Source organism: Vicia villosa, linkage group LG1, assembly GCF_029867415.1.
Source record: "Vicia villosa cultivar HV-30 ecotype Madison, WI linkage group LG1, Vvil1.0, whole genome shotgun sequence".
NCBI classification, from domain to species: domain Eukaryota; kingdom Viridiplantae; phylum Streptophyta; class Magnoliopsida; order Fabales; family Fabaceae; genus Vicia; species Vicia villosa.
Window position 1 is genome coordinate 169,252,186 of NC_081180.1, and position 72,089 is coordinate 169,324,274.

At 36.1% G+C, this 72,089-nt stretch overlaps 1 protein-coding gene and 1 long non-coding RNA gene across 2 annotated transcripts; both read left to right on the forward strand.

The window, feature by feature from the left end:
* The first annotated feature begins 6,019 nt into the window (after positions 1–6,019).
* LOC131620181 (uncharacterized) lies at positions 6,020–7,260 on the forward strand. The gene is made up of 4 exons (XR_009288994.1): positions 6,020–6,265; positions 6,343–6,761; positions 6,841–7,127; positions 7,231–7,260. It is a non-coding gene; the product is annotated as an uncharacterized LOC131620181 (long non-coding RNA).
* A 3,166-nt stretch (positions 7,261–10,426) lies between these two features.
* On the forward strand, positions 10,427–17,913 carry LOC131644631 (carbonic anhydrase Nec1-like). Its single transcript, XM_058915186.1, has 7 exons — positions 10,427–10,641; positions 10,727–10,944; positions 12,324–12,430; positions 12,539–12,653; positions 17,349–17,513; positions 17,626–17,679; positions 17,823–17,913. Exons 1-7 carry the CDS (start codon positions 10,542–10,544, stop codon positions 17,886–17,888), a joined length of 825 nt encoding a protein of 274 aa, XP_058771169.1. The 5' UTR covers positions 10,427–10,541; the 3' UTR covers positions 17,889–17,913.
* Positions 17,914–72,089: the final 54,176 nt, after the last annotated feature.

The window sequence follows — 72,089 nt, forward strand, 5'->3', positions numbered from 1 at the left end:
GTACAGTAAAAATATACAACGAGTTTAAATGAAGTAGAACTAGAATGACAAAATATAAAACTTACAGTGAGTTTAAATGTGGCAGTGAGATAATGGATTCTGGAAGCTGTCCCGTTAGATCATTGTATGAAAATGTATCAATAGATTTTCAATAGTTTTGATCATTGGATTTGCTTGTCGTTAGTGCTCTAATTGTTTCACATGTAGAGATTAAGTAAGTGCTTATTGAGATAGGTGATTTTGTCTTGTTCTATTGCTACCATTTTCTTCTTGTCTTGTTCTATTGCTACCATTACCAAGGTTTTTTTCTCTCATCTTTCACAACTTGCTCAATTTACAAATTCTTGTTACTATATATGAATTTATGAAGAAACATTATTGGTATTTTTACGGTTTAATCAATGAAATTGTTTGTGTAAAAAATGAAAGACATGGTTGGGTATCTCTGAGAATCTTCCATCTATGGATAGTTATTCTTTTTTTGTTGCTTTTCAATTCAACTTGATTAGTTCTAGTGTATAGCTTGTGTGTAGACTTAGGAAATGAATGATATTCCAAAACACATTTTTATTTAATTTTAATTTTAATTATTTGTATAGTAAAATATATGGTATGCATTTTCATGTTTGTCTCTTTTATTTTTTATGATACATGCAAGAACTTATTAAGTACTTTTTTATTTAATTTTTGTTTTAAGTTAAATTAATAAATAGCTAAACATATTTAAATAATTTTTGTAAATTCGAGTGTTTGTAGTTACTATAGCTAATTGATAATTGATTTCATATCATTTTAAATAATGGAGTTCTATATTGGGGTTTTTTTGATATTGTGTTAGTAGTGGTGTATTTAACTGCATCGTGTGTGTGTTTAATTTTACAGTTACTTTGAAGTCTCTGGTTTCTACTTGTACAACGCCGATTCAAACCTACCCATCTCCCACATCAAGTCTATAACTCAGGTTACTATCCCTTTCTTCTTGCTTATAGTTTGTTATATTCTGCTTATAGTTTATTGTTTATGGTTCTATTTAATATCAATTTAGTGTCTCTCAACCAGTTTTTTGGTTTGTGGACTTATATTACCTTGAAATAAGGTAATGTCTTCTTTAAGAAATCGGGTATTCTGATTAGGTATTCTGATTAGGTATTCTATTATGATGATAGCTATTTATTATCTTGACAGAATTCCTTATAGAAACGAAGAAGCACTTGTTTAGCTTAATTAAGACATGGATAAGACATGGATGAATTCAAACCGATTGTCGAAAGAGTACGAGAAAGGGGTATGGGAATTTGTTGAGTTTGCGGTTGCGCACTCCAAAGACCCGCTTCGAATGCCGTGTCCTTGCTTGGGTTGCTGTTATGGGGGTAAGGTTGACGGGAATCAGTTGGGATCTCATTTACTACGGTTTGGAATTGATAGAAGTTATACATGTTGGACAATGCATGGTGAGAAAAGTAACGGGAATGCTGAGTCGAGGTGTAATAGGAAGTATGCTTCAAACGACGATTGCACAGACACATACGATTGCGATCGAGTCGAAGAGATTGCAGAAGCGCTTGAAGAAGATCTTGCGGATTGTCCCAAAATGTTTGAGAGGTTGGTAAGCGATGCAGAGAAACCGTTGTATGATGGTTGTTCAAAATTCACAAGATTGTCTGCGGTGTTAAAGTTGTACAACTTAAAGGCGGACAACGGATGGTCGGATAAAAGTTTCACAGAGTTATTAGCCCTTATGAAAGATATGCTACCAGAGGATAATGTTCTTCCCAATCGAACGTATGAAGCCAAAAAGATGTTGTCCTCTATTGGCATGAGCTACGATAAGATACATGCATGTCCAAACGATTGCGTTTTGTTTCGAAACGAGTATGCAACGTTGAATGAGTGTCCTAAATGTGGTGCCCCTCGATATAAGAAAAAGTTGTCTCCTGCTAAAGTCTTATGGTATTTTCCTATAATTCCGAGATTTAGACGCATGTATCGTAGTGAGACCGATTCAAGACACTTGACTTGGCATGCAGATGAAAGAATTATTGATGGAAAGTTGCGACATCCGGCAGACTCACCACAATGGATGAAAGTTGATACTGATTATCCTGAATTTGGAAAAGAAGCAAGAAACCTTCGGTTGTCATTGTCTACTGATGGAATGAACCCGCATGGTATTCAAAGCATCTCGCATAGCACATGGCCTGTGATCCTTATGATCTATAACCTACCTCCGTGGCTATGTATGAAGCGTAAGTACATGATGTTATCTATGCTAATTTCTGGGCCTAAACAACCAGGGAATGACATAGACGTATACTTGGCACCGTTAATCGAAGATTTAAAGTTTTTGTGGGACAACGGTGTGGAGGTTTACGATGGGTATAGGAAGGAAAGTTTCAACTTGAGGGCGATGTTGTTTGGAACAATTAATGATTTTCCAGCATACGGAAATCTATCCGGGTACAGCAATAAAGGTCAAAAGGCGTGTCCTGTTTGTGAAGACGAAACCGATACGACATGATTGGAGCTTTGTCAGAAGAATGTCTTTCTCGGCCATCGTAGATTCTTAAATCCTAATCATCACTACCGTGGGTGGAGAAAAGCATTCAACGGAAAGGCCGAACATGGTACAGCCCCGCCTTTTTTGTCAGGTGATCAAATTTTTGAAAAGGTGAAAGATGTGAGCACTCAGTTTGGCAAGCCTTTTGCACATTCACTTGTCAAGGGTGGGTGGAAGAAGAAGTCCATTTTTTTTGAACTTCCATATTGGAAGTCGTTGTACGTAAGACATTTCCTGGATGTTATGCATATTGAAAAAAATGTATTTGACAGCGTCATAGGTACGTTACTCAATATACAAGGAAAGTCTAAGGATGGCCTTAACATAAGGAAGGACATGGTAAACATGGGGATGAGAACTGAATTGGGACCCGTGACGAAAGGAAGACGAACATATCTGCCACCTGCTGTTTACACTCTATCTAGAAAGGAGAAGAAAACACTGTGTAAGTTCCTCAGTGAAGTTAAAGTTCCAGAAGGCTACTCTTCAGATATTAGAAGACTTGTGTCCATGAAAGACCTCAAGTTAAAGAGTTTGAAGACGCATGATTGTCATGTTATAATGGAACATTTTTTACCAATAGGTATACGTTCTATTCTGCCAGAAAAAGTAAGAAGCGCAATAACTAAGCTGTGTTTCTTCTTCAGGTCAATTTGCAGTAAGGTGGTCGATCCCGCGATCTTACCAACATTGCAAAAAGAGATAGTTGTTACTTTATGTGATCTTGAAATGTATTTTCCTCCCTCGTTTTTTGACATAATGGTTCATCTAGTCGTTCATCTTGTGAAAGAGACACAACTGTGCGGACCAGCTTATATGAGATGGATGTACCCTGCTGAACGTTATATGAAAATATTAAAAGGGTACGTGAAAAACAGAAGTCGACCGGAGGGTTGTATTGCCGAACGATACGTTGTTGAAGAAGCGGTTGAGTTTTGTACTGAATATCTGTCAAATGTTCAATCAATTGGACTCCCCAAATCTCATATTGTCGAAAAAAAAGAAGGAAAAAGGCTAATTGGAAATAAAGTTGTGACAGTATCAATGGTCGAACGGGATCAAGCGCACTTGTATGTTCTGCACAATGAGATTGAGGTTGAGCCGTATGTTGAAATGCACAAGGTTGTTCTCCGAGATTTAAATCCAAATAGAAATGAGAACTGGATAGTACGAGAGCACAATCGAAGTTTCATACCGTGGTTTAGGGATCATATTTATTCAAAGTATCGTTCAGATCCTGCTTCAGTAACAGAAAGGTTGAGATGTTTAGCCTATGGTCCAACTGTAATTGTGCTTTCTTATAGCGCATACGCTATTAATGGATACACGTTTTATACCAAAGAACAGGATGATAAAAGTACTATGCAAAATAGTGGTGTTACCTTGGTAGCTGAAGCAATGCACATATCAAGTGCGAATGACTTAAATCCGAAATTTGCAAAATTGTCATATTTTGGGGTTATCGAGCGCATTTTGGTGTTTGATTACGCGAAGTTTCAGATTCCTGTATTTGGTTGCAAGTGGGTTGAAAATAATAGTGGCATACGAATGGATAAGTCAGGATTTTTGCAAGTGGATCTCAATAGGGTAGGGTACAAAGATGAGCCTTTCATTCTAGCCTCTCAAGCTAAACAAGTGTTCTATGTCAATGATCCGACAAGTACGAAATGGTCTATAGTGCTTTTATCTAACAAAATAGTTGATGAAAAGATTGAAGATCAATGTGATATTGGTGTTGGCATTGAATCTTGTACAAGAAACGATCAAAATGAGAATGAATCTTGTACTAGAAATGATCATAATGAGGGTATTTGGATCAATCCAACCGTCCGCGTTGTTAAGAGACGCGTAGAACACAATCCTACCAAGAAAAGAAAGAGACGTTAGTGATAAAGGTAATAATATACATATTCCGACTAATTTGTTTTATTCAATTTGTACCGATTGTTTTAATCAATAGTATAGTACTTATTCAATTTTGGTGCATATTCTCGTTTTGTACATAACTTTTGAACCATGTATCCGTTTGTTGACTTCTTTACATGTAACTATACTATTTTGACGATTCCGGAGCTGCTCATGCACTTATCTTTACATTTCGGGACTGTTTTTTTATCGGTTTTGCTTCTGCCCGTAATCAAAAGTCGGGCTTAGGGTCTGAATTTCGGAAAACCGACTTTATTTTTGAGTCCGTGGGGACGTTTTACCATAGCCATGTAAATTTCGTTCAATTCCGACAACTTTATTTTTTGACGCTTATTTTGATTTGTACCGATTTCGTTTCCGATTTACTTGTACATGCATGGTTTGACTTCCATTTTACTTGTATAGATTGTTAGCTTATTAATAGTGTACTAATGTGCTTTAGTTTGTTTGATACAGGTTAAATGGCTCCGGATAGAGATGCTCCACCTGAAAACTCACAAGAAAGAGATGCTCAAGAAAGAGATGCCACAGATACAAATGCTCCACCTGATACTGAAGCAAAAGAAGTTGCACGAGGCATCACTATCATGAAGGGAATCGTTCGACATAGAGACCAAGGATTAGTATACCGATTGGAATGGAATTCTGATAAACAAGCAATTGGTCCTAATTCTGCAAAGTTGACAAGTTATATTGGTACACTTGTTCGTATGCATATTCCGGTCTCCGTAGCTAAATGGAATCTGAAAAGCGAAGACTTGGATGCGAAAAAAAAAGCGATTTGGGACGAGCTTCAGGTATATATCATATATGGTTAATTGTTGTTATTATCTTGACGATAAATTGTTTAAATTACTTATACTAACACACTATGAGTATGTTTTTTTGCAAAGGACTTTTGAGATACCAGATGATCGTAGACGCTACATACTTGGTTTGGCCGGCAAAAGATATAGAGGGTGGAAAGCTTTTTTGACAAACACTTATCTTAAGGATAAAGATGGAAACTTTCTTGAAGAGGCACCGGGACGGCCAAAAAAGTATGAGATCTTCATTGGTGAAGAAGATTGGGCTGAGTTTGTAAAGCAAAGAGATGAAGATTTTCGGAAAAGGAGTGCCAAGAATAGTGCGAGAGCATCCAAACCCGCATATCCATACAAAAAAGGGCGTTTGGGATATGCACGCTTGGAGGATAAAATTGTAAGTAAATAGAAATGCGTTTTAATTAATTGTCTAAATGTGTTTTATTTGACGATTTTATCATTTGTGTCAATGCATAGTTAGAGGAGACTAAAAGTGAGGAAACCTCACTTCCTGAACATGTGTTGTGGAGGGAAGCTCGTGTGGGCAAGGATCATGCTGTCGATCCCGAAGTTCAGAGAGTTTTTACTGAATGTGTAAGTATAATACTGTGTCTTTAATTAAATCAAATGTTTTTTAATATATAAATGATTTTTTAATGTAAATGAATTACAGGAGACCTTGTCGCAATCGGCATCCACCGGTGAGGGGAGCGTACTTAGTAAAGCACTAGATGCTCCTGAGTATCCCGGTCGGGTGAGGGGTAAGGGTCATGGTGTGACTCCAACCTCTTTTTACAAGAGTCCTAGGAGAAGAAATCCTTCAAATGAAGAAGTGTTGCAAAAGTTGGCGGAATTGCAAGCACAAGTCTCTGAATTGCAAAGAGATAAAGAAGCGTATATGAGAGAAAAGTGCAACACTTCATCGGTGAAAGAAACTAGTGATAAGGCTAGTATCAACTATCAAAGGAAATTTCCCGAGGTAATTATAATTTTTTTTTCCTTTTAAATTGTTCTATTTTATTAATGATAATGACTTTATATTTACTATTGGTTTAGGGCATTTCATCTTGCCAACTATACTTATCGGAACCGAATTATCGACTAGTTGGCAAGGGAAAAGTGCACAACACTTTGGGAGATTTACTTCACCATAGACCGCTCCCGGATGGACACCTGAAAGTATCGGTGGATGTTGTAGTAGATCATGATGCGATGCTACCGGTACCTGACATGGTCTCAGAGACGACATTGCTGCGAGATGCAATAGGATCATTTGTTGCATGGCCCTCGGAGCTCATTACCATTAGTGATGAGGTATATTGAAAACGATTATGAATCATTTAGTTTTCGAATGTCAATTCTAAACTGTTTATTAATTATTTTTTACATTTTAATTTTAGACTGCTCCTATAAAACCCACAGTTAAGGGTAAAGGGATTTTACAGGAGGAGGAGTCCGTTGCATCACTAAAAGAGGTACATTTAAAGTGTTAATAATTAATCTGAATCTAAATCTGCATGATTTTATATTTTACCTAACTTATATGATTTTTAGGCATCCGCTCGGGAGTCACAACAAGTGACGCAGCAAGTTCGTACCGTACCACCCACTGGTCCTCCGAAGCCAGCGGGAAAAAAAGGCGGTGCTTTTGTGCCTCGGTACCGGTCGACGCTCGCAACAATGGTTGATATGTCCGATTTGAAGGATGGTGCTTTACGTGAAATCGTTATGGATGAAAGTGTCTTCGGTATTGAATTCAAGTCACTTATTACAATTGATGACTTGGAGGAGATTTTTAAGCATGATCAACTAGGCGTCACTAACATGCACTCATACATCCGGTAATATTCACTCATCCGATATATTATTTAATTAGTCCCACAATATAATTTATTTACACATTTCAATGAAAATAATCTAATGTTTATTATGTTTTTATTTAAGGTTGTTGTATGACAGAGTGTTGCGCGGGACTCTGTTGTCTAACAGATTCCGTTTCGTGTCTTCCGCCCACTGCAGCGGAATGGCAATTGCTTCGGAACCGGAATCAGTTAGACAGCGCTTAGTAGATAGTTTCATGTCCACCGGCAATACAGAAAGTTTGCATCTTTGGGCGTATAATACCCGACCAGTAGGGTTAGTTTCTCATTCTTTGTTCATCTAATCTCTGTTTCTTTTGTGTATAGCAAAATTTTCATATAACCTATTGTTTTAATTTATAGAGCACACTGGTTGCTGCTTGCTATCAACCCTATAAGGGAAGTCGTGTATTATCTGAATTCGGTAAATGGTGAATGGACCAATTATCCGACCATGAAGGAAATCGTTGATTTGTAAGTGGGATCGTTCTAAATATATATTCGTGTATATTTATATATTTACTTATTTGTGGGATTGATCTAAACATATGCTTTTATATATTTGTTAATTAGATCAATACAAGTGTTCCGAAGTCAACGGGACGCACAGGTATCCCGAACTAAATCTAACAACATTACTTGGATCCAAGTGCAGGTACATTATTTTTCACAATGTTGCTTATAATATATTTATGCTACTTGATAAAACAAGACAACTATAGAATCTTATTTGTTTTTCTATGTAGTGTCCGCAACAGCGAAACAGTTACGATTGCGGATACTTTGTTTTGAGGTATATGAAAGAAATCCTTCAGGCGAATCAATTAGAGATTCCGCTCACGGTATGAATTTATAACTTAAGATAATTTCATATAATTTGTTACATTTAACTAAATATATCATTCATATTATGTTTTTGTTTTGTAGTACCTTGACGAATTCCGTGCTGCTGCGTACCCGAAGCTTAAGTTGGAAGAAATCAAAGAAGATTTGTGTCATTTTTATATTAAGCGCTTTTTCATGTAGGATTTGTGTCGATTTGAACTATAATATTATTGATGTTGTAATGATGTATATATATAATTTTGGATATTATAATGGTATTATATTAGTATATATATATTGTCTTACTGATGGCTGAAATAATATCATCGAAAATAAATTACAGGTCGAAAATATTACAGGTTGAAAACATATTACAGGTCGAAAATATTACAGGTCGACTGGGAGGATTAAATTACAGGCTGCACATTAAAATACCTCATTTAGCAACGAAAGCGCTTTTGAAAAGCGCTCTTAAAGGCCCACCTACTAAAGCGCTTCTTTGTAAAAGTGCTGCCAAAGATTAATAAAAAAGCAAAAAAAATAAAAAAAAAGCAACATACTAAAGCGCTTTTGGAAAAGCGCTCTTATAGGGGGGGCTATCAGAGCGCTTTTTCTAGAAAAAGCGCTCTTAAAGCCCACCCTATAAGAGCGCTTTTCCAAAAGCGCTTTAGTATGTTGCGTTTTTTTTTATTTTTTACTCTCACAGGGGGGCCTATCACAGCGCTTTTCTGAAAAAAGCGCACTTAAAGGGGGGCCTACCAGAGCGCTTTTTCCAGAAAAGCGCTCTTAAAGGGGGGCCTACAAGAGCGCTTTTTCCAGAAAAGCGCTCTTATAGGGGGGCCTACCAGAGCGCTTTCAGAAGCGCTTTTGTTAGCTACGCCAGCGCCACCTTTCACAGCGCTTTTAAGCGCTTTTAAAGGCTATAAAAAGCGCTTTAAAAGCCCTTCCTCGTTGTAGTGTTTTATTGTAGCATTTGAAGTACAATATGTTAATATGAGCTTTGAGTTTTATTTTTATTCTGAGTTTTATTACATTTTTTTTTATAAATATTTAAAAAAAATTACAAAATAAAAAAAATTGTTCTCAACAAAAAATTAGAAAACAATCGGATGAGATTTTAAACCATTGTTAAGTAATTATTAATGACAAATATTAAAAGGGGTTATAAACTGCTGCAAAATATTATTCAAATAACGGAGGTTCAAAACCGCCGAAAATTACCCCCTTCAAAAATACCAGCGTTCCTTAAAAACCCCCGCAAATATACTGCGGCACCCGTAACTGTGGAGTTTATTAAAACTTCCGCAAATTATTTAGAGGGGGTTAAAAATCTCCGCAAACTTAAAAAGTAACCCCCGTTATTTAATGTTTTTTTTGTAGTGCTGGAAAGACTCCTTAGCAAGCATTGAAGTGAATTATAAGGTACATAAATGGGTCTCTGAACAGAGTCCTAATTTATGGTGGAGCCTTTGGTGAAGATAGTAAAGCAGTAATCGAAGGGTATGTCCAAGTGCTGAAGATGTTGACATATCACAATGCTGCTGATATGATCACCAAGACATTGTCAGGTATCAGGTTTATCCACTGTATTCAGCTGATATAAAGCTGCATGAAGAAAGTTAGTTTGTTTTCTGGATGTTATAGAGTTTATTTCAAGGTGGAGATTTGTGAGATATTGGATCAAACTCTAGTGGGGTCGAAGGGTAGCTTCTTGGTTTGACAATTCGACATGAAATTAGCATGTCGTTGAAGTTTGTTCACATGTTGTAGTCGAAGTATGCTATGATTGTTACCATGTCGAATTGGGCCTGTTTATTATGCCAAATTGTTTAAGTAAGCTTGTTCCCTAAGTTGGCTTGTGTAACGGGTCTGTGTGTAAAAGCCTATTAGTTTAGTGTGTTAGTTTTATCAAAAATAGAATACTAGTTTCGCATCATTGCATACTGCAAATCCTAATTAGGGTGAGAGTGGTTATTTGTTATTATGTAATACTTGTAATCTTTTTTAAAAGAGAAAGTAAAGAATAACAGTTTATAACCAATTTCATTGTGTTAACTCTTCTTGCTTCTCTCTTTCCTACTCTTGTAGGTTACTTTACAAGAAAATAGATTTATTATACTTTATTCTAATATACCTCTTATACTCATTTAACAAAATCGACTTATCAAACAAAAAATAACACACATTTTTCTTGTATGTAACTTTTGCTATAAATTATAATTGATATATTATTATTATTATTATTATTATTATTATTATTATTCTCAAATAAATTTTAGAAAATAAAAATTAAATTAAATTTAAAAAATAATATTAAATAATTATTTTGTTTTTGAATTGTATTTTATATTTTATTTTATATTTTATTTAAAGTTTATCAAAAATAATATATTTCAAATAACATAATATTATTATAATTATGAATGCCTTATATAAAACTTTACCCTACACCTCCAAATAGGTTGGACCAAACTTGCTTCTTTCTATAAAATATCTTTATGTATTTATGCTTTCCATTATTCATTCAAATTTCCAAGTCCAAATCTAGCATCTCTTTTGCCTGAAATCAAAATGAAACACCAAAAAATATGGATAAACCTGCTTCCAAATCTTCTAATACTAGTAACTATTCTATTCCTTTCCACAACATGGACCATAGCAGATGAAGTTGGTAAGCAAAATCAAATGTTTATTCCCTCATCATTAAATATATTTCATATTATGTTGTATGATTTTAATACATATTTGTTGTGTAGAGGATGAGAGTGAATTTGATTACCTAAAAGGGAGCAAAAAGGGTCCTTCACATTGGGGTGAACTGAAGAAAGAATGGGCAACATGTAAAAATGGGATAATGCAATCTCCTATTGATTTGTCAAGTAAGATAGTGAAGGTAGTGCCAAAGTTGGGAGAACTAAAGAAAAACTATAAGCCTCAAAATGCTATTATAAGAAACCGGGGTCATGATATTCAGGTAATTAATCAAACTAGAAATTCATTCATCTCATATGTACAATTATATGCATGTAAACACATATAATCATGTGAAAGTGTATGGTCATGTTAACACATATGGAATCATTGTGATGTCACCAAGCATGGTTGAATGAATATTAATGGCCAAATTACTTTTTATGTTCAATAAGTTTTTTTCAACCATAAATAAGTGTAAATCTATTTCATATAATAGGGTTGTCATAATTTTTTGGAGGTCTTGTGTAGGTTTAGTCATGGTTTAATCATGATAAAATAATTAGAGATTTTATTTAATTCTATTTTAATAGTGGCAAAGATTTATGAGGTCCTATTTAATAATAATTTAACAGTAAAAAAACTTAGTTAAATTTCACTTCAGGTAAATCAAGTCATACAACAATAAAAAGAAACTTGTGAATAAAATTAGTTATTTTAGTAAATCAAGTTAAGCAAAAATTAAACTCATTTCACTTAAGGTCTATTAAAATTGTATTATTATATCCTTTAAATTTAAAACAAACATCAATTTTTCTTAAAAAATTTTATATATCAACGAAAAAATTTATAACAGCAAAAAAAAAAATCGTAAATATAAGTGACATCTATCTAAGATTTGATTTTCATTAAAAAGTAATGTTGGTAAATGTTATTCTGTAAAAGATTAATGTATAATTTAAAAATAGAAATATTTTAACAAATCTCATTAAGTTAAACATAAAACTGCATCACTTAGATTCTGATAGCTGATAGCTGGTAGCTTATAGCTGGTGACTGATAGCTGATAAGCTAACATGAGTGTTTAGTAAATTAGTTGTTTCATTAGTTGATAGATATAAAATGACATAAATAATCATTTTAATTAATAAAGGTAATAATATTTTATGAAAATAATAAAAATACAAATGAAGAAAAAATCACAAGCTAAAAGCTAACAAATTAAAATCTTATAGAAATTAAAATCTTATAGCTAACACTTACTTCTAGTTATATTTTTATAATTTATTAGATTATAGTGGAATATGATACAAACATTTTTTTTTGACAGCAAACATTTTTAATTATTTTATTTATAATTATGTTGAATATTTTATTTCTGTATAATCTCAGTTAAACTATAATTCTATTCATATTAAAATTTATGATGTCGAATAATAGTAAATATCAGATATTTGTGCAAAAAGGGATAGTAAAACAACCGGAGTATATTTAGTCAAACATCATAGTATAATGAGGTTGTCGATAAATTAATACTACACCAATTTTCTGTACTACAACAATTTTCTGTACTACACCGATTTTCTGGTTGGTAGCTTTAATTTTAGTATTTTTTTTTTTTGGTTACATAAATTTTTGTATTCTGTTATTAAATGATGGCAGTTGAGATGGAAAGGAGATGCAGGATCAATAAATATCAATGGGACAGAATTCTTTCTACGTCAAATCCACTGGCACTCACCTTCTGAACACACCATTAATGGCCAAAGGTTGGTCTTGCATCGCATTCATAATTAATTTTGACAAATATATTGATAAATCAAAAATATCAATTTTGTAATAATTATATTTTTCATTATTTTGGAATGAAATATTAGGTTTGATATGGAGCTACACATGGTTCATGAAAGCCTAAAAATATGTGGGAAGAGCAAAATAGCTGTTGTTGGGCTTCTCCATAAAATTGGTGGACCTGATCCTCTTCTCACCAAGGTATATGATAAAAGGAAATTTCTTTAGGAATCCCTAACTTTCTTATCACCTAGGCGAAAATACTAAAATGTCTATATATTTTTGAAAATGCATTTTCAAAATCATTTTTTTTTTGAAATAAGTTGATTTCGGAAGTGCACTTTCAAAAACACAAAAAAAAGTGTTTTCGGAGATGCATTTTCGAAATCACCTTTTTAGGGTGTCTTCGGAGATGCATATCCGAAATATTTCAATTTTTGGTCTTGGAATGTTTCTGATATGCATATAAAAAAAATTTAATAATTATTAAAAAATTAAAATTAAAGTGAATCAATACAATTAATAGTATAATTAATGAGTTAAAAGGTAGTGCACTGACAGTGTAAAGCTATTTTACACGGTCATCCAATAGGGAGTCATGAATGTGTCATGTCATTAAAGTTTTTTTTAAATAAAAGAATGTTTTAATTGGATGCATGGTGGTGATTGATTGACAGTGTAAAAATATTTTACACTGTCAGTGCATGACCCATTTTCTCATAATTAATTCTATTAATTAAAATATATTATTAAATATATATTATTATAATCAAGATATAATAATAATATTAGCCTAATAAATATTTAAATTAACACTTTATTTACTATATTTCTTATGATATATAAAAAAATAGGCTTAATTAGTCCCGCAATCCCTTAAATTAATTTAAGATTTCACTTTCGTCCCTTATTCAATAAACGTTACGTTTTAGTTCCTCAAAAACTATTCTGTTAAGCAACTTAATCCATTCCGTTAATTTTAAACTATAAATGTCTTATGTGATACAATATTGTTGGATGCCCACCATACACCTTTTTTTAATAAAAAAATTAACCATTAGATCTTCTTAATAAAAATCAAACGGTCTGATTTCACAGGTTTACTAAATCTAAAAGTAAATCATCAACATCTAATTTTATTTACATATCTTCATCTTCTTCCATCTTCTCTTTCAGCATCTTCATCATCATCTTCATGCATCTTCATAAAAACCCAAAAAAATTTAAATTAAAAATTTCACAAAATTCGATGAATTTTTATCCTCTCATCCCATCTACAACAAGACCATGAATTTGTCTTCTATCCTCAATAGAAGCACTTAAAATCAATGGAAGCACTGAAAAATCCATAAAAGTAAAGACCATGAGACACAAATCTAGAATCTGCAAACACAACCCAAAAATGGAAAAAAAAAAATTGATACTTTATCCACAAAATCACCATAACAACAAAAAATTAGACAACCCAATAAAGATTTTCAAACATTTCATCAAGTGAAAGATAAATTGATTTGCCATCTTTATGAACAAAGATGTTATTGTCACCAAACAAAAGCGAGTACCTTTCATCAAAGACTATACTAAGTAAATCTCTTAATGAATAGAACAAAAGAAGAGAAAACCCATTTGAGAAATTTCCATGAAGTTTTTTTTAGTGTGTAGCAAGGAATAGGATGGTGAAGAAGAAGGTCAAAGATTGTAGATTGAGAGAATAAAAGAAAGAAAATGAGTGGTGTAGAAATTCCAATTTCACTTTCATCTCTAACTGGAAATTTTTATAAAAAAAACAACAACCTAAAATTTGATTTATTAGACCAGAAGAAAAGACAAAAAAAAATACTCATTCTACTATCTTACCCATTTCATAGTAAAGTGGACTCTTTAATTATATAAATCTGAACGTGATTCAGTAACTCTATTATTTAAGAAAAGGAAAAGGGTTTCATATATTTACTAGTATGTAGTGTTTTAGTTTATTTTTATTTGTGACAAATTTAATTTAATTGAATTTGTCTCTAAAAATATTATATGTAATTGTTTGATGGAATATGAGTTTAATTTTTCTGGGTTTCATTTTAATTTTTCTGGATCTGAGATGAATATTGATGAATGTGGTGATGAAGATGATGAAGAAGATGAAGTTATATCAAAAATATTATATGTTGATAATTTATTGTAACTTTTAGTAGACTATCATTTTTCAACCGTGTGATATTTGTTAAAAAGATCGAACGATCAAAATCAAAGAAAATAATAGAGTATATGGTGGTCATTCAAATTTTTTGTCTCACCTAAGATATTTAAAGTTAAAAGTTAATAGAATGGACTAAATTGTTTAACAGAATAGTTTTTGAGGGATTAAAATGTAACGTTTATTATATATGGGACAAAAGTGAAACCTTAAATTAAGTTAAGGGACTAAATGATGAATTAAGCCAAAAAAATATTTGAAAAATTAATGTAATTCAAAATTTATATTAAAATAAGAATAAAGTAGTAAATAATATTATTTTTACTTAATCTCTTTTATTTTAAATTTTTGTTGAATAATTATTAATATATTTATTTTTTATATAAATATAATTATATTTTATTAGTTATAATTTTAGTAATTATTAATATGAAATTTATCAAAAAATAATTAAATTTTTATGATTTTTTTTTAATTTATAATTGAAATTAGAAAAAAAATATCAACTGTATAATTATCATTATTACTATTCATAATTTATAAATTATATCAATTTTATGATATCTGAATTAGGAGGTACCACAACACTTCAAGACTTTTCGAGATGCTTTCTCTTTTGTGGATACTTTCTTGAGTAGTTTGAGATGAAACTTTAGGTTACATTCAATTTGATTTCCTTTATTGAATAGTCAAGTCTATCAAACTGTAAGAATTAGGTTTGCATCTTTATCCACTTAACCGTTCATGTTGGCTTATCATAAGAAATTAGTTGTCATCATAAAAAATTGATGTCCTTGTAAAAAGCATAGCACTTGCAAATCTACGTTCAACAACAAGAATTAACTATACTTAAGGTAATGCAAATTGTGATAAGATGGCATAATTTTATTAAATACCACTCTGCAAAAGATGCATTATACACATATATAAAACATTACATACCTTAATTACTAAACCAAAATATTACATGACAAAATGAAGCAGGAAATCATAGAAAGAGGTGAAACATATAGGGTGATTCTTCAACTGCTCTGGTTAGGCGAATTTATCTCCTTCACGAACTTTCCATCCATCACCGAATTGAAAATCACAATCTCTCTTAAAGCAAGTTTTTGGTATAGGAATTCAATATATCATTTGGCCTTGTCAAATCCTTGCTTCCATTTTCCACTTCCTCCAACTTTGCCTCCTATTTGTTTATGGTTGTGGATGATGATTCGACCGCCTTGTTCAACTTTTTTTTATTCCTTTGGATCTTTGATTATCCCTTCGTTCTCATTTTTCTCCCTTCCTACTTCCTTAAGGAGGTATGAGTTTTTTAACCCTTAGTTTCTATATATTTCAAATTCTCTTTCACTAGATCAACTTTGTGCATCTCAAGACTTGCTAACCATTTCTCACTCTTCAAATTCACGCCTTATTCCCCCTTTTTGCACTAAGGAAAATTCATCAATTACCATCTTCCTCAATAACGTACTTCATAGCATATAGACCTCCATCTTTTGGCCCATATTTTCGAAACCCATATATGGTGTTGCTTGAATTTCCACAGAAAAATTAAGGTGTTTATTGGAGAAGTCGATACTATTAAACTTTTTATTCAAATAATATGGAGAAGTATGACCTACTAGCAGTATCATCGAAAAGATCTTTTGAAAGAACAATAAGGTCTCCTCTCCTAAGTCTCCCTCCCTTGGGTATTTCTTTTATTTCTTTTTTAATTACATCTTCGATCCACCAAAGTCCGAAGGGGGACATCAGTAGTAGGAATGGCTGATATAGGTTTGGCCTTGCCAACAACCTTTCTCTTTGGAATACTAATGAATGTGAGTAGTATTGACATTGGGTAGCATCGTCTCTTCAAACAACTCTTTTCTTACATTTCACCCAAGTCATAACCCGACCTAACCTATCTTTGGGTTAGGTCATTCGGATCACGTATTTTATTAATCACTAACAAAAGACCTTTTGTCTAACATATCACGTACAAGATCATTACTATTATATTTACATCAAATACTACGAGTTAAAGAACTTACATTGGTTTAAATATGTTTAAAATTCCTTTAAAATTAAATATTTTTACTTTTCGTCCCTTTAAAAAATTTCGTTAAAGAATCGGGCCCCTCTAAAGTTAGGAATTTTAACTTTTAGTCTCTCCTGCTAAAATTATTGTTAATTCAGTTGTTAAGTAGTAAACCGTCGCTAAAATCCGTTGCTAATTCGGTCGCTTTAAAAACCGTCACTAAGATACAGGAGAGACCAAAAGTTAAAATTTCTAACTTTAGAAAGGTGATTCTTTAGCAAAAAATTTTAGAGAGACGGAAAGTGCCTAACTGTAAAAAAATTTTAAACATATTTAATTCAAAATTATTTATTGTACCAGTATCCTTATTAGAAAAATAAAAAATAAAATAACCAATCGTTAGTTGGTCTAGTGGTGATTGGCGCTAGACTTGGTAAGGAGAACTACACTTATGCCAGAACTGACTCCCAAACTGGACTAAACCGGTGGTGATAAACCAAACAATAAAAAATAAATAAAAATTTAAGATGCATGAATGGTTAATTAGAACATTCATTCACCTACTTATTCCTTAATAAGAATATTTATACACCATTTTTAGTTAGGAGATTTAATTTTAATAGTTTGATTTATCATTTTACTTATTTATTTATTTGAATAACAATATATTTGGTTTCAGTTGTCAAATTATATAGAAACCATTGAGCATACTGGAGCAGAAAGAAGTGTTGGGGTGATTGATCCTTCAGAAATCAAATTTGATGGCCAAAAGTATTATAGATACATGGGTTCCCTCACTGTCCCTCCTTGTGATGAAGATGTCCTTTGGACTATTAATAAAGAGGTACAAATATTTAAATATATATAAACAATAATTTACTAAGAAATATTAAATTGTTATGAACACAGTACATGCTATTTAATTCACTGAACTTATAAATTTTCATTATCATCAGATTAGAAGTGTGTCTAAAGAGCAATTGGAGATACTGGAAGACGCTGTTCCAGATGTAAGAATTCTAATTTGTTTTGTTACACTAATTAAGTAAATTCAATAATTGAACAATTTCATTTTGGTAAGAAAATTAGAAAACTATTTATTTTTTGTATACATCTTTAAATATTACTTACCTTTGGACCACTCTATGGGCAGCATGCAGAGATGAATGCTAGACCTGTTCAGCTCCTGAATGGAAGAGAAATACAACTATATGGCTAAAATTGAAGCCAAGAAATAACCACATATTAATAATTTGTGGCACAATAATGATGTTGTTACAATATTTTCTTGTTCTGTATTTTTATCAAGTACTTCCTAAGGTAACCTAAACAATATTTTATTTAAGTTGTTTTTAAAGTTACATTATGAATAATAAAAATCTTTTATTATTGTAAGTTATATGTGACTAATTTTTAATATTTTTGGATAAATTACTTAGAGTTTTTCAAAGAGGACAACAAAAACCCTCTAAAATAACTTTAAAATTGCTTTTAAATTTTTTTAAAATTTTCTTTATCTTTTATTGATTTTTTAACGAAATCTTAAATGTATATTATTGATGCAATATATTAAGAGATGTATATAAAATTCTTTGTAATTGTTTAACTTCTTTAAAATTACATAACAATGTCTTCCGTTAAAAATATATCAAACTATATTCATAATATCAAAAATGTAAAAATGACATACATCATCTATGTGTCCATTGTCAAAATATAATTGTGTCATAAACAATTCATGTATCATTTGAAGCACTATTGTGGTTTACTTCACATTCACTTATTGAATTTGACGGTCTTTTTATATCACAAGGCAACCGTTATATTACAACTAATCAATAAATAGGGTGAAGGCGGTGGAAGATTTTTGGGTAAGCCTTAACAAGAAAGAAGGTTTATTCCGCTTAAAGTCTAGGCAATCTTGGCTTTCCGAAGGAGATCGCAATTCTCGTTTTTTCCACAACTCCTTTCGAAGTAGGAAGGGTAGCAAATCCTTGTGTTCTCTCGAGTCCAAAAGGGGTAGATTGGAGGAGGTGGCAGAAGTCAAAGATTTTATTTTTGAGCACTTTAATGATTTCTTTAAAGAGAAGGAGAGATGTAGACCGGAACCTAAGGAGTTAGATTTGCCTTTGTTGTCTGAACCGGATAGATTGGAGCTGCATTGCCCGTTTACTGAGGTGGAAGTGAAGGAAGCTATTTGGTCTTGTGACGGCAACAAAAGTCCGGGACCGGATGGTTACACGTTAGAATTTTTCAAGTCTTTTTGGAGTCTTTTAAAGGATGATATCATGAGGATGTTCTCGGATTTTCACTTCAAAGGAAAGCTTGTGAAGTCTATCAAGTCCTCCTTTATAGCGTTAATCCCGAAGACAAAAAACCCCCAAGATTTGAATGAATTTCGACCCATTTGCTTGGTGGGGAGCCTTTACAAAATTATTGCAAAAGTGTTGGCCGCTAGAATTAAGAAGGTAATCGGTAGTTTGGTGTCTCCTAATCAAACTGCCTTTGTCCCGGGAAGGAATATGATGGACGGGGTTTTGTTTATCAATGAAAATCTTGATTGGTCCAAAAGATTTAAGAAGAGTTGTTTTTTTGCTTAAGGTCGACTTTGAAAAGGCATACGACTCGGTTTCTTGGGATTACCTTAAGTATGTTTTGAAGAATATGGGGTTCGGTGAGAAATGGAATATGTGGATGGATGAGTGTGTTTTCAAGAGTCACATGTCAATTTTGGTGAACGGTAGCCCAACGAAAGATTTTATGGTCCATAAGGGGTTGCGGAAAGGGGACCCTTTATCTCCGTTCCTTTTCGTTCTTGCTATGGAAGGATTAACTGCTTTAGTGAGAAAATCGGTGGCTTTGGGAGATTTCAAACCGTTCAAGTATGGCGAAGAGGAGAGTCTAGATATTTTGCAATTCGCAGATGACACCATCATTCTTGGAGAACCTTGTAGAGAAAATCTTTGGAGTTTGAAAGTGTTGTTAAGAGGGTTCGAGATTGTTTCGGGTTTGAGGATTAATTTTTTCAAAAGCAATGTCTTCGGTGTCAATGTGGGAGTGTGGTTTATGAATTCCGCCACAATTTTTCTTGGTTGCAAAAGAGGAATAGTCCCGTTCTCGTTTTTGGGGATTGTGCTGGACACGAATCCTAGAAGGAGGAAAGTTTGGTTGAAGGTTCTCAACAACATCAAAAGTAGACTTTCTACGTGGAAGGGTAGAAATATCTCCATAGGAGGTAGAGTGACACTCATCAACGCGGTGCTTAATGCGATTCCTTCCTTTACGCTTTCTTTTTATAAAGCGCTGGCTATGGTCATTAAGGAAATAAGAAGTCTCATTAGCAATTTCTTATGGTGCGGTAACTTGAATAGGAGATGTATCCATTGGGCTAATTGGGATACCGTATGCAAACCAAAAGAGAAGGGTGGATTGGGAATTAGAGACGTGGGCGAAATAAATAAGGCGCTTCTTCTTAAGTGGAAATGGAGAATTTTAACGGAAGACAAGGCTATATGGAGTAGGTTCTTGGAGGTGAGATACAAAGATCCGAAACTCAAGGTGCAGGTGCCTTATGGGAAAGCTCTCAATGCGAAAGATTCCGCTTGGTGGAGGGACGTTATTTTAAATGATGTAAATGTGGATTATAATGAGGAAGGATTCATGAGCTATGTCCATTGCAATTTTAGCAAAGGAAATCACATCTTATTTTGGTCGAGTTTATGGTGTGGAGATCAATCTTTCCGCTTGAGATTCCCGGATTTATTTGATATTTCATCTAACAAACTGTGTTTTATTTTTGAAGCTTTTTCTTGGATTAATGGTACTGTTTGCTGGCAGAGTAATAGTTTTATGGGGACTGCCGATGCAGCCCCTTACATCCTATCCAGCACTGTTATCAGGGGTCAATGGGAGCAACTTGGTTCCTTGCTGGTAGCGGTCAGCCCCACCAATGCCACTGCCAGCAGCGCTGCTGATTCTTTTCTGTGATCTCCGAACAGCAGCAGAGTCTTCTCTGTGGTGAGCATTTCAGCAATGGTTTCTAAGGCTAAGAAAAGCGCCTGACTGCCTCCAACAGTAGGGTTGCTGAGTGTTATGTTGAAACTGTCGATTCCACCAAAGATTCAGATTTTCTCTAGGAGGTTATTCACCGCTAGACTTCCATCGAAAGACCTGTTGTTATCAAGAGGAGTTTTTAATATCTCCTCTAATCCGCTTTGTGAATTTTGTTGGAATCATCCGGAGACATTGTCTCATCTGTTTTTTCTCTGTCATGTATCCATGATGATGTGGAGTAGGATTCTCTTGTAGTTGGGGGATGAGCTTTCTTTCTCCTTGGAGGAGTTTATGGATTTTGGAACTAAGCAAAACAAGGTGAAGTCACATAATGAAAGGATGGAGATTAATACTATTTGGATTGCAGCAACTTGGAGTCTATGGCTTATGCGTAATGCTATCATTTTCGAGCAAGTCCCTTATAGTTTTGATGTCATGTCTTATAATGTCATGTTCTTTTCTTGGAGTTGGTTGGCTAGCAAGGAACCGTTTTCTTTCTTCCTCTAGCTTTTTTGATTGGTACGTGTTACCGATGGGATGCTTTAAATCCTTGTAGTCTTGTTGTAAGGGTTGCACCCCTAGTGCGATTTCTTAATATAATTGCTTATTGAAAATATATATATATATATATATATATATATATATATATATATATATATATATATATATATAGAGAGAGAGAGAGAGAGGAGGGTTATATTTACTCCAGGAGTAAGTTATTATGGCTTAAATGCAACTTAGATCCCCTTATTTTATCTTTTTCTCGATTTTAGTCCCCTCATTTTTAAAACCACGATTTTGGTCCCCCTTTTGAATTTTCTATAAAAAAGAGACAGAAATAGGGACTAATTTTGCAGGAAAAAGCAAAATAGGGGGACGAAAATTGCACAGAAAACTTAAAAAGGGGACTAAAATAGTGATTTTTAAAATAGAGGGATCAAAATCAAGAAAAAGACAAAACAGAGGGACTAAAATTGCAATTAAGCCAACAATTAAAATGAAAAGAGGTAAGAGGGGATTTGAACTCATGCACTCACACACTTGAAACTCCTTGCACTTAACTTTCTACCACTAGGCTAACCCAATAATTCATTAAAAGATAGAAACGAAAACTACACATAGTGAAGAAGCCCGGGCAAATTTGGGGTATGACAGCTGCCCCTATTTAATTACTCTTTGATCGAAGGGTGCGAGGGTACGCAGGTCTCGCACGTTCGAATCAAAGAGTTATTAAATACGGGAAGACCCCAAAATTTGACCAGAAGCTTGGAGATTAAATGATAGCTTCCAAACGAGAATTGGAACATTACCAGACGAGAACTAGTTATCAAACGAGAATCGAATTTTGACATAACAGTCAGACAGGAACTGACTACCAAACAAGAACTGGATTTTGACGTAACAGTCAGACAAGAACTGACTACCAAACGAGAATTGGATTTTAATGTAACAATTAGACGAGAACTGACTACCAAACGAGAATTGGATTTTGACGTAACAACCAGACGGGAACTGACTACCAAACGAGAATTGGATTTTGATGTAACAGTCAGACGAGAACTGACTACCAAACGAGAATTGGATTTTGACGTAACAACCAAACGCGAACTGACTACCAAATGAGAATTGGATTTTGATGTAACAGCCAGACGGGAACTGACAACCAAACAAGAATTAGATTTTGATAGCTTTCCAGGCGGGAACTGGGCTTTGAAGTGATCGGCCAGGACGAGAACTGGACTTTGATGTGATTTTCCAGGGCGATAACTGGACTTTGAAATGATTTTCCAGGACGGGAAATGGACTTTGAAATGATTTGCCAGGACGCGAACTGGACTTTGAAATGATTTTCCAGGACGAGAACTGGACTTTAAAATGATTTGGACTGCTAATGAAAATTGGACTTTTGTGATATGTAGTATGTGAATGCACCAGATGATATGCATGGTGTGATGCTGGAGTGAAGCGACATGATTAATGCAAAATAATTATTCACATGTCTCAATGGGTGCTCCTGTGGTGGGCCATGGAGTGATTAAGACTTAAAGGTAATGCTTGTGTGACAAGGCTTCTGGTTAAAAGTGGTGAGTCTTATGCTAGTATGATTTCCCAATATTTGTTTTTAATTCGAAGATTGCAAACATAGGAGAGAGATTCACTGGGGATTGTAAAAAAATATGAGGATAGCTTTCCCCTTCGCAGTATGTCTTGCCCCAATTTGTTAGGTTTTTGTAGAGATTTGTCTTGATATGAACTTGGACGTAGTTTTATCGAAGTATGCGCTTGAATTTTACCATGTCATGACATGAACTTCATATGTGTCATACCCCAAAATTTTCCCGTCTTATTTCATCTTCAAGGGTTTAAGGCTCAATGGTTAAACTCAAGTCACTCTCTCCTAATCAAAGGTTCAAATCAGGTTTTTTTTAACTAAAAAGTCAACTCAACTTTGATTGGTCATAACTCTCACATGGTTTGTCAGAAATTGTCCAACAAAAGCCTATTCTCAAGGAAATTTCATTCTCTACAACTTTGATGTTGGGCCCAAAATCAAGAAATACACCATTTGGGGGATATAGGTCAAGACATTATAGGTCCTTTTAAGAGTTAACCAAAAGTCATCTTTTTCAAATAAAGCATACATGAACATGGAAGATTGAATTGAGATGAAACCAAAATCATCATTTAGAGGACACTTTAAGCTTTCTAAAATGGTCAAGATCACTTTCATATGATTAAAAACGAGAGAGATATGATCAGAAGAAGTTGGCTAAAAATTCAAGAGACTCATAAAAGCCAAAGTGATGAATTTTGAGTTTGTGACTAAATGGGTCGAAGATATGGATTTCAAACTTGACCATGGGCCTTATAATGATTCTTAAAATAATTATTTTATTTTTTTATAATATTTATCTTTATTTATTTGGATTTTTAATTCAATTAAATATTAATAATTCATATAAAAAATGAAATAATTTGTTTAAAATCAAAGAGTGATTTTCCAATCAAATCCAATTAATCAAATATGTCAAAATATATGGTACAAATTTGCAGCAAAGAGGGATTGGAAAGATATGAAGGATATTTGAACCAAATTTGGAAAGTTTCTATATCACTTCCAAATCACATCCAAATCACATCCAAATCATGCAATTTGTGAAGATTGGATGCAGTTTTTGTAAACTAATTCGTGCTTTATAAATAGAAAACCATACTCAGATGCAGGGGACGAAAATTTGGGCTCAACAATCCCCATTCAAGAACCAAAAAACGTGAGAAGGAGTGGAGGTCCAATTCACGATTTGAGATTGATTCGAGACATCTTAAGCATTCAAAACGATTCCCAGGGGAATTCTAAAGCTATTGAGATCGTTGCTCTCAATCAGCACTCCCAGAATCACCATCACGTGGCTTCGGTTTGCACAAATTTTTTATCATTCGATTCTGTCCATACAGACATTTTAAACGCGTTTTGATTATGTAATCATGCTTGTAACATCGTCACGATGCTTTCTGGTTGGTTTAATTGGAGTTTAAGCACAGGTACAGAGATTTGCCATTGCTAGGGTTTGGAGTTTCAAATTGGGTTCTTTTGATTTAGACAAAATCAGACGAAACCAAGGCCATAATCTTGCTCAGAAGATCAAACCGAGTTGATCCATGTCCCTAAATCTAATTTACAGTTTGTATTTTTCAAGTTATGATTCACAGGACATATGGCTACGGATGGGCGTTCGTAGGTGTAAGCAATGGCTAAAACGATGGGCCATTGGAGAAGATGATGACGTGTTGACGTCTGGTTGGATCAATTTGAAATTCCCAGCTGGCGCGCGTTTTATTCATGGAGCGTATCTTTGTAATATATTATTACATGTATCCCTTCATATAACAAATAGAGCAATTGGCGCATTTGGTGAGTCTGAGGCTTGGCAACCGGAAAGGCGTGGGTTCGATTCCCAGCCTACGCAATTTCCTTTTTATTGAATTAAAGCAATTAGATCCATGTCTGCTGCTTAAGGGAAATCACCATACGTCTCCAAGCCTGAAGCCCTTAGATCTCTCCAACTTCAGATCCAACGCTCCACAGCGTGCAAGCCCACTATGGACTCTCAAGGGTTCCCCACACAAGATCTTGTCCAGAATTCTTTTATTTTATTTTTATATATTATTCATATGTTATTTAGGTAATTATTTAATTGTATATATATATATATATATATATATATATAACTTATTTCTTAAATTTGGGTTAGAATAAAATTAGGATTAGGGCTGATCATTCAGAATTATTTTTCCGATTATCTCGATTATTCGAGTTAATTGATTTTAATTAATTTTAATTATAAAAATCACAATAAAAAAACCCTAGAAAGGTTATAGGCATTAGGGTTTGCCCAATCCCACTGCCCATTTGGCGAAACATTAACCTTCAATTAATTTTCTCCTCGATCCGACTATATCTATTGGTCGCATTGACGAGGAATAAAATTCATCTAATCAATTCATTTAATCTAATATTAATTTAATCAATTCTTTACTAATTCTTTCCTCAATCCGACTAAATCTATTAGTCGCAATGACGAGATATAAAAGAATAAAACATAAAATTTAATTACAAAATTAAAATACACCGCATTTGCTGCCCGTGACGATCGAATCTATCAATCAGAGCAACCAGCAATACATTAATTAATCCGTTAACTATAATGATCAAACCTATTGATCATCGCAACTAACGGTGACATATCAAATCAGGGTTGTACGCCCAAATCTTAAAACACACTAAACCATGAAACTACAAATTTTCATCTTTTCAATACTGCGATTTTCAAATCTACGATAAGGTAATTCAAAACACCTTCGAACTTCGCATTTCAAAGACTACGACAAGGTAACTCAAAATACCTTCAAACCATATCAATTCAAATTCTAAGGCGTACAACCATGTGCCCAAACTACGTAGACTCTGATTCTCCCTAAGGAGATACTTAGGCACTTGGATAACCAAGGCGAGTCCCCTTCCTCAAAATTCTAATCAGGTTCAAATCTTGCCATTCACCCTATATAACTTTCTGTCACCTTTCTTTATGTTAGCCATAACAATTTACCATTAGATTCAAAGCCATAGGAAAGGGTTGGGGGTGCCTAACACCTTCCCTCGACCTGATTATAATAATCTTACCCCGATCTCTTAACTGCGTAGGGTTTCCTATTCGCCCTGGTAGAATAGGTGGCGACTCTAAAAGTCTTTATTTTTAGGGCAGGTTGCTACAATATGCACTGCCCCAACATTTGATAGTTGAAAGGTCTGCCCTCAATCTCCAGGATATGGAGGGCTAACCGTGGTGTGATATCAATCCGATATAAATTGCCCCAATATTTGGATTTTTGAAAGATATGCCCCTAATTGTTATTGCTTCGAGATGTGACCCAAGTTTATTGAATCTTAGAATGAATGCCCCTAGTCAATAGGATCTTTTGATTATGTGCCCCTATGATCATTGGGATTTTGCCCATGATTAGGAGAACCCTCTAGAGGTGGTCCCCCTATTTAGGAGTTTATTAGAAATGATCGATTTTGATTAAACCAATTTGAGATCTCCTTGATGCCAAGTATTTATTTGAAAGTAAAGTTGTACCCTTTGAAAAGTAATTCTTAGTTATGCACATGCCAGTTTTGAAATTGAAGTTCGTTGTGAAATAGAAATGGATGAGTAGAGATGGATGTTTGAAGAAATGAAGTGGTTAGCAATAATTTAACAAATATGGGAGTCAATATAGCACAAATTATGCTTAATATGCTTTCATAGTCGACCTAGCTTCAATTAGGACTTTCGCAGGTTGTAACGTGGCCTTGGTTCGTGGTTTAAGAAACAAAGGATAAAGGCTCAAATTTTATATAAACCCACCTAATTCTCCTTGATTTTCTCCAATCCTAAAATTTGATTAATCCAATGAATGCACTCAATTTGCAAGAGAATTTTTCGTAGTCGTAGTGATGATAATAAGTATTGATAAAGATTCAAGTGCCAATGAAGAGCATTGATAAGATCCAAGCGTTGATAAGAAGCTTTTGATGATTTTTAAAGTGGCAGTCATAAGTTTATTTTCCAACTTCCTTGTTTTTAATCCCTTATTTTTGCATGGGCCGGTTCTTTTGAATTTCGGTCCATCGGGATGATGCCCTAACTTTTGCCTAAGTCAAGTTTATTTTATCTTACTTTATGGAATTTTCCATTTGACTTAGCGGGCCTTTTTTTTATATTCTCCCTTCTCTTTTGTTGACATTTTGAGCATGTGACTGCCTCTTTGATTATTGTAAGCTTCAAATCTACGATAAGGTAATTCAAAATACCTTCGAACTTTGCATTTCAAAGACTACGACAAGGTAACTCAAAATACCTTCAAACCATATCAATTCAAATTCTAAGACGTACAACCCTGTGCCCGAACTACGTAGACTCTGATTCTCCCTAAGGAGATACGTAGGCACATGGATAACCAAGGCGAGTCCCTTTCCTCAAAATTCTAATCAGGTTCAAATCATGCCATTCACCCTATATAACTTTCTGTCACCTTTCTTTATGTTAGCCATAAAAATTGACCATTAGATTCAAAGCCATAGGAAAGGGTTGGGGGTGCCTAACACCTTCCCTCGACCTGATTATAATAATCTTACCCCGATCTCTTAACTGCGTAGGGTTTCCTATTCGCCCTGGTAGAATAGGTGGCAACTCTAAAAGTCTTTATTTTTAGGGCAGGTTGCTACAGCTGGTGACTCTGCTGGGGATACACTTAATGGTGAACTATTATGCTCCTATAGGTTTTGGCAGGGTTTAGGTTTGGCAAATTATTTAGGTTTGTGGTTAGCTATTGGGATTTGGCTAGTTTGCCTAAATTAGGGTTTGATTTAGGATTTAGGTTTTCTTTTATTTATTTATTTATTTATTCATCTGCAATTTATTCATTCATTTACGTTCAATTTAATTAAATATTTTTATATTTGTTATTTTATTGTATTCCGTTGGGATATTATAAATTGCGTTAAACCTAAGCGTGGGAATTATATTTAAGACCAGAGGGGAATTACATCGCCTACGAGTCTTATTATAATTCCACTCAGAGTGGGTTGAATATCCGAAAATGTCTGATACGAAGCTTGACTTTGTTGAGGGCAGGACTTGGTATTTAGCTGATCTCTTGGGAACCTACCCCTTAAACTCGAACCTCATGGATAAATGAGTTGTTCTAAAATCCAAAGAGACAAAAAGTCTCGGCGGCTACGAACGACCCCATGAGACCTTCTAGAACATACCAATGGGAAGGGTAGGCACCCTAAGCCGTTACGTCGAACCTATGAACCTAGGGTTTATGTGCTTACATGCTTATTATATATGCAATTTATATGTTGCAGATGTCTTGCGTTTTAATTTTGCAGGTATTCCTACGCGTTCCCTGGCCCGCAGGGACTCTATTTCTAAGACCGTGTCCTTCCCACGAAGGACACCTACATTTATGCACGTTGATTGGCCTCCCGATGGCCATGAGACTGTCATACCCTAATTTTTGACCCCCCTGAGATGACATATCTTCAGGATTTTCATCAAGTCAAAGTAAGTACCCAGAGCAGTCTGACATTCAATCAAGGGTGTTCAAAGACAAGAAAACTCAGGCAAAGGATCAATCAATAGAAGGATTAGTCTCTAAGACTCAAGAGCTTCATTATTTCACCTATGATTGATTAGACACCCAGTCATCTAAGTACAGAGTTACTTAGGTCACCAGACTAGGGTTTTTTGAGCCTATCAAGGACTAAACTCAGGGATCACCTTTGGGAAACCCTAAAAAGCCCTAGGGGACCATTCAAAGACATCAATCATCTTCAAATAACTCATATGACAAGATCCACTGGACATTACACCTCAATTCAAAGTCTACAGTCATCATTGTCCTCTGGTCGACAATTAGGGTTTTTGACCTAATTCCCCAAGATAGTTGACTTTTTAATCAGGGCATGGATCCAAAACTCAAGACATGATTCAAGAGTCTCTACTACCTCAATATAATCCATTTACATCATTCATCTGAGGAAAAGATCTTGATTCTACACAAAAGTCCAAAATCTCACCTTATTTGGAAAAAGTCAACTGTATGGGATCACCATTGACTTTTGAGATTTTTGGTCAAACCATGGCTTTCAAGGATCAATATCATCAATATATGGATATTAAAGTCATTTGACCAAAGAAATTCAAAGAAATTCATCAAGGAGCGAAAAGTCGGGAATTAGGGTTTTTTGAGGCATGGTGAGAACTCAAAATTTCACCTACACAACTCAAAAAACTTCCAACATGAAAGTTGTAGATCTTGCAAAATAAAACAACATCTTACAAAAGAACTTTTTTCAAAAGATCAATCATTTAAGAGTTTTGGAAATTTTGGAGTTTTAGGTCATAAACACTTAGAAATTTTTCTAAGTGTTTTAACCTAGTTTTCTTCCAACTTTGGCCTCATTTTTCACAAATTTGCCAAAGGATTTTGAAGAAACTCCAAACTAATGATTTGAATTAGATGTTTAGGGCTTTCCAAATTGTGTTCAACCTTCTCCAAATTCATTTTGAGCTAAGAGTTATGCTTGTTCAAAGTTGGCCTCATGAAGTGAAATTATAGGTCATGCATCATTTTGGAACTTTGAAATTTTGTGCACATGACCTCAAATATGGATGCTACACGACCCATAACACATCTGAAAACATGCCATGCATTCATTTTCACCATGCCATGATAATTGAAGAAGATTCTAAAAACAAGAACATGTGATTATGTAATGATTACATTTAGGAATTTATGGCAAATTGATGAATCACCCAAGGAATCTTCTCACCAACCAATTAGAGCTCATTTCTGTCTCAGAATTGTCCCCTAAGATCAAGCAAAATCGAGGGCTAGGGGATTGATCAAATGGAATCAAAATTCTCATCATTGCATAAGAGATATTTGCAAACTTCCTTCATGCTTAAGAAACCAAATTTCTTTCATTAAGCAAACTCACCACAGCCAATTGATTTGTATTCATTTGCCTATAAATAGGAGGGCATACTTCAGTAGAAAAACACACGAAAGCAACCATATTCCTTGCTTTCTCTTTCTCTTCTCATGCTTATTGTTTTTCAAAGTTCTTTGGCAAGAAGAATCGTTTTCTTCAAACCAGAGCTTATCTTTGGAAAGTAAGCATTCTAACATCTCAAGGGAGGTCATTTGAGGTGATCCAAGCACCTGGATCACTTCTGTAAATGGAGAAACACCATTGTTGCTCTCACTTTGGAGCAGTTGCAGTTGGAGGTCCATAGTGCAATTCAGAAGGTTTCCAATCAAGCCAAGCATCCAGGCACGTTCCATAGGAGGTAGTGAAGCTGTTCAGATGGCTGCAGCTCATCTGTAACTCAAGAATCATCACTCTCCATGTCCACTTGAAGCTCAAATCAAGGGAGGTCCATAGAACAATTCAGGAGGATTGAGGTTACAACAAGCATTCAGTTAGCATCACTGAGTCACAAGGAAGCTTTTGGGATCATTCATACAAGCCCAGTTGCTCTCTATCATCCTCACGACCTCCATTTTCAGAGGTAAGTTTCTGAACTCCACCTCTTTAATTTAAGCATTCTTTAAGAAATAGCTCGATTCTATTTTGTTCAGCATCATCAGAGGATTGAAAACCCTCTATCATCATTCATTTATCTTTCAGTATAGTCATTTAATTTGATTTTTAAATTTTAGGGTTCTTCACGATTTCTGGTAAATTAGTTAGATGTAGTTAATATAAATATATATTAGTTACATATTTCGAATCGTGAGTGAATTTAGAGCAAGTTTCATGTTTACACCTGGACCATTGGTTGAGATTTGAGAGAATCAGAATTTCAAAAATGTTGGAGCTTGAGGTTGAAGACGAAGATGGAGGGTGGCGCCATTTTTTAAATCTCTGAGCAGAGTTTATTTTATATTTAATGATATGCGTTTCATAAACAAATGAATAACTTGCCCCAGTGGCCACACATGCGCTCTTAGTCTCCTCATGCCCAAAGTCTGGGGTTCGAATCCCCCTCGCCCCAGACTTTTTGATTCTTTTATTTTTCAATGATTTATCACTTGTTTTGAAACATAACCAAATGAGTGAGAGTTGCTATCACCATACGCGCGTTGGCTCAGTGGTGTGGTTTTGGGTGTGTGACCTAAAGGGCGTGAGTTCAAGCCTTGGTGGAGACATTTCTAAATTTTTTATCACTTTTCACACCTATTCTCTTCACAACTTCACATGATTATTTAACCTATCAAATTAAATCATTTTCACTTCATTTTTTACACACTTTTTATTTAATATATCTATTTTGTGAATAATCAAAAAAATCATAAAAATATTATTTATTTCATGTATTTTAATTAGGTTCAACATAGTACGTTTTAAAGTGTTTTCTTAAAAACTTTAAATATATATATTCATTTTGTTTTAACCTAATTATTTTGAAAATAAGTTTATGATAAAACCCTAATTGATTAGGTCTTAATTAGGCATAGATCTTTATTCTTTACCTTAATTAAGTTGACTTTTGTCAATTTTCAAAACTGTTTTCAATCTCCGTTTAAATCAAATGATTAAGGTTTTCAAACAACAAAACCTTATATCATTTCAAATCATTTTCAAAACTGCTTTTGTAACCAGTACTGTAAAGTACTGGGCCTCTAATAGAGTGTAAGTCCCAAACACGTTCTCTTCTTAGCTTGTTTTCAAAACTGTATTTTCAAAATCTTCTTTCTGTTTTCAAAACATTCTTCTGGTATTTGAAGGGCATTATTCCCGGTGAAACTCTTCAGATACCTATGTGACCTTTGTCCATCTTCACTTCTTCTGTTTTCAAAAACCCTTAACTGTTTATCATATATATATTCAACTGTTATCCACCAATTACTGTTGAGGCTCTGTACATACTTCTTCAATGGCCTCCACTCCATCCAGGTTAGGCTTTACAAGCTTTCAATTTACAGTCTTTATTTAAATTACTGTCAAATATAAACTGTGCATATATATATATTAGTTTAGAACTACGTTTGAGTATAAACCCTAGGACAGTTAAACTATATATATATTATAGGAATATGACCTAGGATTGAGAATGTCTTCCCGGTGAAGGCTCTTTCCTAATTAGAGATCTGTAGTTCAAACCCCCAAGATGAATTATTCCCGGTGAAACATCTTGGCAAAAACCTTAGAATCCAAAAAAAATAGGACACATCCACCCAAAGAGGAATTATTCCCGGTGAAACCTCTTACCCATTTGCTTAGAGCCAAAATAAGTTCAAAACTACATAGCTTTCTCTTGTGCTATAACAAGGACCCTCGATTAGCCTCCTCTTGGGCTTTGTACAAGGACCCACAGGCTTCTTAAAAGCATTTCCAGCTTCCTCTTGAGCTTGTATACAAAGACCCATCAGGTTTCTTATAAACATAGGAACAGGTCTTTAGTCACCTTTTAGCCTACCCTGGTGAGTTTCTTCCAATTGAAACCAGACTTTAAACAAGCTAAGTTTGTCTCAATTTTGCATTGAGCACACCCTTTTGGAATGAGAGACATGGACAGTCTCTGTCACCCTTATCTTCATCAATCTTCCTTAGCAGAGTCTAGGATCTATGTTTATTTCTCCTCAGCATGTGTCAGCCTTCATCTTGGGCTTTAAACAAGAAGTTTCCTCTAGATAATCTTTCTGCCATCATTTCAATAGAAATCCCTGGAAAGGGTTAGCCTCCAAAGTCAATTAAAATCAATCTATCATTTCAATAAAAATCCCTGGAAAGGGTTAGCCTCCAAAGTCAATTAAAATCAATCTATCATTTCAATAAAAACCCCTGGAAAGGGTTAGCCTCCAAAGTCAATTAATAAAAATGTCAAAAAAAACCAATTAATTCATTCTCTTAGGAGATAATTTCCCCAAAAGAGTCAAAACCCCTGGAAAGGGTCAGCCTCCAAAAAAATGATAAAGTCAGTCTTTTAACAGACAAATTCACCACCGAAGTCAAAACCCCTGGAAAGGGTTAGCTTCCATCAAAAAACAGTCTTTTAATAAATTAAATCTCCTCAATAGAGTCAAAACCAACAAAAAACAGTTAGCCTCAACCTTGGGCTTCATACAAGGCACCAAACAATAAAACTCCCATGTCAAGAGTCAGCCCCAACCTTGGGCATTGTACAAGGCAGATAATAGAGTCTCCCCCGGTGAGTTCTTCATCATTCAGTAGCCACAACCTTGGGCTTTGTACAAGGCAGTTTAAACCATACTTTCATGTGTCAAAGATTCCTAACATCTAGGATCTTTTCCCATAGAGTCATCCATACTCCATTCATTTAAAAGAGTCTGCCACAACCTTGGGCTTTGTACAAGGCAGAAAATAATGTTTTCCCTAGCTAGAGTCAGCCACAACCTTGGGCTTTGTACAAGGCACACAAAATAGAGTCATTCATAGTCTCAAAAATTCAGTTATCTTCAGCAGTCAGCCACAACCTTGGGCTTTGTACAAGGCACACAAATATAGTCTCCCTAAGTAGAGTCAGCCTCAATTCTGGGCTTTGTACAGAACACCAAATAAAAATCCATCAAAATAAACACTCTCCAAATAGAGTCAGCCTCAATTCTGGGCTTTGTACAGAACACAAAAATACCCTGTAATTAATCCTCAATGGAGTCATCTCCCAGAGTCAATAATAATTAATAAATCAATCAAAAAGCCTCAAGCTTGGGCCTCATACAAGCCAGCTAAAGTCAAATCTTTTATACAGTAGATAGACATAGCTTATCTCTATAGAGAGATATTTTTACTACTCTACCACATTCAAACAAACAAACATTTCAATTTCAATTTCAATTTTAATCAAGTCTCCCATTTAGGATTTTGAAAGGCATGAGCTGGCAGTAAAACCCAGACATGTGGTAACTTTCCCTAATTTGGATGAGCATCTTTCTTTCATTTAAGAGGCATTTGACTGGTATACTTGCACATACACAAGTAAGGTCCCCTTCTTGAATGAAATGAATTCAGTTATTCTGTCACTCTTCAAATGTTTGTGGTAGAATAGTAGAAATACCTCTTTGTAAAGATGATTTCATGTCTCTTTACTGTAAACAGAGATTTAATTCAAAGCTTCAACCTTGAGCTTCAAGCAAGGCACCAAAAAATAATTAATTTCCCTAGTTAGTTCCCCGAACTACATTAAGCTCTGACTTCCACTAGGGATATGTAGGCATGAGGTTCACAAGGAACCTCAGCGAGCTAATAAAATACCAAAAACAGTCAGTCACTCTGTCTGTCTTTCTTTAATCAATTCAATTCCTTCTCCTAACACAAAGGAGAAACTTTCCCAATCATTAGCAATAAACACAATCACAATGACACAGAGAAGGTTCCTGTAGAGTACCACAGATATGTAGGGTGTTTAAACACTTCCCTATGTATAACCGACCCCCCGGACTCCAGAATTTCTAGTCTAGGTGAAATCCCCACACTTAGCAAACTCCTAGGGTTTAGTTGAGATCTTTTTTCCCCTTTCCTACTCGTAGGACAATAAGAAAGTTCGTGTGATATTGTAGGAAGAACTGAAACAAAATTCATCCCGCCACGAGCGTATTCTCCTTCCAAATTTCGCGTGAAGGTGTGGTGTCGTTTTCTTTTACCTCCCCGTTTCACTTGGGAGGACGGCACGCTAAACCCTTCACGCGAAATTTGGAAGGAGAATGCGCCCGTGGTGGGATGAATTTTATTTCAGTTCTTCCTACGATATCACACGAACTTTCTTATTGGTCCTACGAGTAGGAAAGGGAAAAAAAGATCTCAACTAAACCCTAGGAGTTTGCTAAGTGTGGGGATTTCACCTAGACTAGAAATTCTGGAGTCCGGGGGGTCGGTTATACATAGGGAAGTGTTTAAACACCCTACATATCTGTAGTACTCTACAGGAACCTTCTCTGTGTCATTTGTGATTGTGTTTGCTGCTAATGATTGGGAAAGTTTCTCCTTTGTGTTAGGAGAGAGAATTGAATTGATTTGAAAAGACAGACAGACAGACATACTGACTATTTTTGGTATTTTATTAGCTCGCTGAGATTCCTTGTGAACCTCATGCCTACATATCCCTAGTGGAAGTCAGAGCTTAATGTAGTTCGGGGAACTAACTAGGGAAATTAAATGTTTTTGGTGCCTTGCTTGAAGCTCAAGGTTGAAGCTTTGAATTAAATCTCTGTTTACAGTAAAGAGACATGAAATCATCTTTACAGAGAGGTATTTGTACTATTCTACCACAAACATTTAAAGGAGTGACAGAATAACTGGATTCATTTCATTCAAGAGGGGGACCTTACTTGTGTGTGCAAGTATGCCAGTCAGATGCCTCTTAAATGAAAGAAAGATGCTCGTCCAAATTAGGGAAAGTGTACAAGTCTGGGGATGTGCCAGAGCATGTCTTTCAGAGTCCTAAATGGGAGACTTTGATTGAAATTGAAATTGAAATGTTTGTTTGTTTGAATGTGGTAGAGTAGTAAAAATATCTCTCTATAGAGATAAGCTATGTCTGTTTACTATATGAAAGATTTGACTTTAGCTGGCTTGTATGAGGCCCAAGCTTGAGGCTTTTTGATTGATTAATTAATATTATTGACTCTGGGAGATGACTCCACTGGGGGTTAATTACAGGGTATTTTTGTGTTCTGTACAAAGCCCAGAATTGAGGCTGACTCTACTTAGGGAGACTCTATTTGTGTGCCTTGTACAAAGCCCAAGGTTGTGGCTGATTGTTGAGGATAACTGAATGAATGACTCTATTTTGTGTGCCTTGTATAAAGCCCAAGGTTGTGGCTGACTCTAGCTAGGGAAAACATTATTTTCTGCCTTGTACAAAGCCCAAGGTTGTGGCAGACTCTTTTTTAAATGAATTGAGTATGGATGACTCTATGGGGAAAAGATCCTAGGTGTTAGGAATCTTTGACACATGAAAGTATGGTTTATCTGCCTTGTACGAAGCCCAAGGTTGTGGCTACTGAGTGATGAAGAACTCACTGGGGAGACTCTATTATCTGCCTTGTACAATGCCCAAGGTTGAGGCTGACTCTTGACAGGGGAGTTTTATTGTTTGGGTGCCTTGTATGAAGCCCAAGGTTGAGGCTAACTATTTTTGTTGGTTTTGACTCTACTGAGGAGATTTTATTTATTGAAAGACTGTTTTTCTTTGGAAGCTAACCCTTTCCAGGGATTTTGACTCAGCTGGAGAAATTATTTGGTAAAAGACTGACTTTATCATGTTTTTGGAGGCTGACCCTTTCCAGGGGTTTTGACTCTTTTGGGGAAATTATCTCCTAAGAGAAATGAATCTTTATTTTTTAACATTTAATAATTGACTTTATCATGTTTTTTTTTTAGGCTGACCCTTTCCAGGGGTTTTTATTGAAATGATGGATTGATTTTAATTGACTTTGGAGGCTAACCCTTTCCAGGGGTTTATATTAAAAATGAAAGAATGTGTGGAAGCTAACCCTTTCCAGGGAATTTGTTGAAAATGAATGGCAGAAAGATTATCTAGTGGAGACTTCTTGTTTAAAGCCCAAGATGAAGGCTGACACATGCTGAGGAGAAAACAAACATAGATCCTAGACTCTGCTAAGGAAGATTGATGAAGATAAGGGTGACAGAGACTGTCCATGTCTCTCATTCCAAAAGGTGTACTCAATGCAAAATTGAGACAAACTTAGCTTGTTTAAAGTCTGGTTTAAATTGGAAGAAACTCACCAGGGTAGGCTAAAAGGTGACTAAAGACCTGTTCCTATGTTTATAAGAAACCTGATGGGTCCTTGTATACAAGCTCAAGAGGAAGCTGGAAATGCTTTTAAGAAGCCTGTGGGTCCTTGTACAAAGCCCAAGAGGAGGCTAATCGAGGGTCCTTGTTATAGCACAAGAGAAAGCTATGTAGTTTTGAACTTATTTTGGCTCTAAGCAAATGGGTAAGAGGTTTCACCGGGAATAATTCCTCTTTGGGTGGATGTGTCCTATATTTTTGGATTCTAAGGTTTTTGCCAAGATGTTTCACCGGGAATAATTCATCTTGGGGGTTTGAACTACAGATCTCTAATTAGGAAAGAGCCTTCACCGGGAAGACATTCTCAATCCTAGGTCATATTCCTATAATATATATATAGTTTAACTGTCCTAAGGTTTATACTCAAACGTAGTTCTAAACTAATGTATATGCACAGTTTATATTTGACATTAATTTAAATAAAGACTGTAAATTGAAAGCTTGTAAAGCCTAACCTGGATGGAGTGGAGGCCTTTGGAGAAGTATGTACAGAGCCTCAACAGTAATTTTTGTTGTTTTGTTGATAACAGTTGAATATATATATGATAAACAGTTAATGGTTTTTGAAAACAGAAGAAGTGAAGATGGACAAAGGTCACATAGGTATCTGAAGAGTTTCACCGGGAATAATGCCCTTCAAATACCAGAAGAATGTTTTGAAAACAGAAAGAAGATTTTGAAAATACAGTTTTGAAAACAAGCTAAGAAGAGAAGGTTTTTGGGACTTACACTCTATTAGAGGCCCAGTACTTTACAATACTGGTGTAAAAGCAATTTGAAAAATGATTTGGAATGATGGAAGGTTTTGTTGTTTGAAAACCCTAATCATCCGTTTAATCAGAGATTGAAAACAGTTTTGAATATTGACAAAAGTCAACTTAATTAAGGCAAAGATGAAATCTATACCCAATTAAGACCTAAATAATTAGGGTTTTATCATAAAATTATTCACAAAGTAATTAGGTTAAAACAAAATGAATATATATATTTTAAAGTATTTAAGAAAACATTTAAAACATACTATTTTAAACCTAATTAAAATACATGAAATAAATAATATTTTTATGATTTTTTTGATTATTCACAAAGTAGGTATATTAAATAGCAAGTGTGTGAAAAATGAAGTGAAAATGATTTAATTTGATAAGTTTATTAATTGTGTGAAGTTTGTATAAAAAAAGAATGAAAATGGATGCTAAAAAATTGGTTTGGCCCTAGAGAGGTTCGAACCCACGCCCTTCATGATCACATTTCAAAACTTAACCAACTGAGCTGCGCGCGCAGCTTGTTAACTATATACCCTCAATATATTATATTTTCAGATAAGCCAGGAAATTCAAATTTTACGCGCGCCATGTTCATCTTCTTCCTCGAGCTTCAGATTTTCAAATTCCTAACTCTCTGGTTTCTCAACTAAATGGCATGATGTAAACATCAATCTCACTCGTTTTTGGACAAGGAACATGATTATGGGCTCAGAATTCATTTATTCTAAGTGTAACTAACGAATTTCATTATGAACACGAAGAACACATAAACCCTAATTTTAAAATTAAATGATGCACAAAATGAATAAATGAATGATGATAGAGGGTTTTCAATCCTCTGATGATGCTGAACAAGATAGAATCGAGCTTTACCACAAAGAGTGCTTAAATTAAAGAGGTGGAGTTCAGAAACTTACCTCTGAAAATGGAGGTCGTGAGGATGATGGAGAGCACCTGGGCTTGAATGAATGATCTCAATAGCTTCCCTGAGACTCAATGATGCTAACTGAATGCTTATTGCAGCCTGAATCCTTCTGAATTGTTCTATGGACCTCCCTCGATTTCAGCTTCAAGTGAACATGGAGGGTGTTGATTCTTGAGTTACAGATGAGCTGCAGCCATCTGGTTAGCTTCACTATGACCTGAGGAGTGTGCCTGGATGATTGGCTTGGCTCGGAACCTCCTGAATTACTCCATGGACCTCCAACTGCAAATGCTCCAAAGTGAGAGCAACAATGGTGTTCCTCCACTTACAGAAGTGATCCAGGTGCTTGGATCACCTCAAATGACCTCCCTTGAGATGTTAGAATGTTCACTTCCCAAAGATGAGCTCTGGTTTGAAGAAATCGATTCTTCTTGCCAAAGAACTTTGAAAAACAATGAACATGAGAAGAGAAAGAGAAAGCAAGGAATATGGTTGCTTTGGTATTTTTTTGAATGAGGAATGCATCTGTATTTATAGGCAAATGGATCAGTATAGCTGCATAGGAGTGAGCTTCCTTAGTGAAGTTGATTTGCTTTCTTAGCCATGAAGGAAGTTTGCAAGTATCTCTTATGCAATGATGAGAATTTTGATTCCATTTGATCAATCCCCTAGCCCTCGATTTTGTTTAATCTTAGGGGACAATTCTGAGCCAGAAATGAGCTCTAATTGGTTGGTGAGAAGATTCCTTGGGTGATTCATCAATTTGCCATAAATTCACAAATGTAATCATTACATAATCACATGTTCTTGTTTTTAGAATCTTCTTCAATTCTTATGGCATGGTGAAAATGAATGCATGGCATGGTTTCAGATGTGTTATGGGTCGTGTAGCATCCATAAGAGAGGTTATTTGCACAAAATTTGCAAAGTCCAAAAGTGTCCATGACCTATAATTTTACTTCATGAGGCCAACTTTGAACAAGCATAACTCTTAGCTCAAATTGAATTTGGAGAAGGTTGAACACAATTTGGAAAGCCCTAAACATCTACTTTAAATCATTAGTTTATGTCTTCTTCAGAATCATTTGGGAAATTTGTGAAAAATGAGCCCAAAGTTGGATGAAAACTAGGTTAAAACACTTAGAAAAATTTCTAAGTGTTTATGACCTAAACTTCAAAATTTCCAAAACTTCATGAATGATTGATCTTTTGAAAAAAGTTCCTTTGTAAGATGTTGTTTTATTTTGCAAGATCTACAACTTTCATGTTGGAAGTTTTTTGAGTTGTGTAGGTGAAATTTTGAGTTCTCACCATGCCTTCAAAAACCCTAATTCCCGACTTTTTGCTCCTTGATGAATTTCTTTGAATTTCTTTGGTCAAATGACTTTAATATCCATATATTGATGATATTGATCTTTGAAAGTCATTTTTTGACCAAAAACCTTAAAAGTCAAAGGTGATCCCATACAGTTGACTTTTGCCTGACAAAGTGAATTTTTGGACTTTTGTGTAGAAACAAGATCTTATCCTCAAATGAATGATGTAAATGGATTATATTGAGGTAGTAGAGACTCTTGAATCATGTCTTGAGTTTTGGATTCATGCCCTGATTAAAAGTCAACTATCTTGGTGAATTAGGTCAAAAACCCTAATTGTCGACCAGAGGACAATGATGACTGTAGACTTTGAACTGAGGTGTAATGTCCAGTGGATCTTGTCATATGAGTTATTTAAAGATGATTGATGTCTTTGAATGGTTCCCTGGGGCTTTTTAGGGTTTCCCAAAAGTGATCCCTGATTTTAGTCCTTGATAGGCTCCAAACCCTAGTCTGTTGATCTGAGTAATCCTGTGCTTAGATGACTGGGTGTCTTAATCAATCATAGGTGTAATAATGAGGCTTTTGAGTCTTATGATTGTATTAGAGACTAATCCCTCTATTGATTGATCCTTTGCCTGAGTTTTCTTGTCTTTGAATACCCTCGATTGAATGTCAGGCTGCTCTGGGTACTTGCTTTGACTTGATGAAAATCCTGAAGATATGTCATCTCAGGGGGGTCAAAAATTAGGGTATGACAGAAGGGTCTAGCGTGCCGTCCTCCCAAGTGAAACGGGGAGGTAAAAAAAACGACACCACAGTAAAAATGGCGACTCTGCTGGGGATATAAGTGTTAAAAACCTTGGTTTTTCATCCAAACCAGTGGTTGACCTGTTGCTGGTCCAGCCCCAATGAGGAATTAGGGATGCCAAATTCCCCCTCAAACAAGAGAGATCCTGCCTAACCTCTGTGTCATTCCATGTGTTTGCTGCATTTATATTTGTTTATTTTGTTTATTCTGTATCGGGAAAGGGCTTGATTCCCCCTTGTGGTGAGAAATCCTATACCCGGATTTGAGTGCAACATAAGATAGGATGGAGGATGTCTTCCCGGTGAAGACCCTCTAATCTTGGTTCACAATTCTACTCTTGGGATTTGCCTGGCTGGTTGTGATTAACTGCGCCAATGCATTCCGAGACTGATTTGTACCAGGAGGACCTAGAAACACATTAACCCCACTTAAAGCCTTTTTTTTAGGACGTAGAGCGGTGATTACGAAAGTAATTGTCACGCAGATACTACACTCAGAGAAAACTCTCTTATAGATACCAATCAACGTATCTTTAAGGTTGAGCAAAAACTCTGAGACCCCTAGAACCCGTTCTACAGGTACAAAAATCCTTATCCTTAGTTTACCATTGGGGCGAGGTTTGCGTTTTGACTTCATGACCACTATACCCTTCAACGCCATGTTTGTTTAAAACTCTTGTGTGTGCATTCATGCATTCATGCATCATTCATTAATAACAACTAAAAAAAAAAGAGTCTTTTTCGAGTCGTTTTTCAAGGAAACTAAATAACAAACGTTTTGAACTTCATAGAAATAGAGAAACGGAGAAAGGACTTAAGGATCTATACCATGGATTACGGAAGAAAGAGAGCTAGGAAATACACCTTCAAGATTCCCCAGGTCGAGGAACTGGGAAAGCTCGGAAAACTGGTGGTCAACCCCCAGGCTTTCAAGGAGAAGTATGGAAAACTTTTGCCTTTGCTCAATACCAACATTGTGGATGGGATCCTTCCCACCTTGGTACAGTTTTACGATCCAACGTATCACTGCTTCACCTTTCCAGATTATCAGCTCATGCCTACGTTGGAGGAGTACTCTCGTCTGATTGGAATACCCGTGTACGCGCAAGATCCGTACTCCGGTTTGGAAAAGAATCCTGATGACATTATCATCGCTGCAACTACTCCTTTAAACGTAGTCGACATCAGAACTCATATGGTGAGTAGAGGAGGAATTCAAGGATTGCCCTCCAAATTCCTGTTTGATCAAGCTCGGTACTTCGTCAGCATCCAAGATATGAGCGCTTTTGAGGAAATCTTGGCTTTGCTTATCTACGGATTGTTTTTGTTCCCTAACATTAACGATTTCGTCGACATCAACACAATTAAGATCTTCTTAATTGGAAATCCAGTTCCAACCTTGCTGGCGGATGCTTATCACTCTGTGCATTCAAGAAACCTGCAGCGAGGAGGATTAATCACATGCTGCGTACCGTTGTTATACGAATGGTTCGTTTCGCACCTACCAAAGTCTAGCACTTTCTGGAATATGAGGGATGGCCTTTACTGGTCACAGAAAATCATGTCTCTCACTCATACGGACATTGAGTGGTGTAGTCCTGACAACGACGAAACCAAGATCATCTTCAGTTGCGGAAGTTTTCCCAACATACCCCTTATTGGAACTAAGGGAGGAATTAGTTACAATCCAGCTTTAGCCCGTCGTCAATACGGCTATCCCATGAAAAATATACCAAGTAACATCCAATTGGAAGGTTTGTTCTTCAAGAACATCGACGATCATGGCAACATGCTGAAGAAGGAAATTGTCCAAGCCTGGCGTCTTGTTCACATCAAAGGGAGAAGATTGTTAGGAAAACATCTTTGCATCTCCCTGGATCCTTACCTTCAATGGGTACGCATCAGAGCATTCAAGCTCAGGATGCCATATCAACATCAAGAACCTATTCCCCTAAGGGAACCAATTTATCTTTTTTCCACCGATGTTGAAAAACTACAAGCGGCATTAAACAAGGTATGCCAAGAAAGGAATGCTTGGAGGAACAAGTATCGAATCGTCAACACGGAAAACGTTGAGATTCATAACATCCTAAGAAGGAAGGATGAGTTACTTGAAGTACTGGATCGACAAGTGACACAATCGTCACTTTCTCATCATATCCCTCCTGCTTCCTGGATCATCGATCAGCTCACGTCAGAAAACGCTCAGCTCAAGAAACAGAAGAAGATGTTAGAACGTGAAGTCGGCTCTTCGTCAAAGTTTTAGAGTCCTTTCTCTCAGTTTCTCTGTATTTCCCTTTTCAAAGTGTGTAAAAACGGCGTTTTCGCTTAATTAATAAAAGTTTGATGTTTCATAACGTAATTATGGTGTTTCCTTGAAAAATATTAACTTAATTGCATATCATACATCGCTTTAGTCGTACGCACTGACACGAGAATTGTCGCGGATCTAATAGTCACTTTCCTTTCTCCAGAAAGAGAGGAGGAGAAAGAGGTGAACCAAGACTTTCAAGCTGTCTCATCCATACAACACTCGTTCAAGTCGCAAGAAAAGAATGGAAGACTTTGAGCAAGAGAATGAAGAACTCAGGGAAGAGATTAATACTCTCAAAGGTACTGTTGAAAGGCTCAATAGTATGGTAGAAGCCCTGGTAGTTGCGCAGAATCGACCAACGCCAGAAGAACCGCAAAGGACTGTGGTTTCCGAGATTGTTTCTACTCCTATTCCTCAGTATGCCATGCCACCCAACCGACCTTGGGGCATGCCGTATAACTTTACTCCAGAAGGGTACATACCTCCAGCTTCTGAAGCTCCAAAAGTCACCATGGATATGCGTCCACCGGAGGGTTACAAACCTCTGGAAATTGAAGTTCCAAGAGCAACGGCAATGGGTTTCGCACAACAGAATGCTGAGATTCCAAGATCTGCTGTCATGGCTTCTCCACGACCGATTATGCATACTTTTCCCCCGCAGGATGGACAAGTATATCATCACGCTCCCAGTGAGGACGCTGGCGTGTATGAAAGATTGGACGAGTTCCAGGAACAGTTTCTGCAAATGCAGAAGGAACTCAAGACTCTTCGAGGACAAGATCTATTTGGAAAGAATGCTGCAGACCTCTGTCTGGTTCCAAATGTTAAGATTCCTCACAAATTCAAAGTACCCGATTTCGAGAAGTACAAAGGGAATTCATGCCCACAAAGTCACCTCGTAATGTACGCTCGAAGAATGTCAACTCAGACTGATAATCAACAATTACTCATTCATTATTTTCAAGACAGCCTGACAGGTGCTGCACTCAAATGGTACATGAACTTGGACAGTTCAGAGATTCGTACTTTCCGAGACCTCGGAGAGGCCTTCGTCAAATAGTACAAGTACAATCTGGATATGGCTCCCGACAGAGATCAACTCCGGGCCATGACTCAAAAGGATAGAGAAAGCTTCAAGGAATACGCTCAAAGATGGCGTGAAGTTGCTGCGCAAATCTGTCCACCACTTGAAGAGAAAGAAATGACAAAAATCTATCTCAAAACTTTGAGTCCATTTTACTACGGACGAATGGTTGCAAGTGCACCAAGTGACTTTACTGAGATGGTAAACATGGGTGTACGTTTAGAAGAAGCAGTTCGGGAAGGACGCTTGAACAAAGAACCAGAATCTTCTACTGGTCCAAGGAAGTATGGAAGTTCTTTCCAGAAGAAAAAGGATCAAGATGTCAGCAATGTCTTGCACAAAATCAAGAAGAAATTTCAACCTCAAGTTGCAGCAATAACTCCGGTTGTTAACTCAGCGCCAGCTTATCAACCTCAGGTCTCGCAACAACAAATTCAACAAAGGTCGCAGCAACCTCAGCAGCAGGTTCGACCTCCAAATTACAACAATCGGGCTCCAAGGTATCCTGTCTTTGACCCCGTACCAATGCCGTATGCAGAATTATTTCCAACATTACTGGCAAAAGGACTCATTCAGACAAGAAGTCCTCCAAATCCTACAAACAGTTCCTCACCATGGTATAAGGCTGACCAATCTTGTCCCTATCATCAGAGGGCACCAGGTCACAATATTGAGAACTGTTTCCCTTTCAAGATTGACGTCCAACGATTAGTGAAGAGCGGAATGCTATCCTTCAAAGATACTAATCCAAACGTCCAAGCAAATCCTCTGCCGCAGCATAAAGAAGCTTCAGTAAATCTGATAGATCAACACCCCAACGTCATTCAAATCTACGACATTCGTCAGATAGGGGAAAATCTTGTTAAGATGCACGCTAGACAAGCTGGGTACGGTCATGTACCACCTCACAACTACTTCACATGCGAAATTTGTCCAAAGAATAATCAAGGATGTGCCGTAGTTCAAGCTGCATTACAAGAACAAATGGACTTAGGATGGATTCAACATATCCGAGTCAGAACTGAGTACGACGTCAACATGGTTCAAGGATGTCCAGGAGAATACAAAATCTACAAAGTTGAAGATCTTGAAGGATCGGTAGTCAGGTTCCACAAAACTTTAAATGGACTTGCCTACTTTGGAACGGATTTCCATCCTTACAGTAGATGCAGAATATGTCGAAGAAATTCACGAGGATGCTTGCGTGTTCGCAATGACATTCAGAAGCTGATGGATGACAATACCATTACTGTTCTTGCCAACAGAGAAGATGATGAAGTCTTTACCGTATCTCCTCAAATTAATCAAGTTGAACCAATGCAAGTCAAGTATGATAGCAGGAGGACAGCAGTTGCGCCACTAGTCATCTACTTACCAGGTCCTGTACCGTATGAGTCTGACAAGGCTATACCATACAAGTACAATGCTACATTCATTGAAAATGGTAAGGAAATACCATTACCGTCTGTTGTCAACATTGCTGATGTTAGTCGAGTCACCAGAAGTGGACGAGTCTTCAACAGAACGACAGAAAATGTGGAGAAACCTTCGGAGGAAGTACCACATAGGCAAGACAATCATCCGACCAATGCTGTTCAAGCGAAAGAAAATGATGAGATCTTGAAGTTAATCCAGAGGAGTGAATACAACATTGTAGATCAATTACTACATACTCCGTCTAGGATTTCTGTCCTTTCCCTGCTATTGAGTTCTGAAGCTCATAGGGAAGCTCTACAGAAAGTTTTGGAACAAGCTTTTGTAGAACCTGGCGTTACAATAAGCCAATTCAACAACATCGTTGCCAACAACTCCGCGGGAACTAGCCTAAGTTTCTGTGACAAAGATCTTCCTGAAGAAGGAGTAGACCACAATCTTCCACTTCACATCTCAGTTGGCTGCATGGGTGATGTACTCACAGGAGTCCTAATAGACAATGGCTGATGCATTAGCCACACTCTCTTCCATGATTAGGATAAATCATTGGAATGACATTCCTCGGATCGATGTTATGCGCCTGGATAGGCCCGCTCATGTGTTCACAGTGGAAGCAATCATCGACGACAAACCGTGGTATCACGACATCAAGAACTTTCTTCAAAAGCAAGAGTACCCTCTTGGAGCATCAAAGAAAGATAGAAAGACTTTGAGAAGGTTAGCTTGTAGATTCTTCCTGAATGAAGATGTTCTGTACAAGAGAAACTTCGACATGGTTCTGCTCAGATGCGTTGACAGAAAAGAAGCAGAAGTACTCATGAGAGAAATACATGAAGGTTCCTTTGGTACTCACACCAATGGACATACCATGACAAGGAAAATACTGAGAGCAGGATATTATTGGCTGACAATGGAGTCAGATTGCTACCAGTACGCAAAGAGGTGTCACAAATGCCAGATCTACGCCGATAGAATTCATGTGCCACCATCTCTTCTCAACATACTCTCTTCCCCTTGGCCTTTCTCCATGTGGAGAATCGACATGATTGGAATGATCGAACCAAAAGCGTCCAACGGACATCGCTTCATCTTGGTAGCCATAGACTATTTCACCAAATGGGTTGAAGCAGCTTCATATGCAAACGTTACAAGACAAGTTGTCGTCAGGTTTATCAAGAATCACATCATCTGTCGCTATGGCATTCCTAGCAAGATAATCACTGACAATGGGTCAAATTTGAATAACAAAATGATGAAGGAGCTTTGTGAAGAATTCAAGATTGAACATCACAACTCATCTCCTTACAGACCAAAGATGAATGGAGCTGTAGAAGCAGCTAACAAAAACATCAAGAAAATCATTCAGAAGATGGTCATCACTTACAAAGATTGGCATGAAATGCTCCCGTATGCTCTTCACGGTTACCGTACATCAGTACGTACTTCGACCGGAGCAACTCCTTTCTCCCTTGTATATGGCATGGAGGCAGTCCTACCAATAGAGGTTGAAATCCCATCAATGAGAGTCTTGATGGAGGCAAAATTAACAGAAGCCGAGTGGTGTCAAAGCAGATTCGATGAACTGAACTTAATCGAAGAAAAGCGCATGACAGCTTTATGCCACAGACAACTATATCAACAAAGAATGAAGAAAGCTTTCGACAAAAAGGTCAGACCTCGCACAATCAAAGAAGGCGACCTTGTACTCAAAAAGATTCAATCATTTCTCACAGATTCGAGAGGGAAATGGACTCCCAATTATGACGGCCCCTACGTGGTCAAGAGAGCTTTCTCAGGAGGAGCCTTAATACTCACGACTATGGATGGAGAAGAATTCACCCGTCCTTTGAACGTCGACGCAGTCAAGAAATACTTCGCCTAAATAATTAAAAGAACAGCTCGCTAAGTTGAAAACTCGCAAAGAGCGACTTAGGCAAAAAAGAGCGTCTCGGTGAATCGAAAACCCGAAAGGGCGATTCAGGCAAAAGTTAGAGACATAAAAAATAAATAATCAATCCCGGTAGACTTAAAACCCGAAAGGGGTAGTTTACGCAAAAGTTAGGGATATATGGCAAGTAACTGTGTTCAGGACAAACTTGATCATTCAAAAATCCATAGCGGAGTATTCATCAGCAGTAGGTCATCTTCTACGAAGCACGAATACAGCGCAACTCGGAGTGGAAGGGAAAGATAACGGTCGTCACGTTTCATCGTAGCCTTTTTCCCGAAAATTACCCATTTCCAACTTTGTAAATACTCCATGGAATCAAGCATTTGGCTGATTACCATTCCATATATAATAATTTGAGCCTTGTGCTTTTCTTTGCAATCTAGTCTTTTTCAGTTTCTTGGAATGCATTTTGAATTTAAACGGTTATTTTCTTGAGACAAATGTTTTCACAAAATAAATTGAAATTACTTGCAAAATAAAGGTGAAATTTCTTTCTGAGGTTTACAAACAATAGGAAGAATGCAAACAGTTGCTCCGAGAACGGTTGAGACTCCGGGAACCAATACTTCCCCATGAGGTCGCTTTGCGAACGTCTCCCGATGACGGATCTTTACTTCAATTCATATTACTCACTTCGGACAGCGGACAACTGATAACCAGATATTCCCAACAGAGTTCGAACTACAAGAAGAGGACATCTTCTGATCAACAAGAATTCAAGTCGTATCATAGGATTTTACATCCGCGACAATTCCATTCACATTCACTTTACATTTTATCATTGTCATAATATTCATGCATACATTACATCATAATTGCATAGTCGAGTCAGGCTTTGATCATGTGAATGCCTAAGTCATTAAGGCATGAACTCAAGTTTCCCCTGCAAGTTCCGGAGAAGCTTTTTCCTTCGAGACAACAGTTCATACACGAGGATCTCCCCAAGCAAGTCAACAAATGGTAGTCTCCCTCAAAGAGATAGTTTGTTCACTTTTGGAATTCCTCAGCCGAGATTCTCCTGCAGAGCGACACTCGATAGTTTTCTTCAGATAAGATAGTCTGTTTCGCATTTTGGAATTCCCTACAGGGTCGATAAGCGGTTCTCTTCTCTAAGAAATATGGATTCCTTGACATAATTGACAGGTGGTAGTTTTTCCTCCTGAAAAACAGTTTGGTATTTCCCCAGCAGGGTCAAGAGATGCCACTTTTTCGTCAAAGAAAATAATTCAGAATCTCCCAGCAGATTGACAAATGATTCCCCAGCGGGATCAGTGAATGGTAGTCTTCGTCCAGAAGATAGTTCATGATCCCCAGTGGAGTCAACAAATGGTAGTCTTTCCCCAAGGAAAGACAGTTTGTCTGTTAAACATTCAAGAGGACAATAAATGTTGGTTTTCACTCCGAAAACAGTTCGTCCGCCTTCAAACAAAGTCATTAGCCCCTCAAAAGAGCGCGGGCCCATATGACAATCTTTCAAAGATGCCAAGTCAAAAGGGAAGATGTTGAAGTTTCTTTATTTACCATCAAATGGTATCTTACCTCCAAGTGCTGGTAATAAGTTTGATGAGGAAACAAACCTTTTGAAGTTTCTTTATTTACCGTCAAATGGTATCTTACCTCCAAGTGCTGGTAAGAAGTTTGATGAGAAAACAAACCTTTGAAGTTTCTTTACTACCGTCAAATGGTATCTTACCTCCAAGTGCTGGTAAGAAGTTTGATGAGGAAACAAACCTTTTGAAGTTTCTTTATTTACCATCAAATGGTATCTTACCTCCAAGTGCTGGTAAGAAGTTTGATGAGGAAACAAACCTTTGAAGTTTCTTTATTTACCGTCAAATGGTATCTCATCTCCAAGTGCTGATGAGAAGTTTGATGAGGAAACAGACCTTTTGGAAATTTTCTCTTTATTTGAGATATTGTCCAAAACACAACTGAGACCAGTTTCGAGATATGGACATCCGAAATGAGGGGAGGTTGTTTACCTTTTTCTAAGTATCAACACTTAGTTAAAGAAGATGGATTGCGCATCCTACACTGCCATCCATTCGCCAGAATCCACATCAAGTATTTCTACAGGAGTTTGTCTCCTCATTCCCCGCCAAGTGCGACAATGGGATCAAATCATGCAAAGATTTTATCATCTCAGGAGCGCCCAAAATTCGGGCATTCTTTGATATTTAAGTCTCTTTTACGCAGGAGAGATCGAGATATCAATCTCTCTCCCTCCAGATAAAAGAAACTTAAATAGGGGCATCTGTCATACCCTAATTTTTGACCCCCCTGAGATGACATATCTTCAGGATTTTCATCAAGTCAAAGTAAGTACCCAGAGCAGTCTGACATTCAGTCAAGGGTGTTCAAAGACAAGAAAACTCAGGCAAAGGATCAATCAATAGAAGGATTAGTCTCTAAGACTCAAGAGCTTCATTATTTCACCTATGATTGATTAGACACCCAGTCATCTAAGTACAGAGTTACTCAGGTCACCAGACTAGGGTTTTTTGAGCCTATCAAGGACTAAACTCAGGGATCACCTTTGGGAAACCCTAAAAAGCCCTAGGGGACCATTCAAAGACATCAATCATCTTCAAATAACTCATATGACAAGATCCACTGGACATTACACCTCAATTCAAAGTCTACAGTCATCATTGTCCTCTGGTCGACAATTAGGGTTTTTGACCTAATTCCCCAAGATAGTTGACTTTTTAATCAGGGCATGGATCCAAAACTCAAGACATGATTCAAGAGTCTCTACTACCTCAATATAATCCATTTACATCATTCATCTGAGGAAAAGATCTTGATTCTACACAAAAGTCCAAAATCTCACCTTATCTGAAAAAAGTCAACTGTATGGGATCACCATTGACTTTTGAGATTTTTGGTCAAACCATGGCTTTCAAGGATCAATATCATCAATATATGGATATTAAAGTCATTTTACCAAAGAAATTCAAAGAAATTCATCAAGGAGCGAAAAGTCGGGAATTAGGGTTTTTTGAGGCATGGTGAGAACTCAAAATTTCACCTACACAACTCAAAAAACTTCCAACATGAAAGTTGTAGATCTTGCAAAATAAAACAACATCTTACAAAAGAACTTTTTTCAAAAGATCAATCATTTAAGAGTTTTGGAAATTTTGGAGTTTTAGGTCATAAACACTTAGAAATTTTTCTAAGTGTTTTAACCTAGTTTTCTTCCAACTTTGGCCTCATTTTTCACAAATTTGCCAAAGGATTTTGAAGAAACTCCAAACTAATGATTTGAAGTAGATGTTTAGGGCTTTCCAAATTGTGTTCAACCTTCTCCAAATTCATTTTGAGCTAAGAGTTATGCTTGTTCAAAGTTGGCCTCATGAAGTGAAATTATAGGTCATGCATCATTTTGGAAATTTGAAATTTTGTGCACATGACCTCAAATATGGATGCTACACGACCCATAACACATCTGAAAACATGCCATGCATTCATTTTCACCATGCCATGATAATTGAAGAAGATTCTAAAAACAAGAACATTTGATTATGTAATGATTACATTTAGGAATTTATGGCAAATTGATGAATCACCCAAGGAATCTTCTCACCAACCAATTAGAGTTCATTTCTGTCTCAGAATTGTCCCCTAAGATCAAGCAAAATCTAGGGCTAGGGGATTGATCAAATGGAATCAAAATTCTCATCATTGCATAAGAGATATTTGCAAACTTCCTTCATGCTTAAGAAACCAAATTTCTTTCATTAAGCAAACTCACCACAGCCAATTGATCTGAATTCATTTGCCTATAAATAGGAGGGCATACTTCAGTAGAAAATCACACCAAAGCAACCATATTCCTTGCTTTCTCTTTCTCTTCTCATGCTTATTGTTTTTCAAAGTTCTTTGGCAAGAAGAATCGTTTTCTTCAAACCAGAGCTTATCTTTGGAAAGTAAGCATTCTAACATCTCAAGGGAGGTCATTTGAGGTGATCCAAGCACCTGGATCACTTCTGTAAGTGGAGGAACACCATTGTTGCTCTCACTTTGGAGCAGTTGCAGTTGGAGGTCCATAGTGCAATTCAGAAGGTTTCCAATCAAGCCAAGCATCCAGGCACGTTCCATAGGAGGTAGTGAAGCTGTTCAGATGGTTGCAGCTCATCTGTAACTCAAGAATCATCACTCTCCATGTCCACTTGAAGCTCAAATCGAGGGAGGTCCATAGAACAATTCAGGAGGATTGAGGTTACAACAAGCATTCAGTTAGCATCACTGAGTCACAAGGAAGCTTTTGGGATCATTCATACAAGCCCAGTTGCTCTCTATCATCCTCACGACCTCCATTTTCAGAGGTAAGTTTCTGAACTCCACCTCTTTAATTTAAGCATTCTTTAAGAAATAGCTCGATTCTATCTTGTTCAGCATCATCAGAGGATTGAAAACCCTCTATCATCATTCATTTATCTTTCAGTATAGTCATTTAATTTGATTTTTAAATTTTAGGGTTCTTCACGATTTCTGGTAAATTAGTTAGATGTAGTTAATATAAATATATATTAGTTACATATTTAGAATCGTGAGTGAATTTAGAGCAAGTTTCATGTTTACACCTGGACCATTGGTTGAGATTTGAGAGAATCAGAATTTCAAAAATGTTGGAGCTTGAGGTTGAAGACGAAGATGGAGGGTGGCGCCATTTTTTAAATCTCTGAACAGAGTTTATTTTATATTTAATGATATGCGTTTCATAAACAAATGAGTAACTTGCCCCAGTGGCCACACATGCGCTCTTAGTCTCCTCATGCCCAAAGTCTGGGGTTCGAATCCCCCTCGCCCCAGACTTTTTGATTCTTTTATTTTTCAATGATTTATCACTTGTTTTGAAACATAACCAAATGAGTGAGAGTTGCTATCACCATACGCGCGTTGGCTCAGTGGTGTGGTTTTGGGTGTGTGACCTAAAGGGCGTGAGTTCAAGCCTTGGTGGAGACATTTCTAAATTTTTTATCACTTTTCACACCTATTCTCTTCACAACTTCACATGATTATTTAACCTATCAAATTAAATCATTTTCACTTCATTTTTTACACACTTTTTATTTAATATATCTATTTTGTGAATAATCAAAAAAATCATAAAAATATTATTTATTTCATGTATTTTAATTAGGTTCAACATAGTATGTTTTAAAGTGTTTTCTTAAAAACTTTAAATATATATATTCATTTTGTTTTAACCTAATTATTTTGAAAATAAGTTTATGATAAAACCCTAATTGTTTAGGTCTTAATTAGGCATAGATCTTTATTCTTTACCTTAATTAAGTTGACTTTTGTCAATTTTCAAAACTGTTTTCAATCTCCGTTTAAATCAAATGATTAAGGTTTTCAAACAACAAAACCTTATATCATTTCAAATCATTTTCAAAACTGCTTTAGTAACCAGTACTGTAAAGTACTGGGCCTCTAATAGAGTGTAAGTCCCAAACACCTTCTCTTCTTAGCTTGTTTTCAAAACTGTATTTTCAAAATCTTCTTTCTGTTTTCAAAACATTCTTCTGGTATTTGAAGGGCATTATTCCCGGTGAAACTCTTCAGATACCTATGTGACCTTTGTCCATCTTCACTTCTGCTGTTTTCAAAAACCCTTAACTGTTTATCATATATATATATTCAACTGTTATCCACCAATTACTGTTGAGGCTCTGTACATACTTCTTCAATGGCCTCCACTCCATCCAGGTTAGGCTTTACAAGCTTTCAATTTACAGTCTTTATTTAAATTACTGTCAAATATAAACTGTGCATATATATATATTAGTTTAGAACTACGTTTGAGTATAAACCCTAGGACAGTTAAACTATATATATATTATAGGAATATGACCTAGGATTGAGAATGTCTTTCCGGTGAAGGCTCTTTCCTAATTAGAGATCTGTAGTTCAAACCCCCAAGATGAATTATTCCCGGTGAAACATCTTGGCAAAAACCTTAGAATCCAAAAAAAATAGGACACATCCACCCAAAGAGGAATTATTCCCGGTGAAACCTCTTACCCATTTGCTTAGAGCCAAAATAAGTTCAAAACTACATAGCTTTCTCTTGTGCTATAACAAGGACCCTCGATTAGCCTCCTCTTGGGCTTTGTACAAGGACCCACAGGCTTCTTAAAAGCATTTCCAGCTTCCTCTTGAGCTTGTATACAAGGACCCATCAGGTTTCTTATAAACATAGGAACAGGTCTTTAGTCACCTTTTAGCCTACCCTGGTGAGTTTCTTCCAATTGAAACCAGACTTTAAACAAGCTAAGTTTGTCTCAATTTTGCATTGAGCACACCCTTTTGGAATGAGAGACATGGACAGTCTCTGTCACCCTTATCTTCATCAATCTTCCTTAGCAGAGTCTAGGATCTATGTTTATTTCTCCTCAGCATGTGTCAGCCTTCATCTTGGGCTTTAAACAAGAAGTCTCCTCTAGATAATCTTTCTGCCATCATTTCAATAGAAATCCCTGGAAAGGGTTAGCCTCCAAAGTCAATTAAAATCAATCTATCATTTCAATAAAAATCCCTGGAAAGGGTTAGCCTCCAAAGTCAATAAAAATCAATCTATCATTTCAATAAAAACCCCTGGAAAGGGTTAGCCTCCAAAGTCAATTAATAAAAATGTCAAAAAAACCAATTAATTCATTCTCTTAGGAGATAATTTCCCCAAAAGAGTCAAAACCCCTGGAAAGGGTCAGCCTCCAAAAAAATGATAAAGTCAGTCTTTTAACAGACAAATTCACCACCTAAGTCAAAACCCCTGGAAAGGGTTAGCTTCCATCAAAAAACAGTCTTTTAATAAATAAAATCTCCTCAATAGAGTCAAAACCAACAAAAAACAGTTAGCCTCAACCTTGGGCTTCATACAAGGCACCAAACAATAAAACTCCCATGTCAAGAGTCAGCCTCAACCTTGGGCATTGTACAAGGCAGATAATAGAGTCTCCCCCGGTGAGTTCTTCATCATTCAGTAGCCACAACCTTGGGCTTTGTACAAGGCAGTTTAAACCATACTTTCATGTGTCAAAGATTCCTAACATCTAGGATCTTTTCCCATAGAGTCATCCATACTCCATTCATTTAAAAGAGTCTGCCACAACCTTGGGCTTTGTACAAGGCAGAAAATAATGTTTTCCCTAGCTAGAGTCAGCCACAACCTTGGGCTTTGTACAAGGCACACAAAATAGAGTCATTCATAGTCTCAAAAATTCAGTTATCTTCAGCAGTCAGCCACAACCTTGGGCTTTGTACAAGGCACACAAATATAGTCTCCCTAAGTAGAGTCAGCCTCAATTCTGGGCTTTGTACAGAACACCAAATAAAAATCCATCAAAATAAACACTCTCCAAATAGAGTCAGCCTCAATTCTGGGCTTTGTACAGAACACAAAAATACCCTGTAATTAATCCTCAATGGAGTCATCTCCTAGAGTCAATAATAATTAATAAATCAATCAAAAAGCCTCAAGCTTGGGCCTCATACAAGCCAACTAAAGTCAAATCTTTTATACAGTAGATAGACATAGCTTATCTCTATAGAGAGATATTTTTACTACTCTACCACATTCAAACAAACAAACATTTCAATTTCAATTTCAATTTTAATCAAGTCTCCCATTTAGGATTTTGAAAGGCATGAGCTGGCAGTAAAACCCAGACATGTGGTAACTTTCCCTAATTTGGATGAGCATCTTTCTTTCATTAAAGAGGCATTTGACTGGTATACTTGCACATACACAAGTAAGGTCCCCTTCTTGAATGAAATGAATTCAGTTATTCTGTCACTCTTCAAATGTTTGTGGTAGAATAGTAGAAATACCTCTTTGTAAAGATGATTTCATGTCTCTTTACTGTAAACAGAGATTTAATTCAAAGCTTCAACCTTGAGCTTCAAGCAAGGCACCAAAAAATAATTAATTTCCCTAGTTAGTTCCCCGAACTACATTAAGCTCTGACTTCCACTAGGGATATGTAGGCATGAGGTTCACAAGGAACCTCAGCGAGCTAATAAAATACCAAAAATAGTCAGTCTGTCTGTCTGTCTTTCTTTAATCAATTCAATTCCTTCTCCTAACACAAAGGAGAAACTTTCCCAATCATTAGCAATAAACACAATCACAATGACACAGAGAAGGTTCCTGTAGAGTACTACAGATATGTAGGGTGTTTAAACACTTCCCTATGTATAACCGACCCCCCGGACTCCAGAATTTCTAGTCTAGGTGAAATCCCCACACTTAGCAAACTCCTAGGGTTTAGTTGAGATCTTTTTTCCCCTTTCCTACTCGTAGGACAATAAGAAAGTTCGTGTGATATCGTAGGAAGAACTGAAACAAAATTCATCCCGCCACGGGCGCATTCTCCTTCCAAATTTCGCGTGAAGGGTCTAGCGTGCCGTCCTCCCAAGTGAAACAGGGAGGTAAAAAAACTACACCACAGAGACCTACTGACTGTCATGAACGGTCACTCCGCGCCTGCATCTACGCACTCCCTAACCATAGGGATTTTCTTTTTATACCTTTGTATTTTTACAACTACGTGTCCTTCCCACGAAGGACATCTTCGTTAGCATACGTCGATTGGCCTCTCGATGGCCATGAGATCCAGTGATTGTCTTGAACGGTCACCCTGTGCTTACTCCTACGTACTCCCTAGCCTATAAGGATTTTCTTTTATGTCCATATGTTTTTACCATGACTTCGTCCTTCCCCTGAGGGACGTCCTCATTAACGCACGTCGATTGGCCTCTCGATGGCCATGAGAGCTGGTAACTGTCTTGAACGGTCAACCCGTGCTTGCCCCCGCGCACCCTCTAACTTGTAGGGTTTGGATTTCCATTTATGCGTCTTCAATCCCTAGCCTGTAGGGATTTCACTTCATTCGATATCGTCCTTAGATAGGTTGTGTTCCACATAGAGAACCTTCCCACGAGGGACAACTTCATTGGTACACATCGAACGGCCTCTCGATGGCCATGAGACTTGGTGACTGTCTTGAACGGTCGCCAGCCGCTACCTTCTGCATACTCCCTAATCTAAGGGATTTCCATTGGCGTGTCATAACTTCTAGCTTGCACGTATTTCGTTAGGGTACAATGTCACCCCTAAGTCCGCATAGGCTATCCTTAGGATTACATATGTCTCACTTCTGCATTGCATTGCATACAAGGAGTTATAATACAAAGAGTCTCTCGCATACCCACGCATCCGCATTTTCATGGAGTCATACATTTGCATCTACATTTGCATTTCTACCTTCGCCCGCATTTACACTTACCGTGCTAGCCAATTTCCCGAGACCCGCAAAGAAGACAATCAAAGGATCGTAAACTACGGAGAAAGGAGGATTAATTAATGGGAATGAGCTTGGTCTCACAAAAGGAAAAAAAGGTTGCCTTTCACCATGCCAGCCACATGTCCATGCCTTGTCATAACAGGATCATAAATACAGCAAAGCTTATCGTCGAGCAAGGATTAGTTCAACAAAGAGGTTCCCTTATAGATACACTCAAGGGGTATCTAGTCATAAAGGGGTTTGTCTATGAACATAGCAAAACTTACAAGGACGCTCTACGATAACTGGGGGGCAAGGATTAGTCCAACTGGGGCAACACCATGAACAAAGAGGCATAACTATGATGGAGGGAAGGCGAGATGGGTTAACTCCACATTAAGGGGCAAAAGGGTCATGGGTGTTCCCTATCAATTTACAAACTCTGAAGTTTGCAAACGGTGTGATACTATCCTTAGAAAAAGCAAAAGAGGTTCAGTCAAAGGAAACTCATAAAGTTCCGATACGACGAAAACCCGCCGCTAACAATTTATTCCCGATGGGTTTGACGTTCCCAAGGAGAATTCGAGGTTGCCCTTACTTCTACAAGTCTAAAGAGCTAAGGAGTAAAACAAGATCAATGGATTTACAAATGAGATTGTCCCTAGGACTAATAGGTGTTTATCATGCCAAAATTTCAACCCTATGGTCGCTAAGTGTTTCTCAGGATAAAAGTTGTACCTTCTGATTAGCAATTCTAATGGGATGACCATGCAGGTTTTGGAGTCAATTCATTCGCTCACCACTACGACTTTCCACTCGCACACTTCTATTCTATTCTATTTCAAATTTAGGGTTATTAGCAAACTTAAGGGAAAATGACGAATACAAATAACTGAATCCCGCTAAACGTATGCTTTCAAGGTAAGACCGAACCAACAATGTACAAGCATTGTTTCAATCCCTAAATAGTGGAGATATAAGGATGTTAATCCCTTGTTACCCCCCTCGAGCCAGGAGTTGGAGTTTGTTTCTACTTTTCAAATAAACCTTGATTTCAACCAGGGGCAGGATAGATTTCGATTAATTCAATGGTGTATTTTGGTTGTCAAGAGAATCAATCAATGAAGCAAAGGATTCAAGCATAAGGATCAATCAAAGTTTCAAGCATATCTTCTTCCTCGCGTTCATCAAAGATTGAGGAAGCAATGGAGATAACATTCACAAACATCTTCTTCCTCAATACATCATTCAAAATCGAGGAAGTATCAAAGTCGAAGCTTACAAATCAAGATCATCATGGCAGTCACAACAGTCAATATCCAAAGGAGCATTCACAACAAAAAAGAGGAGAAAAACGCCCGCTAAGTCAAAATAGAAAACAAAATGACTTAGGCAAAAAAATTAGGGCATCCCGATGGATTAAACTCAAAGGAATTGGTTCATGCAAAAACAAGGGATAAAAACAAAGGTGAAATACAAAGGATAATCTTGTGACTGCTAAATCATCAAAGCTTCGCATCAATGCTTGGATCTTTACAACACTTTTCATCGGTGTTTGGATCTCTACTAAGGCTTCTGCTCTACGTCAAGACTGAAACGATTCTCTTACATACAAAACACATTCATTGAATTAGGCGAACTTTAGGATCTGGAGAACATCAAGGAGAAAGGGGTGGGTTAAATAAATTTTTGAGCCTTATATCCATTGTTTCTTAAAGCCGTGAACCAGGCCAAGTTACAACATTCAAAAGTCCTAAGGTTTTTTCTTTACCCACCTCCCTATGGGGGTCACCCCCAGCGAAAATCCTATTTTACCCCTGCTTCGGAAATGCATTTCCGAAATATTTTTTTTTCTAAATTTTTTCAGACTTCGGAAGTGCATTTCCGAAAAAATCCCAAAAATTGGGATTTTGATTAATTCGGAGATGCATCTCCGAAAAAACAAAAAAAAATCTAAAAATTCCAAAAATTAATTTTAGGATATGAATTAATTTATATATTATAAATTTGATATAATTTATGAGTAATAAATAATAATTATATATTTTGATATAATTTATTAGTTATGAATAATAACTATTATATATTTCTATTCTGATTCATATTTTAAAATTTAAAATAATTTTAATTAAAAAAATTAAAATAATTTCACTTACAAAATGAGTTATAATTTTTTATTTATGTATTTATATATTTATAATAATCATTATGTATTTACAAAAAAAAATTAAAAAAATGAGTGTTTTAATTTATATATTTATATAATAATTATAATAATTATTATATATTTATATATTTATATAATAATTATTATATATTAATTATAAATATATTTATATATTCATATAATAATTATAAAAATAAAAAAAATGAGTGTTTTAATTTATAATAATTATTATATATTTATATATTAATTATTATATATTTATATATTATATATTTATATATTTCACTTACAAAATTAATAATTATTATTATATATTTATATATTTCTATTCTGATTCATAATTAAAAATGAGATAATTTTTTATTTAGTTTAAAAAAATTAAAAAAAGATTTTGTCTTAATTTTATTTAATGAATAAATTTTATATTTAATTCTATATAATTCAAAATTTACTTATGGAATTAAAATGTTTTTGATTTATATAAGTTAGTAAAATAATTTTTAACTTTCAAATAGTTTAGGATGTTTTGATTCACCTTGATTTTATTGATTCACCTTCATTTTATTGATTCACCTTGATTTTATACCTATTAATTGTATTGATTCACCTTGATTTTAATTTTTTTAATAATTATTAATTATTTTGGAAGTGTATATCCGAAACATTCCAAGACCAATTTGGTCTTGGAGTATTTCGGAAGTTCATTTCCGAATTCCTCCAGGGGGTGCGTTCGGAGATGAACTTCCGAAAACACCACATTTTCTGAAAAGTAACTTTATTTCGGAGATGCATCTCCGAAATCAATATTTTATATTAAAAAAAACACGTTTTCGGAGATACATTTCCGAAAACACCTTTTTTAACAAAAAAAGTACCTTTTCGGAAATGAACTTCCGAAACAAGGGGTAGTGTGGTAAATTCACCAGGGGTGGGCAAGAAGGTTAGGAGGTGGGTGAAGAAATTTTCAAGTCCTAATTGAGGCAAGGTTAACCACGAAAGCAAATTAAGAAGGATTTTGTTATACTGACTCCTACGTTTGTTAAAACTATTTATCACCACCGTGCTTCTTCAAGCATTCATTTTCAATCATCCAGTCCTAATTCATAACGGACTTCGATTTCAAAACTTGCATACGCATCGCATTGGAGTTACTTCTCAAAGGATACAACGTCATCTACGAATATACACTTAGCATCGAGGAGATCTCGAAATTGGTTAATCAAAGGCGATCACTTCTAATAAAGACTCTGGAATGGGGGAACCACATCTAGGGGGTTCTCCTAAACAGGGGCAAAATTTCAAGGATCACAGGGGCATGCAATCAAACATCCTATTAACTAGGGGCATTCATCCTAAGGTTCAATCGATTCGGGTCACATCTCGAAGAAATAACAGTCAGGGGCATGTCAAGCATGGGAAGAATTCAAAATTCATAAAGGATAGAACACTATGGATAACCCTCCATATCCTGGAGATCAAGAGCATACCCTTCAATCTAAACGTCGAAGCATATGACAAGGTTATTTCTCAGGGCACTTCCTCCACATCTTGGACATCACAGGCATCTTTTTTCCGCTAAACATTGGGGCATTGGATATCAAATCCATAAGGCAAACAATTCAAAGGTTAAAGGTGTGGAAAACCTCAAAAGGTTAAAGGTGTGGAGAACCTCGAAAGGTTAAAGGCGTGGAGAACCTCAAAAGGTTAAAGGTGTGGAGAACCTCAAAAGGTTAAAGGAGTGGAGTATTTCAAAGAGCCAGACTGGGGCAAGGCGCACAGCATAAGGGAAAGGCGTTATCATACTTTACAACCTCGGACCGATCTTTCTCCTAACTACGATCTGCAAATGCAAAAACAGGAATTGGGAAGTCGCGCTAGCATCACACCCCACCTTATCAAACAAACTTACAACTCCAGCGAGCTATATACGCTTTGGTTATCAACAACCTATCATTGGAGCATCATGCAAATACATAGAAGTCATGCATTACATACATTGGTTGATACATCACACCACACCTTTTCAGGTAGTTTTGTTTAAGACAAATCTTACAGTCCTTTTCCAAGAACTTTTCTAGGTAGTCTTCTCTAAGACAATCATCATTATTTCCAAGAACCTTTTTAGGTAGTCTTTTGTAAGACATTCTTTTTCTAAGAACCTTTCTAGGTAGTCTGCTCTAAGACAATCATCGTCATTTCCAAGAACCTTTTTAGGTAGTCTTCTGTAAGACATTCTTTTTCTAAGAACCTTTTTAGGTAGTCTGCTCTAAGACAATCATCATCATTTCCAAGAACCTTTTTAGGTAGTCTTCTGTAAGACATTCTTTTTCTAAGAACCTTTCTAGGTAGTCTGCTCTAAGACAATCATCGCCATTTCCAAGAACCTTTTCAGGTAGTCTTCTTTAAGACATTCCAAGAACCTTTCTAGGTAGTCTTTTCTAAGACATTTATCAGCCTTTCTAAGAACCTTTCCTAGGTAGTCTTCTTTAAGACAAATTGTCATCCTTTTCAGGAACCTCTTCAGGTAGTCTTCTTTAAGATATTCTAAGAACCTTTCTAGGCAGCCTTTTCTAAGACATTCATTGTCCTTTCCAAAAACCTTTTTTAGGTAGTCTTTTTAAGACATCTTTCAGCCTTTCCAGGTGGTCTTCATTAAGACAAATTTCTATCCTTTCTAAGAACCTTTTCAGGTAGTCTTCTTTAAGACAAATTTTCATATCCATCCCAGAAACCTTTTCAGGTAGTCTTATAGAAGACATTACTTCGCTCCACCCGTTACATCAATCAACATATACATAAGCATAAGCATTACCCGCATACATAAACATTACCAAGCCGACATAAGCATAGTCATGGTGTAGGTGCAAATATGGTTTAAACAAATTCAATAAGGAGATAAAATCTTGGGATCGACATCAGCATCAGCATACATACGTACACATTAGCATATGCATATCATCTAGTGCATTCATATAACTACAAAAGCCCAGTTTCCAACCCTCGTGTTGTGATAGGTGTGTTTTCCGACCCACATGTCGTGAGTTTCCAACCCTCGTGTTGTGATTGATCTGTTTTCCGACCCACGTGTCGTGAGTTTCCAACCCTCATCTTGTGAGTTTCTAAACATATCGTTTCCTTTCCGACCCTCGAGTCGTGAATATTTGACATGCTATTTTCTCCGACCCTCGAGTCGTGAGTCTCCAAACAGGTGAATCTTTTTCATGCAGGTACGCTTGTCAGAACCATGGCAGGCAATTCCTTTGATACAGGTAAGTTTTCTAGAACTATAGCAAATGATCTCTTCTTATGCAGGTACGCTTGTCAGAACCATGGCAGGTAATTCCTGTGGTGCAGGTGAACTTGTCCGAACAAGGGCAAGTAACTCCTAATGGTGTAGGTGAAATTTGTCCGAACCAGGGCAAATGATCCAAATGGTGCAGGTGAAATTTGTCCGAACCAGGGCAAATGATCCAAATGGTGTAGGTGAAATTTGTCCGAACCAGGGCAAATTATCCAAATGGTGTAGGTGAAATTTGTCCGAGCCAGGGCAAATGATCCAAATGGTGTAGGTGAAATTTGTCCGAACCAGGGCAAATGATCCAAATGGTGTGGTGAAATTTTTCCGAACAAGGGCAAATAATCCAAATGGTGTAGGTGAAATTTGTCCGAATCAGGGGAAATGATCCAAATGGTGCAGGTGAAATTTGTCCGAATCAGGGCAAATGATCCAAATGGTGCAGGTGAGCTTGTCAGAGCTATGACAAGTAATCCTATTGGTGTAGGTGAGCTTGCTAGAGCTATAGCAAGTGATCCTTTTGGGGTTCACAAACTACGGAAACTTACTAGAACTATAGTAAGTGAGGTTCACAAACTACGGAAACTTACTAGAACTATAATAAGTGGGGTTCACAAACTACGGAAACTTACTAGAACTATAGTAAGTGGGGTTCACAAACTGCGAGTCGTCGCTATTAATAGTTACGTTTACCCATCACGTTAGTCCCTCGGCAGTGATCAAAGGGTTTTACGAAGGGTTCTTCAATGGGGTTTATCACATTAGTCCCTCGGCAGGGATATTCTTCAAGACTACAAAGGGGTTCATAAAGGGTTTTACAACATGGTTTTACAAAGGGTTCCGCAATTGGGTTTATCACGTTAGTCCCTCGGCAGTGATCTTCTCCAAAACATCATCAATAACACACAAAGGTTTTATTTTTTTTTTCTTTTCCATAGTTACTAACATACTTCAACTAACATAACTAACAATCATGCATCATTCAATTACATACCTCATTAATTCATAATGCATAGACATACATGGCTCTCATTTATTTTGAGAAGCTCACTGCATCATACATCACATGCATCATAACATTGCATAAAATTCAGGTTGCCTTTTTAGGCCATATTACAATCAAAGCACATGTTTCCTTCCAAGAAAAGCATGTGCTTCACATTATGAAAAAGGGTATTTACCTCGGATGGCATCTTTAAGCCCATCTCCCACAGAACTTTTCCCTACAAATGCAAATTTCAGAGCATTTCAGTGTCCAATCATCTTCTACCTTTAGATTTCGATAGGCAGACGTGCCTATCTGACTCTTCAGGTTTAAGAAGATTGAACAGGGGCAGCTGTCATACCCCAAAATTTGCCCGTCTTATTTCATCTTCAAGGGTTCAAGGCTCAATGGTTAAAATCAAGTCACTCTCTCCTAATCAAAGGTTCAAATCAGGGTCTTTTTAACTAAAAAGTCAACTGAACTTTGACTGGTCATAACTCTCACATGGTTTGTCAGAAATTGTCCAACCAAAGCCTATTCTCAAGGAAATTTCATTCTCTACAACTTTGATGTTGGGCCCAAAATCAAGAAATGCACCATTTGGGGGATATAGGTCAAGACATTATAGGTCCTTTTAAGAGTTAACCAAAAGTCATCTTTTTCAAATAAAGCATACATGAACATGGAAGATTGAATTGAGATGAAACCAAAATCATCATTTAGAGGACACTTTAAGCTTTCCAAAATGGTCAATATCACTTTCATATGATTAAAAACGAGAGATATATGATCAGAAGAAGTTGGCTAAAAATTCAAGAGACTCATAAAAACCAAAGTGATGAATTTTGAGTTTGTGACTAAATGGGTCTAAGATATGGATTTCAAACTTGACCATGGGCCTTATAATGATTCTTAAAATAATTATTTTATTTTTTATAATATTTATCTTTATTTATTTGGATTTTTAATTCAATTAAATATTAATAATTCATATAAAAAAGGAAATAATTTGTTTAAAATCAAAGAGTGATTTTCCAATCAAATCCAATTAATCAAATATGTCAAAATATATGGTACAAATTTGCAGAAAAGAGGGATTGGAAAGATATGAAGGATATTTGAACCAAATTTGGAAAGTTTCTATATCACTTTCAAATCACATCCAAATCATGCAATTTGTGAAGATTGGATGCAGTTTTTGTAAACCTAATTCGTGCTTTATAAATAGAAAACCATACTCAGATGCAGGGGACGAAAAATTGGGCTCAACAATCCCTATTCAAGAACAAAAAAACGAGAAGGAGTGGAGGTCCAATTCACGATTTGAGATTGATTCGAGACATCTTAAGCATTCAAAACGATTCCCAGGGGAATTCTAAAGCTATTCAAATCGTTGCTTTCAATCTGCACTCCCAGAATCACCATCACGTGGCTTCGGTTTGCACAAATTTTTTATCGTTCGATTCTGTCCATACAGACATTTTAAACGCATTTTGATTATGTAATCATGCTTGTAACATCGTCACGATGCTTTCTGGTTGGTTTAATTGGAGTTTAAGCACAGGTACAGAGATTTGCCATTGCTAAGGTTTGGAGTTTCAAATTGGGTTCTTTTGATTTAGACAAAATCAGACGAAACCAAGGCCATAATCTTGCTCAGAAGATCAAACCGAGTTGATCCATGCCCCTCAATCTAATTTACAGTTTGTATTTTTCAAGTTATGATTTGCAGGACATATGGCTACGGATGGGCGTTCGTAGGTGTAAGCAATGGCTAAAACGACGGGCCATTGGAGAAGATGATGACGTGTTGACGTCTGGTTGGATCAATTTGAAATTCCCAGCTGGCGCGCGTTTTATTCATGGAGCGTATCTTTGTAATATATTATTACATGTATCCCTTCATATAAAAAATAGAGCAATTGGCGCATTTGGTGAGTCTGAGGCTTGGCAACCGGAAAGGCGTGGGTTCGATTCCCAGCCTACGCAATTTCCTTTTTATTGAATTAAAGCAATTAGATCCATGTCTGCTGCTTAAGGGAAATCACCATACGTCTCCAAGCCTGAAGCCCTTAGATCTCTCCAACTTCAGATCCAACGCTCCACAGCGTGCAAGCCCACTATGGACTCTCAAGGGTTCCCCACACAAGATCCTGTCCAGGTTTCTTTTATTTTATTTTTATATATTATTCATATGTTATTTAGGTAATTATTTAATTGTATATATATATATATATATATATATATATATATATATATATAACTTATTTCTTAAATTTGGGTTAGAATAAAATTAGGATTAGGGCTGATCATTCAGAATTATTTTTCCGATTATCTCGATTATTCGAGTTAATTGATTTTAATTAATTTTAATTATAAAAATCACAATAAAAAACCCTAGAAAGGTTATAGGCATTAGGGTTTGCCCAATCCCACTGCCCATTTGGCGAAACATTAACCTTCAATTAATTTTCTCCTCGATCCGACTATATCTATTGGTCGCATTGACGAGGAATAAAATTCATCTAATCAATACATTTAATCTAATATTAATTTAATCAATTCTTTACTAATTCTCTCCTCGATCCGACTAAATCTATTAGTCGCAATGACGAGAGATAAAAGAATAAAACATAAAATTTAATTACAAAATTAAAATACATCGCATTTGCTGCCCGTGACGATCGACTCTATCGATCAGAGCAACCAGCAATACATTAATTAATCCGTTAACTATAATGATCAAACCTATTGATCATCGCAACTAACGGTGACATATCAAATCAGGGTTGTACGCCAAAATCTTAAAACACACTAAGCCACGAAACTACAGATTTTCATCTTTTCAATACTGCGATTTTCAAATCTACGATAAGGTAATTCAAAATACCTTCGAACTTCGCATTTCAAAGACTACGACAAGGTAACTCAAAATACCTTCAAACCATATCAATTCAAATTCTAAGGCGTACAACCATGTGCCCGAACTACGTAGACTCTGATTCTCCCTAAGGAGATACGTAGGCACTTGGATAACCAAGGCGAGTCCCCTTCCTAAAAATTCTAATCAGGTTCAAATCTTGCCATTCACCCTATATAACTTTCTGTCACCTTTCTTTATGTTAGCCATAAAACTTGACCATTAGATTCAAAGCCATAGGAAAGGGTTGGGGGTGCCTAACACCTTCCCTCGACCTGATTATAATAATCTTACCCCGATCTCTTAACTGCGTAGGGTTTCCTATTCGCCCTGGTAGAATAGGTGGCGACTCTAAAAGTCTTTATTTTTAGGGCAGGTTGCTACAATATGCACTGCCCCAACATTTGATAGTTGAAAGGTCTGCCCTCAATCTCCAGGATATGGAGGGCTAACCGTGGTGTGATATCAATCCGATATAAATTGCCCCAATATTTGGATATTTGAAAGATATGCCCCTAATTGTTATTGCTTCGAGATGTGACTCAAGTTTATTGAATCTTAGAATGAATGCCCCTAGTCAATAGGATCTTTTGATTATGTGCCCCTATGATCATTGGCATTTTGCCCATGATTAGGAGAACCCTCTAGACGTGGTCCCCCTATTTAGGAGTTTATTAGAAATGATCGATTTTGATTAAACCAATTTGAGATCTCCTTGATGCCAAGTATTTATTTGAAAGTAAAGTTGTACCCTTTGAAAAGTAATTCTTAGTTATGCACATGCCAGTTTTGAAATTGAAGTTCGTTGTGAAATAGAAATGGATGAGTAGAGATGGATGTTTGAAGAAACGAAGTGGTTAGCAATAATTTAACAAACATGGGAGTCAATATAACACAAATTATGCTTAATATGCTTTCATAGTCGACCTAGCTTCAATTAGGACTTTCGCAGGTTGTAACGTGGCCTTGGTTCGTGGTTTATATAAACCCACCTAATTCTCCTTGATTTTCTCCAATCCTAAAATTCGATTAATCCAATGAATGCACTCAATTTGCAAGAGAATTTTTCGTAGTCGTAGTGATGATAATAAGTATTGATAAAGATTCAAGTGCCAATGAAGAGCATTGATAAGATCCAAGCGTTGATAAGAAGCTTTTGATGATTTTTAAAGTGGCAGTCATAAGTTTATTTTCCAACTTCCTTGTTTTTAATCCCTTATTTTTGCATGGGCCGGTTCTTTTGAATTTCGGTCCATCGGGATGATGCCCTAACTTTTGTCTAAGTCAAGTTTATTTTATCTTTATGAAATTTTCCATTTGACTTAGCGGGCTTTTTCTTTATATTCTCCCTTCTCTTTTTTTGACATTTTGAGCATGTGACTGCCACTTTGATTATTGTAAGCTTCAAATCTACGATAAGGTAATTCAAAATACCTTCGAACTTCGCATTTTAAAGACTACGACAAGGTAACTCAAAATACCTTCAAACCATATCAATTCAAATTCTAAGGCGTACATCCATGTGCCCGAACTACGTAGACTCTGATTCTCCCTAAGGAGATAAATAGGCACTTGGATAACCAAGGCGAGTCCCTTTGCTCAAAATTCTAATCAGGTTCAAATCATGCCATTCACCCTATATAACTTTCTGTCACCTTTCTTTATGTTAGCCATAAAAATTGACCATTAGATTCAAAGCCATAGGAAAGGGTTGGGGGTGCCTAACACCTTCCCTCGACCTGATTATAATAATCTTACCCCGATCTCTTAACTGCGTAGGGTTTCCTATTCTCCCTTCTCTTTTTTTGACATTTTGAGCATGTGACTGCCACTTTGATTATTGTAAGCTTTATCCTTATTAATTCATTGATCTTGGATGTGAGGAAATAAATGTGCTTGAACCTTAGCTTTAGTTGACCAATGCACCATTGAGTTAATTGAAATCTACCCAGCCCCTGGTTAAAATTAAGGTTGTTTTTATTCATTTCAAAAAATAGACCAAACTCCAACTCTTGGCTCAAGGGGGTTGACTACGGATTAACTCCCTTATTTCTCCACTGTTTAGGATTCGAAATAATGCCTTACATCATCAGCTCGGTTTTACATTGAAAGCATACGTTTGCAAAATTCGGTTAATTCTCCCTCGAAGTTTGTTAAAATGAAAGTGGAAAGTTGATAATTGAAATGGAAAAGTATTGATATTCACATATATGAAATAGTGAAACTAATGAATTTCATTCAAAACATGCATGATTATTTTATTAGAATTATTAATCGAAAGGTACAACGTTTACACCAAATAACACTTAGCGATCATATAAATTACAATTTGAAATGATAAAACCTATCGATCCTAGGGACATTCTCCTTTGTTGATCCATTGAATTTGTTTTACTTCTTAGTTCTTTGACTTGTAGAAGTAAAGGGTGATCTTTTACTCTCCTTAAGTATACCAATCTTGTTGAGAAGGCAGTTGATCTCGATGTAGGGGATCTCCAATGATAATTGAATCTGAGGCGTAGGTGCAGACGTAATTACGTAGCTTGTTTAGTGAAGGGAAACCTTTTCTCATTGTAGGACCAAGCTCATTCGAATCTCCAATAGTTAATTCTCCTCTCTCCACAGTTTAAGACCTTTTCGAGTTCCTTCACGGGTCACGGGAAATCAGCTAGCATAGCAAAGATTGGATAAGGGAGAAAGTGGAAATGCAAATGCAAATGTACGAATGGATGAAAATGCATGAGTACAAAGGAAAGAAACCCCTACAGGCTAGGGATTATGATAGATAGATGGAAATCCCTACAAGCGAGTGACTATGACACAACAAAGGAAATCCCTACAGGCTATGGAATGCGTAGAAGAGAATACATGGTGATCGTTCAAGACGGTCACCAGATCCCATGAGTCGTTCGCTTCAAATATAACGGCCCTCAAAATAGATATCCGAGGGCATAGATTCAAAGTTTAATGAATGTATGGCTTGGATTGCATATGGATGTCAACAAATCCCATGGACCGTTCGCTTCAAATCTAATGGCCCTCAGAATGGATATCCAAGGGCATAGATTCAAAGTCTAATGAACAGACGGCTAGGATTGCATACTGACTTAGGATATACGGTATGCGAGAGCTCGGGGATTCATCATGAGTCTCCTCATCACGTGGCTATCATGAGACCACATGTTGCGCATTAAACCGAAATCTGAGAGGTCTTATAGACAATGTCAGATTAAAAGGGCATCCCTACAGGCTAGGGATCCAGGTTAAACGAAGTATAACCTTAAGATTCTATGGGATGATAATCATAGGAGGTAACCCTATGTTGACTTAGGTTTTCAAGGTAATGTCCCTCTCGGGAAGGCTTCCTATGATAAAAGTTTCCTTAGTACGTAGGTTCATAAGTTCGTCCTACGGATTTTCTACCCTTCCCAAAGGTGGTTTAATTCTAAGGGTTTCATGGGGACCTTTCGTATCCTCCGAAACTTATGTTTCTTTGGACTTTTAGAAAGGTTTTTTTGTCCATGAGGTTTGAATTTTAGGGGTAGGTTCCCAGAGAGATCAGCCAAATTCCGCTTCCTACCCTCGACAAGGTCTAGCCTCGTCTAATATATTTCTCGGAATTCAGCCAACTCTGAGTGGAATTGTCACTAAAGCTCGTAGGCGATGCAACTCTCCTCTGACTTAGTGACAATTCCCACACTTAAGGTTTAATAACATTTTTATATAATAAATTATCCCAGCAATAACGAAGCAAAGAAATATTTTAATAATAATAATTGACATTATTAAAGAAAATAAATAAAGAACAAAATATAAAGAAAAAGAAATTACCAAATAAATAAACCATAAACCCAAAACCTAAACCAAAGAGACACGCCCCAAACCTTAAGTGCTTCTCTGCCCTAAGGGTCCCCAGCAGAGTCGCCAGCTGTTACGATCGGCTTTAAATTTTAAGTTTAAAACTTAAATTACCCTATGTTTTTATTTTATCCTAAGATAAGGGTAAACATGGGATAAAAACCTAAATAAGAGTTTCTAGGTAAGTTGAGAAATTAGGGTCGAGGGATGGTGTTAGGCACCCTTGACCCTTCCTTAAGGTTTTCTAAATGTCTCTAAGGTTTGTAGGAGTATTATGGTAAGGTTTATAAAAAGGTTGCGGTTAAAATGGCACAGTAGGGTAGAAAATAAAATCTCAAACCTACTTAATTTTAGGGGAATAGGACTCGTTCTGGTTGCCCAGATGCCTACGTACCTCCTAAATGGAGGATCAGAGTCAACGTAGTTCGTAGGGTTGGTTGGTGTTTTTTATGGGATTGTATGCATTTACTTGTATGTTGAAAGTGTTTTAGAATGTTTACGTAGTTCGTAGTTCGCAGTTTTAAATGGTGAAAATAAGTTTTGCATACAATCCCTTTTTGTATTTTTTGTATTTAAATAATTAATAGATGTGTTAAATTGAATTAGATGAATTAAGTGTTTTGAATAATTTGATTGATACGACATTAACGGTCGATCAATTCGAATACGTGGTGAAATTGTCATTCACTCGTCGTATTATTCGTGGGAAGTGTTAGAATTAGATTATTTCGCAGAAGAGAGTAATCGTTCTGACATAGCATACGCTAAGTCTTTGATTACTCAAACGAATGAAATTTATACTCACCCGTTTTTAATCCGTGTTCAAAAAAATGTTGAGTTTATTATTTGTTTGAATTAAATAAATAAGTTTAATTTTTTGTTAATTAAAATAAGACACATATTATTTATATTTTTGTTGATTAAATACATTTTTTATATTAAAAAAAAAGGTAAGAAAACATAACATTATCAGCATTTATACATGCCTAAAGTTAATTGTCAATTTATTGAAATTATTATGCATGATGAGTAAATAACAAATATATACATGACTAATAGATAATAAACAAATATGTTTTATTAAATCTATGAATAAGCTACTCTTAAATTTACCTATAGTAAAACGTAAAATTATAATAGGAGAATGCATTTGGAGAAAACAATAGCTGCATCTTTGTATTGGAATTTTTAGAAGTATTATTAGTCAAAGCTCTTTTTAAAAGTATTTTAATTAATATACTCACAAGCCCTTACAATACCTCGTTTGGGTTTACCGAAAAAATCTGGACTATTAACCTATTATTAAATATATTCTAATCCTAAGTTTACTCTCACAGAAGAACAACACAGCAACAGTATTGGCATACATATAAATTAAAACTTAAATAAAAGAAACAACGTCATCAAGAAAAGGTAAAACACAAACTCAGCACAAAAACAACTACATCAAAAGATGGAAAGGTGATATACCTGCAAAAGACAGTGCAGCGGACTCGGGAGGGGTAGTGATGTCGTGATGCTTTGAGTTATTCTAAATCGATTGTTGTTGTGTTACGTTGCAGCTGGGTTCCGTGGTTGTTGGGCTGTTGGCGGTGGTTCTATGGAGAGCATGGCAGCCAGGGGTTTGAACGGCTGTGCGCCACAGCGGCTTTGTGTGGCCGTGAATGGGGCTGCTCGTGGTGTGCTTTGACGGAACTGTTTCGGTGATTCGACGGATCAACAATGTTACAACCTCTTCCTTGTTCTGTTTTTGATATTCTCCCCTTCTCTTCTTAATAATGTAGTGCTTTTATAGTAAAAAAGCATGGATTTTTGATTTCAATGATAAAGATTTTCTTTGCAGTTTTTTAGGAGATATTCGGTTACTGTTATTAATCCTAATAGCTTCAAGTTTGTAACCTTTGTGGGAAAGCCATAATACATTTTTAGTTGGGAAAGAATTTGATTTGGTCTCCATTTATTTGAATATAAAACAGAGATTTTAATGAGAATTGATTTGTTTTGATTCGGTATGGTTTTGAGATTGGGATATATTTTATCAGCATAAATCTGAATAAAGAATTTGATTTGGTTTTGATGATTCTAATTGGATTTACTCTAATTTTAATGTGTAATCTCTATTTGTGGAAAACAAAGAAATAACAATCTGCTCCATAATGATAGAAATAATACCTAATTAAATTAGTAATAATTTAAAAATGATATAACAATGCAAAATAAAAATTAACTAGGAAAAAAAATCTAATCTTGCAAACGTGACTTTTAAAACCACCCCTTTTTTTATGTTGATTTTTCCTTACATAATAAAAAAAATTGCTAAACAACAATAAAAGCCTAACAACTCACTAAGTA

Coding starts and splice junctions, on each gene's coding strand:
- LOC131644631 (XM_058915186.1), top strand. CDS start 10,542: ATGAAACACCAAAAAATATGGATAAACCTGCTTCCAAATCTTCTAATA. Junction 10,642..10,726: donor GACCATAGCAGATGAAGTTG/GTAAGCAAAATC, acceptor TTTGTTGTGTAG/AGGATGAGAGTGAATTTGAT. Junction 17,514..17,625: donor TTTGGACTATTAATAAAGAG/GTACAAATATTT, acceptor CATTATCATCAG/ATTAGAAGTGTGTCTAAAGA.